The sequence below is a fragment of the Merops nubicus genome, unplaced genomic scaffold, assembly GCF_000691845.1.
Source record: "Merops nubicus isolate BGI_N331 unplaced genomic scaffold, ASM69184v1 scaffold3198, whole genome shotgun sequence".
Taxonomy (NCBI): Eukaryota; Metazoa; Chordata; class Aves; order Coraciiformes; family Meropidae; genus Merops; species Merops nubicus.
The window spans coordinates 1-66,034 of NW_008627545.1; the positions used below are offsets into that span (position 1 = coordinate 1).

General features: G+C 42.8%; 1 protein-coding gene across 1 annotated transcript; it reads right to left on the reverse strand.

Moving 5' to 3' along the window:
* Positions 1-7,797: 7,797 nt before the first annotated feature.
* On the reverse strand, positions 7,798-44,267 carry RCAN2 (regulator of calcineurin 2). The gene is made up of 4 exons (XM_008946330.1): positions 44,181-44,267; positions 17,618-17,791; positions 15,278-15,449; positions 7,798-7,958 (listed from the first exon to the last, which is right to left on the reverse strand). Exons 1-4 carry the CDS (start codon positions 44,265-44,267, stop codon positions 7,798-7,800), a joined length of 594 nt encoding a protein of 197 aa, XP_008944578.1.
* Between the last annotated feature and the right edge of the window lie 21,767 nt (positions 44,268-66,034).

Genomic DNA, 66,034 nt, shown 5'->3' on the forward strand with positions numbered 1-66,034 from the left:
GTCTAAATCTCCCCTCTTCTGGTTTAAAAATGTCACCCCCTGTCCTGTCACAACAGGACCTGCTGAAAGATTGCCCCCATCTCTCTTATAGGCCCCCTGTAAGTTCTGGAGGGCTCCAGTGAGGCCTCTCCAGAGCCTTCTCCAGGCTGAACAACCCCAGCTGTCCCAGCCTGGCCTCACAGCAGAGGTGCTCCAGCCCTCTGATCAGTGGCCTCCTCTAGACATGCTTGAGCAGGTCCATGTCTTCCTCACACTGTGGCCCCAGAGCTGAACAGGGTACTCCAGGTGGGATCTCACCAGAGCAGAGCAGCAGAATCACTTCCCTTTTTCCCTTGTTGTGATGTTCAAGACCCACTGCCACGCTCTGCAGTGAAGAGGAGATCATCAGTTTTATCCCTCCTCATCTCACTAGAAACTGAACTGCTGAAGGGGACAGAAGTCCAGGATGTGTTCCCACCTTTACAACCTGAGAGTCTCTGTTACACAGAGGTCCAAAGCCCATGCCTTGTGTCTGTACACAAAGCTCACCCCACTATGTTGCCGTGTAGAAAACTATTATACTTCCACTGGTACACAGGAACGTGCTGCTTGTTAATCACTTCATAGCTGGCACTGCCTAACTTACACATCCTTCCAGTGCAAACAAGCATTACAATGCAAAGAGAACAACATTTTGGGGTTTGGGGTTGAGTTTGGAGGTTTTCCTCCTAAACCATACAGGATGAACCTGCTTTCTTGTTGACAGCGACCTATTGGAGGCTTCATGTCTCCAATGTAGTATGTTATTAGTAAGTAGGTAGAAAAGGGTTACATGTAACCCATGTACAGGCTGTAATCCAGGTAAGATTCTGTCTCCCCTCCTTTTTGTGTAAAGCTACAGCTTGGCTTCGTGAGCTTGGGGTCCCTGAGCCGGCCAGGCTCACACAGTAAGGGACCCGCTCAGACCAGGGGCAGTGGCAAAGTCTGGTCATTGTACCTAAATTTTTTAAGCACAGGTGATACCTTCCTCCTCCTCCTCCCCAGCTCCGAGAATTGTACCAGGGGACAAGGTTCTTTTAGTTATTTTCTTAATATCTTCCCCCCCCTTCATTACCATTGTTCTGTTAGAGATATGAGACAGACTAGTACAAAACTGGAGTACCTATTGCTGCTGTCACTGGCAGAAGCTGTGTGGCTGTGGCTTTGCACACAGGAAACTGAGCTAGAGCACACCTCTCAGCACAAAGAGTCCATTGTGTGCTACCTGACAGTGACCCACACCAGAAGCTCTGGAGAAAGAGGCTGGAAGAAAAAAGCCTCTTTAAAATTATGCGTGTTGAAATCTGTCGTTGGGTGCCTTCAAGAGGAACGTGCTGCCTCAGGCTGACAGTCACTCTCATCAGTATTCACAATTAACTGTTGGTTCAGCTTTAAATTTGGCCTCTTGTCGCTCCGATCCAGAGGTCTGGGAACTACAGCAGTGACCTGCACGCTTCTGCAGTGGCTCGAGTTGGTCACTAGAGGGTAGAGGTGGATATGGATTGAAGGTGCTGTTCTAAATAGCTGGAAATATACTTGCCTTGGATGTAAGAAATGGTTCAGCTGCTTAAAACTGTTATAAAACAAACCATGGACCAGGATTTTTCTAGTTCCACCAAAATGTTTAATACCATCGTAGATTTTCACTGAAGTACAGAGCTAATGTGAGTATTTGTACAAAATACGTGGTTAAAAATAGTATTGATTTATAATATATACAGATATGTCACATCTGTGTCAGAAATGCAGACGCTCGAATGAAAATGTGAGTCGTTTTTAGATCTACAACAACATAGATGAAACATTTCTGCAGCTACCACAGCAGGACAACTCCCCAAAGTGACACGTAAGGATCTGTCGGTCACTACAGATGGTGTTTCTCTCAGAAGTTTCTGAACAACAACTCTGCTCTAAAATGGATTCAAAATATTTACCTTCGTTAACCCAGGAGTCAAGAGAACACATCTGTGTGATACTAAAGTAGACACAATTTTCTTGTACTAGCTAAATGATCAGTTACAATAATTCCAAGGCTGATTTTCTGCTGCATAACAGAGAAATTTAATCCTTCTTGCTGGAAACTCTTACTCAGGGGAGTGAGGAAGCCCCTGACTCAGGGAAAGCAAATGGGTCCTTCTTAATACAGCTCTCAATTCCATGGACTTATGTCCTGAAGCCTGTCTTACAGTTCTGAGTATCTCCATTTTTCATTGGCCTGGAGGCTGCTCACACTTCACAGCCTGCCCAGCCCTCCTCCAGCAGAGTCCCACTAACCAATGCACCCAGTCCAGGCTTTGCTGCTGCTGCATCAGCACACGGCCCACATGGAGGGGACCCAGGATGACTCTGCTGTGGCTCCAGAGTCTCTGTGTAACAACTGGGCCAACTGACGAACGGGGAGAGACAAATTAAGGCTATTTTTTAATGCTTTCTGAGAATCTCTGTAGTGGAGGTGCTGAGGGTTCCTCCCCTTCCATCGGGAGTGCTGCTGCTGTTCTGCCTCTCACAGTACAAGCTTCCCCCCCTCCAGGCCAAGCCAAATGCACTGGATGCTTCAATAGACGTGTGGGAAAGAGCTTTTACAACATTCCTCCCTTGTAACTTTACTCCTGAATGCCACAGACTACATGTATTTTTTTCAAAAAAAAGAGTACAGATCACATTAGAAAAAACATCTTTGAAGAGGAGCCTGGAATATTTGAAAGCTGCTGTACTCCCCTCAGAAGACATGCTAGAACAGGACAAGCAGAGTGTGGTTAGAGATACATTTTGTTTGCTAGCATAACTAGTTACCCAAGAGCATTGCCTGAGGATGAGTATAAATAGGGGTGGGTCTGAGATTTAATCCCTACCCGGTTCTGCTTTCTGGTAAAACAGAACTAAAGGTGGTTTCTCAGGCAGAGGGGAATCAAAGAAATACAAAGGTCTTAAATCCATACTAGCATGTCTGAGAAGATTCTCTGTCCAGCGCCACGCAAGGCAGCATGTAGGTAATGCAACGTTTCACTTGGGGCAGAGGAAGAACCTCAAGAGCTCATTTGCTGCTCAGCAGTGGAGGATCAATCAGGCCCCCTGTGGTGCATTTGACCTCATAAGATGACTACCACTACTCTTCTAAAACACAGAGGGTAAGGCCTGCCTTTTCAACAGGAACCAGGGAGCTCAGAGCTTACATTTCCAACGAGACTTCTTCAGTGGAGCTAATTTTCAGAATCATGAACCATCATCCTTTGAGAAGCGAAGTCTTTTATGCCAGGCACCCAGAAAAAAAAGAAAGAAATTTTAAAAAAAATCATTTTTCCAAATAAGTGATCAAATACAAGAATTTCACAAGACAATCAGCAAACTCATCTCCTGGTTTCCAATCCTTTGCAAGATCCAGAACAAACTGACACAAAAAAACTACAAGCAAATTGTTTCCGTTTTTGTAATAATTAATGTTGATAGAACTTTTCCCCTGGCCTGGACAGTAGCTGGATGCCATGCTCTTTATACAAGTACTTGGTGTATTCACCCAGCATGACAAAAGCACAGCAAGAACCCCATCAGCTGTGAGGGATGTGCTTTTGCTCACCAGGGATTGTGCTGTAGTGCTGTTTTTGGGCACACTTAGCCAATTCCACAGCAAACCAGGGCGAGTTTGTGTGACTCTGTGAATCTGCAGTGGTTTAAAATGGAACACAGCATAGCCTGATGGTAAGAGGACTATTTTCCCCCCAGTTTCTACTGAAACAGAGTTAGGCCCATGTCACACACTTGAGCATTTTCAGTTCTACCAGTTAAGAGAGCAGTGGCATGTACCACACTAGTCAGTTTATTAATACAGTTTAAACATTTAAATGTATAGCTTAACTCTTTAAACGCTGCTTTCCAAAACCCCAACGCAACCAGAACACAAAAATGTCATTTGCCATATTTATTTTTTAGACTAGGCTCTGGATTATACAAGTGTAAAAGTGATTAATTAGCCAAGAGCTTTTTAATACTCCTATAAAATCTGACTAGACAGAGTATCTCAAAGTCTGTAGAAGGTAACGGAGACGCTAAGGGGATCCGCGACAGCGCTCAGACGTACCGCTCTGATCAAGCCTTGCCAGAGGTTCAGTCTGCTGCCCTGTACAAAGAACAGGCTTTCTGCAGAAAGCTTTTTCCCTATTACTGACAGGAGGGAGGGCAAAAAAGACCAAAATGAAACCCACCCACCCCTCCCCATAAATCTAGGATCAATTTATTAAACAATTTATCCATGGGGCGCATTTTTGTAATATAAAGCACTTTATCTTGCTGTGGTCAAGGAAGGGACATTCATGCCACGTTTTCTTGCTGAAAACCAAGTGTACTTATGTGTGTGTGTGTGTGTATGTGTGTTAGGAAGGGGGGGGTTTGTACGACCTTGCCTTCATTACAAATACCAAGGCCACACAGAGTCTTTGTTCCAAAAGAGCAGATTCCAAAATACCCTTTCTCTGTATGTTGCAAATGTTTCCACGCTTTTAATTAGGAAGTCATTAAAATTTTGATTTCATATCTGAAGAGGTCAGAGAGGACAAACAGGCAGCGGGCAACAGAAACAGCAGCTGCACTCCCCCAGTTTCCTTCTTTAATTTCCAGGCAGCAGCAGGAGCAATGTCCACCCAACAGAGGGCCCCAGGGCACTGCTGCCAGCTGCTCCCACGGGCTCCTGCTCTGCAAAGGAAATTAAAAGGATGTCCTCGACCCCTGTGCCTCAAGCTGTAATGTAACACAGAGATTTCCTTCTTATGTCTAGTGCTGTGACAAGAGGACCTGCTCTAGCACTGCGAGCACCTGTGACAAGTGCACGTCAGAGGGCCTGAGCTCATTGGTGCTGCACAGAATTCCCACCAAAGGAAGAGGAGCTCTGCCTGTGAACTACTGAATTTAACAGGACAGCTGCTCTTCCAGGTGGTCAGTGGGTTTTGAAGGAAGCCTTTCTTCCATGCCAGGCCAGAGCCACCCTTTACCAGAATACCAGGTTGAGTCACAAGTGCTGCCACTTTTATGATGGGGACATTATTCCCTAACACCTGAAATGTGTTTCTGTGATGGCCCTTGTTTTGTGTAACAGTGACAGAAAAGCTCTGACCGTAGTTACAACAGGCTGCTTTGAGTTTTCAGGTCTGTAGCTGTGTTCCTGTCTCTGTGCTTTAACCAACGAGCCGTGTTCTGCTCCCTCCTGGGTACTGCATTATGGTTTTATAAAGAGAGTGGTCATTGAATGGGACCTGTTATCAAATCTGTCAGAAAATGCACTTTGAGGAAAGAATGTTTAAGACCCAATGCTTTTAATTTGCAGTAGAATTTTACATCGTGAGGCCAAAGTCTGTATAGTTCAGAACCAAGCGTCTCTAAAGTTTGAGTATATGGATACAAGGACTAGATTTGGCCTCCAACACTTTTGCATGTAAAAAACTCTATAGAGTATCAGCTTTGATTGGAGATGATATCTGATGGCTTGCATCAGCTGGGGATGTGGGCAGTAATTTCTGCCATACAGCATACATCAACAAAAAACCTTCTGCGTTTAAATCTGACTCTCCCTGTTTATTCTGGTCTGAAGCCCACGGACCTTTGTGTTCCGGATGTTCCCAGGAGTTACAGAGGTGTTCCTCCTGAAATATTGTAGCTGGCCTATGACGGTGTTTTCAACAGCAACATCAAGTTATAGTCCTAGAGTAGTGAGTGAGGGGTTATTTATTTAAACCAATCCTAAATGCACCACTGAAAAAATAAGTCAAGTGAAACCTCTGAGGAGTAACTTTAAGACACCTTCACACAGATATCATGAGGATACTAAAGCCCCATTTTTTTGTTCAGTCTCTGCTATATTTAATGTGCTGCTGTCAGTGTAACACACGCACGACGATGCCCATGATGCAGTAACAAGTATCACATTATAGATATATGCCAAGTAAAGCACTACATCTCAACAGGAGTACTGGGGGGGGTGGCCAGAGAATGAACTACATGAGAATGGCAAGTCCTCATCCTCAGCGTGTCCTCCCCATGCACATTGAGAACAGCATCTCCTGTCTTCTACAACGTGCTTTTCTTCCTGGAGGTGGCACAGAGCCAACACCCCAGCAAGGGGGACCTGGCTCTGCTGGAGCCCTCCCTCAGAGTCCAGATCAGTAGGTTTTATGACAAAAACCTTGATTACGGAACCTAAGCTGACTTGTCAGCACCTAGAATAAGCCTCCAAGATGTTTTTACTTATTTTAATCCGTAAAAAGGTTTTAAACCGTGGAATCTCACTGTGCCTCTTGATAGTCACTTTTGGGAGTACAGCTGCAGCTAATTCTCTTTCAAATCCCACCGTGTCTCACACATCTGCTCAGGTTTCTGCAGTAGCCAGTGCAGGGGGACTACTCGTGTGCATAAATTAAGCGCATGCTTAAATATATGCAAAATCTGAGCTCAAATGTCTAGAAAATGTGTTCTCAAAATGACAAGTACGCATCAAAAAAAAACCATCACGGAAGGTCTGTCAGACAGGGAACCCAGTATCTGTCTGCTGGCAGCCATGATGAAAACACAGGACAATTTTTGTAACCCAGTATACATTGCAAGTGAAAGAAACATGCAGGACAGAGTGAAAAAAGGGGATTCAATTGCATGCAGTCTAATTTCAAGTGTGTAATTATGGTCCTGTTTTCTTTGGCCTAAAAAAAGAGGAAAAAAAAACAACAAAAGAACACCAACTAACCTCTCCTCAGCTCCACAAACCCAAACTGCATACAGCTCAAAAAGGGCTTTAGAAAGCACAGGAAGTGGGGCAGGAAAAGGTATGAATGTTAGAGATGGATGAGCAATTACTAACAGTTTCAGGGCTATTGACACACCACCAGGAAAGCATTCAGCCTGTATTATTGCTGGGACTGCCAGCTGTGACAGAGCACAAAGAATCCCACCTTAAATGGGCAGTCAGCCAGCTCCTCCTCCTCCTCAAACTCGAGAGAAGTACCACTCATACCTTTATGGAAGCTAGAATGACAATCTCTGTTGATTTTCCAGCTCCCTTCTCTGGAGAGAAAGAAGGTCTGGGAAACACCAGACCCCCCCATGAAGCTGCTGCCTTTCCCCTCAGCCCAGAGAGCTTTCTCACATCCCTGCCACCATTAAGGGCCAGGGTACTCCACAGCTGTTGGTGGAAGAGGGTGTTTTTCTGCTGTTTCTAGAAGTACTGTGAAGATAGCATTCCTTCCAGAAAACTCCAGGGGAGTGAAAAGGCCACCAAGCTGCTAGTAGATTAAAACAAGAAACACACCCACAACAAACACACCCCCCTCAAAAAAAAAAAAAAAAAAAGGAGAACAAGGGAAGAGCCTATGGTCTGCTGGAGACCTGAGGAGGTCAGAGGAGCAGGCTGCTTGATGAAGGGCAGCAGCAAGTATTCTGGGAGTTTGGATATCAAACCTAATATCGGCCTAATTGCCCAGCCTGAAGGATTTATCTGGTAGTGGTGTCTCAACATGCAAATTACAGCTGGGTAAAAGTCCTCAGACTGAAACCCTCCCTTGTTTCTTCTGCCTTGTTCTGTCCTTTCCAGAAAAATTTGTTAATTGGTGTGTGATATGGTTACATATACAAAGATCTTTTTCCTAGCCCTTTTATTACATAGGCTTGATTACTGTGTGAAGGGATTTCAATGAGTGCAATGTCCTGGTACCCAAAAGGCAATGGCTGCCTTTCAACAAAACAAAGCAAAGAAAACCCAAGAGCTGTGCTGGAGGAGAGAAGTGCTGCTCCTGCCGGAGAGGCTCAGTTAGATACAGGAGGTGGCAGGCCAGGGCGTCGGGTCTGAATGATTTTTGGCTTTGGAGAATTCTTTGGGTCCTCGTCGTCTTCCATGTCGCTGTCGCAGACGTGCACTACCACGCTGGGAGTGGACTCTGTCCCGGCGTGCAGCTCGTACTTCTCTCCTGGAAGCAGAGAGAAACAATCAGCAGACTGAGGAGCAGCACAGCCCACGGCCCTCTGGGACTGCAGAGCACTCCTGCACCTGGGCAGAGCAGATGCTGACAGCATGGCAGGGGTTGGGAGGGACCTCTGGAGATCCCCTCGTCCAACCCCCTGCCAAAGCAGGGTCACCCAGAGCAGGCTGCACAACAGATCCTGGGGATCCTGCCCCTGGGGGACAGTGACCATTGCTCTGTAAGACATAATAAAATACCCTGCTGCCTATAATGGCATCTTACTCCAGTATTAGTGGCCAACAGCACTGAAAAAAAACACAGTACAAGGAGGAGAGAGAACACAGAAGTTCATGGTAAAGAAGAAGGACTGCAATCCAACCTATCAAATATTTGATCTGAAGCAGTGTCACACCTCTTGGGGTGGGGTTGGTCTTTGTTGTTGTGGTGGTTTTCTTTCAGTCAAGCATGGCTCTCACTCTCATTTCAGCCTATTACGTTCTACAACTTGTTGCCTCAAGATAGACATCAACACTTGGTCCAATTGCTCCAGAAATAAAAAAAACCCAAGGGATTTCAAGATTCAAAGCTCTTCAGCTGGGGCTGTAAGGGAATTCTGTCTCTACAGGCAAGATCACGGAGTGTAGTCTATAAATGCTCCTTAGCAGGCTCAACACTCCAACAGCACGTTAGATTTTCAAACTAGGTACCTTCCTTGCTTAAGTCTCCAGCAGCACTCCTGCAAGCAGGACAAGTAATGGCTTAGGTGGTTACCTGCAGGACTCTGCAAACAATGGAAAATCAGGACCAGCTGTGGGACTCTTGAGCCCTGCATGACCTGCTGGCACTACGCCTGTTTCGGAATGCTGCCCGATATTGAGCCTGTCAGTAGCTACTGGTTATCACCTGCAGCTCCTCAGGCCTGCTCCGCAGGCAGAACCCAGCAGCACGAGGAGCTGGACGGGCAAAGCCCCACCTCAAAGCACCTCCGGTTTGGCTCCTGCATCTCATTGGGATTTGTATTTATTAGCGGCTTTGTGGCAGAGTAATTCACGTGAGGAAGGGCTGCGGGTTTGGTCCCATGTTAGCACACACAGGTCTGGGACTCTGCTCACGTGGTATTAGTGCTGACAAAGTCTCAGTCCAAACAAGACTGCGTGGCTACCGACCAGAGGACATGCTGCATTTTTACCTAAAAATGGGAGGCATCTAGTGAATAATAGCTATAAGTCAGGCATCTTGCTGTGAGAAATGTTTTACTGCTGCGATACCATTAATGTTGACATTTAACTGCTCTATTTTTGGCAACCTTTCCTCTGAATCCAAACTGAGCAAAGCATTGCGGGTCTTGCTGGTAGGCTAAAATATAAAAAGAGAAACGTCTCGCTTGTGCTGCACTGAGAAATTATATGGTTGTTCCCTGCCTATTTCCCCTGAGGGTTTCAGCTAATTTCTCAGCTACGGGCTGACGTCAGTGCTGCCAGCCAGCTCTGGAGGCCACGTTTGGCCACTGTCACCCCAGGCAGCCCGTCGGTGCCACGCACACCAGCCGGGCCCCGTCCTCGTGCGCCAGAGCCACCATGCAAACCAGATCCACCACCCTCACCCAGGGGAATGACCCCAGCTCAGACACCACATCCTTTACTGCACAGAGCCCTCCCAGGAGGACTCTTTCTGCTGAAAAACAGCAGTGGGAGGAAGTGCAGACACAAGGAGGAACATCCCAAGCCTTTGGCACACATAGCTGCCGTGGCAGCTGATGTCGCGTTGTGGATCAGAGTGTGAGGCACTCGGGAATCTGGGGTTTGGGGCACCCCCTCACTTCTGAGCACAAAGGAGCTGCAGGCTCAGGCCTGCACTCATGATCATTCCTGCCTGCAGAACACCCTTTCGTGGCTGAGCTGGGAACAGGACAGTAACTACAGGACTTTGATACAGCTGTATCTTGTCCCTAAATGTAACCCAACACGGACCTAAATCCACAGCAGCATGTGGGAGAAGCAGGACAAGCAGGGAGGGGCTGGGCAATGCAGGACAAACCCTTGAAAGATGCTAACTACAGAAGCTGGTCAGTCCTAACTGCACGAACTTCACTTCTGTAGTTACTGTCACTCCAGGGCTTGTCCTGTGCTCTCATGGAGCCCTCTCTGATGCTGCCTCCTTCCCGTTCTCAGGTCCTGCATTGCCCAATTGCTTCTCCCAGTTGCCTGGAGAACGTTTACAGGCTAAGCCAAAGGATTCCTCAGGGGAGGTGTCTTTCTCATCCAGTTGTCATTGGGCTATCTCTATCCCTTAATAACTTGTTTAAATATTCACGTAAGCTAGCAATGGAAACTCATAAATTTACTTAGAAAAATATCAGAAAATCTATCAAATATGCTTGAACATCTGAACTCTGCCTGCAGGACTTAATGCAGAGAAGAATTAAGCTGTGGCACCTCCACCATACAGATCTGTCTGAAAATGTTCCTAACAAACCCCTGAAAATAGTAGCAATGTTCCTCTATTAATTTACTTCACAGAGATTAAAAAAAATAAATAGGAATTTGAGGTCTCACCATTCACCAACAGTCCTTGCTGCTTTTATGTCACTTGGCACTACCTTTTGTGACCACATTAACCACAAGCAAGCCCACACAGCCTCAGGTGATGCAAGAAAGCTGACCAGAAGAACAGCACAAAAGCAAGTTGCATTATTTCAGAGTTGAAAGTAATGGCATGTGATTTTCTGTCCCTCTGGAAATCGGTAGGATGACCTTTCACTGAAGGTGCATCTCTTGTCTAAGGAGGCACTTTTGTCCAGCAGAGAGCATGTGCACATACTTAATTAATAATGAAGAAATGGTAATGATAGGGTGCAGCTATCCTATCCTGGATTCTGGCTCGTGATCAAAGGTTAATGGGTTCAGAGCTGTCCAGTCCATGTCAGATGCATCATTAGCATCACAAAAATACCTTCCACCTGCAGTCCCTTCACCTGAGTGGTTACAAACAACACGGTGGGGGTAGCGGGCGGGTGGGTGGCTGTGCTGGAGGAGATCTCAGCCATCCCACACAACCCCCCACTGCATGGCTCTGCTGGACACAGAAGGGGGGGCTGCTCTCTGGGAGTCCATTACTGATGCTCAGGAGAAGGGTCCCCTCCTCTCCTGCCCAGCAGAAGGTGGCAGAGGGAAAGCTTCCTACACCCAGCAGCTCCCCTGAACCCGCTGCCTGCTGAGGGGAGGGAAGGGCAGAAGCAGCCACAGAGCAGAGGGAGTGGAAGGACAGAGAGGGAAAATTTTATCTGTCATCCACCTGCCTGCACCTCCACTCTGCAAGTCACATGAAGCATTTAATATCCCTTTGAAGGGATGAGAACAAGCATACCAGTCTGAAAACACCTGCGCGTGGAAAACTTGCCATGTGAGACATCACTCTTTGGAATCTCTGTGTGCAGCACTTACTGGGCAGGGTCCTGCTCTTCTCCACTCAAGGGTGAGCCCAATGCAGGGCAGAGCAGGGGCAAGAGCTACACATCCTCCTCAAGAAGCCCAGCTACAGCACGGCAGCAACAGCTACATCTTAATTGCTCAGAGACCAAAATGAAACCCTGACCCAAGCCCTCCTCTGACCACTGACCATCTGCAGACCCAGCAGCCAAGCAGCACTGACTGCTGCAGGGTCTCCTTTGTGCTCCAAGAGCGTGGACAACATGGACCATCCTGTGTAACACCTCAGAATGGTGCTTTCATAGTGTGAAAAATGTATTTCACATGACCTAGACAGTGGCTTGAGGGCATCAAGGAGGTGCAAAGCCTGCTGGAATGATGACAAAACACTAGGAAATGTGGAGAAAACTGAAACTGGTACAAAAGTGTCTGCATGGGCTACTGGAGATGGTGCCCAGCCTGCAGCAGTTTTCAGATAGTGCCTGAAATTGTGGATGCAAATGCTATCTGATAGAGGGCAAAATCACACTGGGGAGCACATGAACAGCTGAGTGCTCAGGACTCTGGCTCATACTGCCTGTTATTGTACAGTGCAGATCTCATCAGTGGAGCCACAACCCGTAAGCCCAAGCCGTGGGAGGAAGGCAATTTGTCTGGGCAACCACTGTGTGGGCAGCAGGCAGGAGCTGGGATTGGCAAAGGGAGGCCAGGGTGGCACCTGGGATCCCAGGGAAAGGCACTTGGAAGAGTGCAGACTGGGAAAGTGAGGGAGGACAGGGCAGCCTGTGGAGAAGAGATTGGGGTAACAGGTTTGAAAGAGGCAGTGGGGGAAGAATGGGAGAAATATGCAGGTTGGGGGGTAGATATGGAGGGGGTAGGACTCCTTTCCAGAAGATAAGGACTTACTCTAGTGCCAGGAAGATGGTGATGGTTTGTAAACTGCTGCACTAGCCAATGGCAGAGCAAACAGAGCTGCCTTTCCTTTGAGAGGAGCACCTCTGCTTTATGTGCATAGCCCAGATCTGGGGGTTCCCCTCTCCCCCTTATGAAACATATCTAAAATTATTTCCTATGTTCCTCCATGGGATGGAACTCAGACCTTATAAAATGTTACAGAAAAGACTTGAAGGCCTAGACTAGACCTCAGTGGGGTAGGTTGCAAGCATTCCTGTAGGAAAGAGCTAGGTCCAAGTCAGGCCAGGCAGAGACACTACCTGGGCCTGATAAGCAAACAGCCAAACTACCACCCTAGTTCAGCACAACACCTTTGTGTCTCCATTGGTGTTTTAAACTACTGGCAGCTCTCTTGACAGTGGAAGTGTGTTTTTCGTCAAAAAGATTAACAATCACTCTCTTTTATTGGCAGTGTACTGAAAGAATTCTAGGCTGGTGCTCAGAACCAGGCACAGCCACAGTTGCTGGCTCTGACTGGTCTACAGCATTCTGTTCACACCTCATTTAAAGCTCGTTTCCAGCATCTGCAGAAAGTGAGAATATACAGCACTCAACCAGAAACTTAATTAAACGTGCCATGGTCTTCTCTAAGATGTAAATGTGCCCATACTGATTTCAGTGTAATGTCAAAGGACAAAAAGCTGCTTCCTTTTGTGCACAGCAAAAAGGAATCTTTCCCTGCGACCTCTGAGATGCCAGACGGTCATTGCTGCAGCCACAGGACTGCAAAAACCCAAAAATACCTGTGCCAGAGCTGAGCCTGGGGAAAGACAACACACAGCAAATCGATCAACCACCTTCCAGCCTGTTTGTTGTACCTGGGAGCCAACCTCACAGCCGCTGTGCCTGGGCACAGTTTTAGTCTCATTTTGTGGCTATGGTGATCGTGCAGCGAGCTGTGGAAGGTGTGACCTGCACTCAGGGAAAGGGAAGGTACCACGGGGCTCTGTCCAAGGGCTGAAGCTTATCTTTGCAGTGAAGTAGATGAGTAAAACCCACCTTGTACTGAGGACATACAAAAAAACATTCACTATTCACATGCTCAGATGAGTATTCCTGGTTCTCAGATATTAGTCTTACCAAATCAGTGTATTTAATACAGCAAAGATTCCTTACAAGTCAAAGACACTGAATTCAGGCTCTAACATTCAGAGCTCTGCAAACTGTGCCACTGAGTTTTTTTGATAGCTGCTAAGTCATAGTTACATTTTTTGTGTTTGTGAATAGAAAAGAAAAAAAAAACAACTAGGCTGAGGCTACCAGTGCCATTTGATGTCCAGCAGCCTGCTTTACTGGTGTGATATCGAGAAATGAGCTTTGGTGGGATCTGTTTTTCAATGGAATTCTAAACATAGTAAATGCACAACTGAGAACTGCAACACTATTTTAAAACCACCACTGCAGTTAACTAAAATTGATCTCTCTAGCAAGTGCTAAAAATAGAACCAAGAGAGCACACAATGACTTTTCCTATTGCTCCCTGCAGGCTCCTTAGCGACGGGCGAGTGTGACCTTCACGCAGAGCTGTCCCAGAGCGTGGGGCAATGAGTGATATTTCACATTCCACTGCTCCAGAACAGGAATTGATTTATTACCCAGCTAGCTAGGGAATTCGTTTACATGTTTCCATTTATAACACTGCTGCATCAAAGGGAAAAAAAAAGAGTTTGGGTTTTTTTGTTTTTTTTTCTTTCTTTTATTCAGCAGTTTAGAAGCGAAGCATCAATTCTGGAAGTAATAATATGCAATCTAGTACAAAGTGTTACACCTGACAGCCCTTTTCTGTGGGCTTTCCTACTGGAGGGGAGTAAACCACAGGAATCTCTGATGTTCTCCTGATATATATTATCCCCCTGTGAGAGATTCCATATGAAAAAGATACGAGATGATCCTGCAAACCTTGTGAATCATGAAACATCTCTCCCTGCACCCCACACACATCAGCTCTGGGTTACTCTGGTGCAGTTACACAAAAGCTCCAGTGACAAGATGTCTGCAATTGGAAGTTGGTCTCAAAACAACAAAGCGGCTGGGGAGAAAAGAATTCTCTCATCCTACAGGAATTTTGAAAATAACTCTGATAAATTTTCATGAGCTCACCCCACTGATCGTTATTAGATTGGATCTGAAGTGCTGTATTTCAATACTAAAATAATTTAACAAGCTATTTTTTCTTACAGTTTACAAATGTAAACAATTTCTAAATGGTACTGCTTAGAACTGAAACTGGAACATTTTCTGTTTTGAAAATTTTCAGAGGATGCTTGAACAGCTTTGAAAGAAAAACTATTTCTAAAAATGACTTAATTAAATCAAAAGTAATACTCTCTATGAAAATTTTTGGTTCATTACCTGAAGAAGGAAAGACAGAAGAATGTCTCTCTGCATTATCCATTGACAGCTACCCTGTTTTGATAGAGGCTACAACTTATCCCATTTCTTCTGTATACAGTTTTCAACAGAAAATGGTCAGTCCCAACAGAGCAATCCTGCCAGGACTGGGCAACAGTGACAAACTTGTTAATGTGAGAGTCTCTCCACTCTGGTGGAGACACAGAGAAGCCCAAACATTTGGTGGTTTCCTGCATCTCAGAAAGCAGTACTGAGCAGATGTGATTTACAGCAAAAATTCTTCAAGTTCATGGACAAGCATTTGTCCAGTCTCCACATAAATCATCAAACCCAGGCCAAATAAATTGTGTAAACAAGCTTTGACCTGCTCTTCAAGCAGCACTTGTGAGCTGCAGATAAGATATAATTCTGTATGTAGATGGAGTAAAATTCATTCTTAAGCAAGGAACCAGCTGACTTGCATTGACTGAAACCCAGAGCTTCAATGCAACTCACAGGCTTTACCCCAACTGCCTCCGCAGTTACTTTTCTACACTGCTATTTCTCACCTGCTTTTTCTGACACATTTTCACACACAGAGCACAAGCTTACCTGGTCCTAGCTTAGAGACTGCATAAAGGAGGTCGTAGTTGATGACAGGTGTTGCATCATCTATTGGTTGCCACCCTACAGGTGGGGAGGCTGGAGGCGAGATGAGAAACTGTTTTGCAGGCTGTGGTGGTGCCAAATGAAGCTTGTCTCCATCTGTCTCAGACGTCTGAATCTTTAAAGCAGAACAAATACGTTGTTTAGTATAGGATGGGTAAATGGAATGATTACCCAAATCATACACCTCTCCCAAATGCCACCCAGGCAGGGTTTCAGTGTCAGTCTCACAGAGAAGGCCTGTAGATGAATTTCATCTCAACCTCACAGATGGTTCCTCTACAGTAAATACACTGTGGGGAGCTGTTATATGAGCACAGCTACAATGTTTGTGCCTACTGTATATGTTCTATGAGGATACATGCAAAAATTTGGTATCCACAGCTGCTAGTTCAGACAATTTTGAGGCTGAAAATATATTATTGTGGTCTAGTGGCCTAAATTCCTAAATAAAAACAGACATCAGACAAGAAACCAGTAGCTAATGCACCAAGGCCTTATCAGTAACTTCAGAAAGGTTTCTGAAGATTTGATGTCTTTAGCTGAAGCGACAAAGGAATCTGTCATGTTCTGTAGTCATTGGCAACTAATTGTTCTCATTTTATTTCCATCTTAAATTATCGAGTTTAATTCCTGCTTTTTTTCTGGTGTATTAAAGAAGTCTCAGTGTAAATGAGTTACACTACAGCCATACCTGAGCAAGTTTACAACCAGCTCGGGCCCAGAAGCAATAAACTGCATCTGGATGACAGCAAGCTCGAGACAGCAGGACTGGGCACAGAGCCAGTTTGGGTCCCTGGGCTCCATGTTCCCCACTACTGGTAGTTCTGGCAGTGCCTGGCTCAGGCCCATATAAACATCCACTTCTCCAGACACTGTGCTGCCTCCACATCTTCGTTCCCTGGACACAACTAATAAACTCTTTTAAGCATGTACTGGAGAGCATAGTGCAGATACCTAAAAGGCTTTGCAGGAAATCAGCTTAGCTATGGAGACTAATCACTGTCATGGACATTCTTCTTTTTCTTGTGTTAGCCCAAGCTTCCTATTAACCTCTGGATTGTGCTGTTGGAGTGAAATAGTTTTCAGATCTGCTCACTAGAAGGTTTTGAAACCATTCAGAAAAAAAAAATCACTGGTAGATCTAGGGGATGCAAGCATATAAAATGGGGTTGAGAGGGATTATCAACACCTACATCCAGCTGCAAGGTCTCATGAATGCTCCATCACTGGATGAGTTCTTGTGGGGCTTTGCACAGCCTGGTCTAGTGAGAGGTGTCCCTGACCACTGCAGGGGGGTTGGAAACATGATCTTTGAGGTCCCTTCCAAGCCAAACCATTCTATGATCTCCTGAATTCATCTAACCAGTTAGGCACATTGTCTTTTTTTCACAACTGTAGCTTTCTGTATTCCTAAGGTCCTGTTTCTGTCTAGGCTCCAAACATCTCCTATTCTGACCAGGCTGCAGAGGCTCAAAATTTAACTGCCTCTTAGGTCTGACTGATATCTTCACCTGTCCTTAGCCTAAGGCCCCTGAAGGGCCAGTCTGACAGCTCAAAACACTTAAATTGCTTATAAGCAGCAGTGAGTACCCTATAAGCCACAGCAGCCACAGCCACTCATTAAAATACATCCAGAAGAGGCAGGGGTTGGGTTCTCAGCCTCCCTCACCTTTCTGTAGCCTGGTTTGGGTCTGATACTCACCCAGTCTGAGGGACACCTGACTTCACTCACCCTTGGCCAAGAGGAATTAAAACCCCCACCTGACACTTCCAACAGATGGATATAATCCCTTATGCCCTCAGGCTGGGGTACTCATCTCCTCCTATCTTCTCCCTTTCACTTGAACTTCCCCAATTCCTTTTAGAAAATTCACACCTGTATTCAGCAAGAAAAAAAAAAAGGTGGCAGGAGGAAGCCTGACTGTGGCTCGGGGTTGTGATCAAATAAGTAATTCAGTCCTCATTTTTTAATGAACTTATGATACTTCAGCATTACTGGGCATTTTATGATTAGTTTAGAGAGTTACCCACAGAAAACACCCAATGCTGTGAATCAGTTCTAAGCGATGTAACTTCTGTGTGTTGAATAAGCAACTTGGGTCCTAAGTGCTTTAAATTTCCTGCAGACCCACTGTGCAGGTACAGCTCAGGCAACGTAAGGATGTCTGAATAATCTTTTAGCAGAGAGCTCTGGCACAGGGGAAACCTTTAGTACTTTTATTCAGCACTACTGTGCAGTATTTCTGTACTACTACTGCATTAGCACAGAACAGATTTCATTACCTGTGCAAAGTACAACTTCAACTTCTTCCCTCTGAACTGTGTTTCATGCAGCTCTATTCTGGCACGAGCAGCTGACTTGGGACTACTAAAATTTATCCGCACGCGCCTGAAGCTTTTAAACAGCTGGAATGTCACACAGTCATCGTAGGCACGGAACAAGCCTTCAAACTTTTCCTGCAAATGAAAAAGAAATAATGCTGAAGATTTATTTTGTGCTTTGTCACATCAGTCTGTGTCAAAGGACAATCTGAAACTTGATGACAACAGTTTAAGCAGGAGGTTTCAGCCTGTGGCCCCTGGGCGTGGGTGTCCCTAGAGCAGCAGCGGACTGAAGTGCTGAACTCAGCCAAACAGGGAGGACAGAGTGTTCAAGGAGAGAACCCAGCAGCAACTGCACTTCTCGTAAAAGCAGAGCGAAACTGTGACAGTGGCTTAGGAAAAGAAGCTGAAAGGGACATATGACTGAAAATACCAGACAACTGTGGCCTCATCTGTACAAAAGCAAACATTGTGCTGAACTACAATGGAGTCAGCAGACAAAGGCAGGCCCACTGGAACTGAGGGTGACGTTCACACCAGCACTGTGGGGTCACTATGTGCCATGTCCTGCTTTTCTGGACGTTTTGTTAAATACTTAGTGCAGATATACATTCACTCCCTGAGAGTCCCTGTAGCAGCAGGGAGAAAATGAAAACAATGAACTGAAAACAATGAGCTGTCCCAAAGACAAATTTCAGACTTAAAAATGACACTGTGGAACTGTAGAACTCCATCTTCAAAAGTACATGACACAAACATGGGTATTTTAAAAACCAACAGAAATCCAAGGTACACAAGCAGCCTTGGAGGATCAGCCTCTCTCTTCAAGTTCTCTGCTAACTATGTGCACACAGAGGGCTAGTTCCACATCTTCACCCAAAGTCCTTAACTGGATTCTGACAGACTTGCAGAGGTCTTCTCATTGACACAAGCAGAGATTCATCAAATGCTAAGACTGAAGGGGAGCAGTTACCATTTTGTCTGGCCTCTGTGTTTACTCAGACTTTACTCAGCCGTCCAGTGAGTCCCACCTAAAGTCCCAGTGCTTTAATTACTGCGACCAAGTCTTGAAGTCTTAGAAGATGGACAATCAGCCAGAGCAAAGCCTCTTCTTTTAAGAGTTCTTTATCTTAAAAGAGCCCAGTGTTTGAGACGATTTGCCACCCTACATCATACACTGAAGGCTATTACATCAGGTGTTTGCATAATTACAATAACTTGATGTTTTCCTTGATATATCTGCAAGTAAGCACGTTCTTACATGTTTTAAAATAGAACTTCTTCACTTCTCATCCAGGAAAACAATTTCTTATCCCTTAGAGTGGCTAACTGGTAGAGGCTGCAGCAGATGAAATAGAAAATGCAATTTATGTAATCTCATCAATACTTCAGTTCTCATCTGTTGATCTTACAAGCAAGACAAAGGCTCCAGAACTACTCAGACAGACGTATCCTGGAGCACAGTGAAGCTGCACGAGGGACCAGTGACAGCACTGTGGGAGCACCACCATCAGCACGATGTTAAAGAGTTAACTAGGAAAAGAGCCCAGTGTTGTGGCAAGGCGCAGGAAACACTAACACCCATGTACCAGACCTCCTTTCATCTACTGCCAGCTCTGTGGTCTTCTTCCCCATAACTGATCTTCCATCTCTGGCACCCTTCCAAAGGAACCTCCCTGTGGTCTATAAAGCTTTCATGACTTTCGTTTCATTTCACCTGACCTCACTCACCTCCTCCTCTCACCACGGGAGATACTCTGGAGGAGGGAAATTAAAAAAAAGAGGAGAGGAGACTGCTCAGGGGTTTGGTTGAGGGGGAGTAAAGGCACACAGGACTCCCACAGACAGCAAGGAGTTGAAGTTTGTACAAGCAGGTCTAGTCATACCACCTAACATCCAAACTATCAACATTTCACACCTGAGTTGTTTTTTAACTGCTTTGCTCACAATTTTGCAAAATTCCATTTTCCTGAGCAGATGTCTCTATCCAGCAACATTTGTGGAAAGGTCAGCCAACAGCAGCAGCCACCTTGGTCCTGGGCCACTACAGCCAGCAACAATTTTGGTGCTACAACCTTTGCAATGACCAGGGAAGGGGACTGGGGAAGGGGAGAGAGAGGGGGGACCAGCACATGTGTGAAGCAGGATTTACACAGCATTCAGAAACGGGTACTATAAGCTAAAAGTAAGCAGCAAGGTGAACATTTCCCAGACCCTGTGGTAGCTCTCAATTTCCCTACGAGTCAACAATTAAATCATTCAACATATTAAAAACAATATATCACCAACAATAGAAGAAATCATTCATGGACCTTTGTGGGCACTGGACTATTCATTAGGAAACAGATTCAGCCTGTGTGGACACGGCAGTATTTTCTTGTGCCCTCTTTGTTCACAGCATATATGACAACCCAGAACCCAAATCTTGGTTAGGGACACAATGTAAAGAAGGGAAGGTGAGATTTCAAATGTGGGTCCAAGAGCAGTGAGCACAAGGAATGTTCTGGGCTCACTTCTGGACAGTACTGAGACATGTTCTCATTAGGCACCGAAAGACAGATGGGAGTAACTCTAAATAAAGCTGATTAAGTCCTGGACACCAAATGTAATACTGGGAGAGCATTAAAGTGCTATAGACTTTATTCTGCTTACTTTTCAATTGGATACTGGTGCAGCTTTAGAGATCCAGCTTTGATTAACACTCCTAAAAACGCTGTGGGGAGGAGGGAAATCAAGGCTTCCATCTGAGGGCTCTGTCAGCTCAGGGCACTCTGTCCACATCTACTGCACCAGCCAAAACTGCAGCTCTCATGAAAAAGATTCACACATCTGAATTTTTCTACGTTTTCAGCTGATAATAGTAATGACCTCAGCAGAGGTCATTAATCATCAACTGCAGTTAATGGCCCTCAGCTGCATCTTGAGCCATCCCAACTCCTCCCAGCTTGATATTAATTCCCTGGAAATGCCTTATGCCTTAATTGCTATTGCTTGTGACTTCTAATATCTGCTGAATGTACTTATCTGGATAAAAGTCTTTCAGAGTCATTCCAATCTATAAGAAAATGTACCATATACATTTTAAAGACCTAAGCAAATTCTCTCCCTTTCAAGTTTTGTGGCTAAATTATTCAAGACTCATAATCCTCTCAATTCAGGGCTTTTAAAGTGCTTTTAGGATTCTGTATTTTTAAAATGCTTTTAGAAAATAAGTCTTCAAACTTTCAGAATACTTTGAAAAGTCCCAAGGGAAAAAAAATAAAGGACTGTCCAAAGTTACACTGCAGTGCCACTACTTTTAAAAGTCAAAATGCAGAAAGTCATGAGTTACACAATTATTTCTGGGATTTTGGCACATCTTCATCCATCCCAAGTACGTCTCTGTGAGACCAGATTAATGCTCTGCACATGTAAGCAGCCTTCTTTTGAGCAATACTGCAGAAGTTCTCACCTCTCCCTCATGGGCCCTGTGCTCTCTCCTCATCTCTCCATTCCTTGCCCAGCACTGGGCACTTTTCCCTACTCCTCTCCTGTCACCTTTGTCAGCTCCCACCAGCCATCATTCACCACCTGTAGCAGCTTCTGGAGTTCATTTTCTTTTTTATTAACAAAATTAGCACAAAGTAGGAACATACTAATTAAGGCTGCTGATTACTCAAGCCTGCTTGTTATCATTCACGACAGAACGCTGTCCAAGGAAGAAATGAGCACTGCAGCAAGCAACAATCACAAGCTAAAAGCCTCCAAGTACAAGGGCAAAGATATTCACTCCTGGACTACAAACTATTTCTGCTGCTAAATGGGAGCTCACCTGGGAATGAAGATCCTGTAAGTCACATGATAAAAGTGATCAGTGAAATGCAGCCATAAGGAGGCAATTAAAATACTGCATAGGTCTGGAAGAGCACTAACAACGTTATACAGAGCACTATCACAGCTCATTAAAGATGCAGGTTTTGTTGCCTATATCTCAGACAGATTAAGCCAAACTGGAATAGATTCAGATAAAGGCAACAGGGTATGAATTTACTGAATAAGACATGAAAATAGTTGGCTCATTTAGCAAACAAAGCAAAGCCTGAGAGAAGATGGAACGATCCTCAGTAGTTTATCAGAACTGTATACAGAGTAGAAGACTATATTGACATAAAACAAGTGGAAACAATTGGCATAAACAGGCTTAGGCTCGAAGTTAAAGAAGGTTTCAAACATCAGAGTAATGATCCAGAAACAACCTTCCAATTACAGCAGCAGTGGCAAATGATTATTTTTTTTGGGGGGGATTGAATTTGGTTGGTTCATGTGAGGGACTATGACAAAGTATCGACAGAACAAGCATTGTAAACCATGACTGCCTGAATTAGCAAGTGAATTGGGTTCTGACACTGCAAGTTCCTGTGATTTATTTCCAAACATTTCTTTCATGAATAGCTCCACTCCTATTGTGTTCATTCAGGACAAAAGCCAAGGCCTAATTCAAATAAATGGAAGTCTTTCCACAGACATCAGCGAGTTTTGGATTACAGCCCTAGAACTCAGAAGGCAAATTACATTTTACTATTCAGCGAGCTTACACCCATTATTACCCTCCTTACACATTGGACTTGGGAGGTGGCTGTGATTTAAAACTTGAGTCTAACCCTTTTACCTAGAGTTCTGCAAGCAAAAGCATTTTCCCCCGTGCATTTATGTACAAGATAATCCAAAGCACTAACTGTATATGAAAGGGAAAATGAGACATAATTTGCAAGTATGAAATACGTTTTTCCTGAAATCAGTTCTGTATCAGATATAAATTTTCTTGCAAGAAATAAACCTGTATCTCAGAGCTGAATGTTCTCTGTTTCCACACAGCCAGGCTGGTTGCAGCACTGCAGATCTCTCGTGTGGCACAAGAAGGAATATGGAATTTGACACAACACATGGATGCTGTGCACCAGAGAGTCTAGAAACAAAAACATCCTACCAACACATTAATTCCTCGGTTATAGCAAAGAGGCCCAGCATACCAGTTAATTCTAGGGGGGATAAAGGAGTCACTGAAGTGGCACACAGTTAAAAAAGATAATAATAATACAGAAGCCTGGAAAATACCAGCTGGAAGTAATTCCAAGATCGGGGTATTGTCAATGCCACATAAAGGGTAATGTAACAACCTAGCCTGGCTGTTGAGTAAGGATAATGCTCCTCCAGCATTAGGGAAGATGGAAGGAAGCTGGAGGAGCAACAGAAGGCTGCAAGGATGATCAGAGAAGTCGTGAGCCTATCACAGGAGGTAAAGGTGGATGATCTCACTTTGGAAAACAGGAACTAAGGTACCATGTGCTTCCTGCTGCTTCTAAGGAAATCAGCAAACGATGTGAAGGGAAAGGGATTATCCAAACTAAACCAACAGCATTGGTACAAAACAAAGACTGCCTATTAAGAGATTTAGGCTCAAACTGAGGAGGTTATCTAGCACTAGACCCATAAAATTTCAAAATGCCATTGGCCAAGAAGTAGCAAAAAGGCTAATAAGGATGGGAAGAAAAGATTACAGGACAGCAGTATGCATTTCTGAAAGGGAAAAAAAAAAAAAACCAAAAACAAAGAAAGGGCTCTGATTTTTCCAATCAGAACTTTAAAGAACTGGGTGAACCACAGAAAACAAGCAAGCAGCCTGATATAACTCGTGTGAAAATTCCTTAAATGGCAAGAACTCCTGAAAGTAGCCAATGTAAACAACAGCCTAATCAATGATCCAGTTCTCTGCTTCTAAAAATGTAAAACTTCCCAGGAAACTTTGGGAGCACATATGAAAAAGCACTATCGATTCCCAGTTAAAATCCCTGGAGTGCTGAAAAGGGAGGAAATATTTCAACACAATTACGATAATGATCAATAAAGAGCTCCCATGGTCTTGTCCTCATGCCTTTAAGAAATGCTAGGAGAATAAAACACAAATTTATCATTCCAAGATCACCTTACAACACAGGTCTCCAGGTCCTAGCTTTTTATCTTACCTTGCACTGAAGGCAGCTGTAGCCAGGAGTGTGAGATCTTCCCACTCCATCCTTACCTGTGGGCCAAGGTATTAGTTGAATAAAATATTCTGAGTGAATATGACTGTCTGAATGTTGCTTTGCAGAAAGTTTCTTCTATTACCAAAGTGAATCCCTCTAACAACCCCGTACGTGGAAATGGCAATGAAAAAGTGCAATAAAAAATGTGCCCTTCCAGCGTTCATCAGGGTACATTTTAAGATGGCAACATTTCTACGTGTGAGAAATTCTGAAAAAGGAAAAACCCCAGGGAACACTGGGTATTTTGTGAGGTATTTTGTCAGGTACAAAGTACTCTGCAATGACTGCCTGGTTACAGTGCTGCCCAAAAGTGTGTTTCTCACCTTGGAACTAAGTGCAAAGTTCTGCTCATCTCTTCCTGAAGTCAGATTAGAGCACTGAGACAGGGGTGAAAAGATCTTGGGTTTGTTCATTTCTGTTACACACAGTGCTGACTAGCCTCTTCCCAAACTGCACAACTGTCTCAGCACCTGGACAAGTCAGCTCAGGCTTGCTACCTCAGCTCATGCAGCTTCTCTTCTCTGCTTGGCTTTCTGTTGGTTTTAAGAGTTAAAGTGTGAGCCAAAGATGAAATTAAATAGTAGAAGCCAAAATAAGTTTTAAGGCTGGACTTTGAAAGGGGCACGTCAAAAGAATGCATTAAATCTTGCTCTCTTCACTTAAATCAAGAACAATTTGCTTGTACTGTTGCAATCCCGTTAATGTTAAAGGGGGTCCAATATCTGTAAGCTTTACAATGTAAAAAATACATGTTTTGTATTCCAGCCCTGATGCTAAGTGACCTGGTTGCTCTGTACTTTGCAGTGAACCAACCCTAAAAAGAACACAGACTGGCCACAAAGCATGTCTGCACACAGCCCTGGCCCACGTTGGGTGCCAATAAATCTGCCAAGGTTTAGGGTCAGGGTTGCACACTAGACCTGTAACATACTTGCTGATAACCCCTCTTCCTTCCCAAAGGGGGAGAGAAAAGGAGTAACGGAGAGAGACTTATGGATTAGAAAAGAAAACTACAACAGCTTTAATGAAAATAAGAAAATGGAATCTGTATAAATATATACAAACCCAGTACTGACCTCAACCCCCCCTGCTGGCAGCTACATCACCAGCACTGATGCTGTGCAGCAGGCACCAGGGAAGTCCCAGGCTGGACATGCCAAGCCTTGATAGTAACTCTAAACATGCAGAGTCCATTCTTCACTGCTGGAAGCAAACACTGTCTGTGAAAAGATGCTGCTAACTTCAGAAAGTGAAGAGCCTTGGCTAAAAAGTAAAATCACTGAACAGGGTTAGTTCTAACTCACACCAGGACATTAGCTTACACATGCTGCCATGTTTCCCTTACACGCCAGGGCTGTTCTGGAGGCACCAGCACAGAACTTTCAGATCCTGAAGACTGCATCGAGGGTTTTGCCTTCATTTTGTGCCAAAACCATTCTGACAGCAGAAATATTTAAGGTAATACTTACTGCTTACAGATTTACTGTCTTGTTCTGGAGAGAGACTCTGAGACAGCGTTAACAGACGCTACACAATGCAGTACAGACATTTGTCAATAATCATCTCACAAAAACGTGTGATGACAAAAATGGGTAGGAAAGTGCACGAAGGCTGATAGTCACCTCGCAGCAGGCCCAAGGCAGTAAGAGGCATCCCTCACCACCAGCCTCCTGCACGAGGACAGCCACCAAGGCACGCCAGCCCTGCACGAGCCCCGCAAACCTCAGCACAGAACCAGGCAGACTCGCCTCCTCAAGAATCAGCTGAGCTACATACATTTCTGCTCAGCTTCCAACTCATCGGCACAACAAAAGGTACAGAGATAGTATCTGCCCCAAAGCTTAATGGAAACAGCATTCACATTTCGGAAGAGGCTGACAAATGTCAGGGGCACAGAATTTTGCTGCGTTGCCTTTTCCGTTTTTAAGCAGCTCGCATCCCTGTTTACCTCACTGTGACGCACGTTCCTCCTGCTTAGCTCCACTGATCTGGAAACCAAAGGCTCCTTCAAGATGAAATAAATTGTTCCTGTGGCAATGCCAAGAGGGTGATTTAATATAGTTTGGAGACTTCTCAATTCAATTTCACACCCAACGATTGAAGGAAAAGAAAAATCCAGACTTTTACATTTCTTGTTTATAGGGGCATTGATATTTTCCTGCACACCAGCAGCAGCTTTCCTGAGCACTCCGTACTTGCAGTCCTCCAGTTCCAGCTGCCACATTAGCTCCCTGAAATGCTGGGAGTGCTCTGTCAAACCTGCTGGCCAGGTGCACATTATGTGACTCAAAGCTATTTTTGATTCCTGTGCTGGCTACCATTTCATGCAACATCACTCAATATTTTCCTTCTTTTTTTCTTTTCTTTCCTCTTATGCATCATATTTGGCAGTGAAAAAAAAAAGCAAGAACAGGTTTGTGGAGGATTTAATGCCACTTCTGTTTTCCAAACAGCACCCTTACATTTTGGCTTGACAGTGATAAAAATAATGCTAATAAAAGAGACGTGAAGAAAAGATTCAGACTGCCCTGACAAAAAAAAAAGCCTTTTTTTTTTGTTTTACTTTAAGAATTCATACAATAACTGAGCAGATAATGTATAAGCTAAGTAGATAATATATATTTAAGAATGTACATAGTACAATATTGGCTATTGACTTTGTCTTGTTGCTGCAAACATTTAAACCCAACAATTAATTGATAGCACAAGGAACAAATTACTGTGTATATGTTTAGTCCACTTCAATAATTTCTAAAGTTCTTATTATCTTACTTTAACATAACTAGGAAGAGAAAGAACCTTAATTAGTTTTTACCAATAGCTGCAATATTTAGATCAGTCAGGGTGTTCCAATAGAAGCAGATCTCTACAGGAAAACAGTGAGTGCTGAGGGCTTTCTGACCAGGTGCCATGGACTGAACTGAATGCCCATTAGCAGCTGGAGCATATTAGGCACACTACTGGAGTGCATCTTCTTTACTAATTTCATCTGAAAGGTATCCAGTTCATGAACTGCTCTGTGATGTGAATGAAAAGCACAGTTAATGAAGATCAACAGGAAAGTTGCCTCATGAGAATCCCCAGCTCAGACTAAAAATGCTCTTGTAGATGCAAACCAGCAGCACTTCTAAGAATAGTTAGCTGGCACTCCTGGAAAAGCTAATAAAAAATCCCAAAATATTGACGTGCTAGGGACAATATTAAATAAGGGACTGGTAGTCAAACTTGTGCAGCAAACTAGGATTAAAGTTATGCATTATAAGAAGCTGCATGAAAAATATACATACTAACTGTACAGGCAGGCACTATAAGAAAAGCTCCATAAATATCCACCTGCTTGTTACACTACTTTCATTTACCTTTGACAATTTCAGTTTCATCTCCTCAGCCCTTCTGAGGTATCTCATTTTCCTCTTCTGTGTGGTGACACTGAGGCAAGGATGCATGTTTACAGTCACAGTGCCCACTTTTGGGCAACCATGGGAGTAGAACCAGCATTAGTGCAACTCATTCAGGAGAATCTTACATCTACAAGCACATAAAACCCCAGTCAGAGCAGCTAAAAAGCTCAGTCTCTTAAAAATCTGTTACTGAGGCTGCTGAAGTGTCAGGGGACACCTCTGCTGCTGTCAGTGACGCAGAATCAGGACCTCACTGAACAGAATGCTAAACACAAGAATGAAATAAAAAGAACACTAAGAGCTGAGAAACTTTGTTTTATTTATACTCTTGGAGCTGTAATGTTGTAAAACAACCATAAAATACATACTATTCATTCCCTGTCTCTGCCAATCCAGTTAAACTAGAAAAATAAGCAAGAAAAACCCATGGGACAGTTTAAACAAATAAAATGCTTGCCTTGCCCAGTCCTGATTTACTGTTCCACCTACAGTGATCAACATTTAGAACAGTTCAGCTGTTTCTCATCATGATCCTGGGGAATGGCTTTTCCCTTTTCCCTCCCACAAAACCTGCAAACTGCACTAAGGAGACTAAAAATACAGTTTCAGCTTGTCTGGATTTAGAAAGAACACTGAGAATTTTGAAAGTGACTATTAAAAAAAACCCCAACAAATAAGAAAGTAGAAGATAAAGTAATCTCCTGCTCCTCCATAAGTGTTATTTAACCATCAAAGAAAGGTACAAAGGAAAACGACTGACCCACCAATACACATCCTCAGATATTTCGTTTTAAAATCTCTGCTGAAACGTAGCTCCAGGTACAAAGGAACAGTCTACCCAGAGACAAAAGTGCAGGAATCTGTTTTCACTCGAGGCGTTACATCTTGCCGTGCAGCTCTGCACCAGCGGAGAAAAGAAAGAGGCCCTCGCTGTCCCCTCCCTGCCGCTGCCGCTGCAGCCCACGGCCGGCGGGCAGATCAGCGGCGCCGTCACCGCCGCCTAACGCTCCGCTCGCATCGTTTGGCTGCTCTCTGCTCCCCGCCAGCCTGTCCCCGCCATCTGTCACTCCCCGGCTTACACCTCGCTCGCGGATTACTCGAGCAGCTCTGTCTGCGTGCGTTTGAACAGCTCCTAGCCGCTGCGGCGGCCCAGAGCGGCGTGGCGGCGGTGACAGGCCAAGGTCAGCACCGCGCTGCCTCCCGCCCTCAGCGTACGGACAGGGCCTCGGGCGTACCAGTACATGGAAAAGTGTCACAAATAAACATGTCAGGAAGGGGCGACAAGAAAACTAAGAAAACCATCATCCTCGGGCTGGAAGAGTGAAGGTGTACACAGAGGAGGCTTTCTGCTTACAGTTAGACACACAGAGGGATATGAGGAACCCCCAGGACCCATCTCAGACACATGCTGACCTGTTCTGTGTCCCGCACATCCAGCTCAGTGTGGGTGATGGAACAGGAGCACTCAGGTCACACAGCAACACACCACCCGACCCATGCACTTCTAACAGCTTCTGCCTGCTGGGCCACATCAGGACTGCAGGGCCCAGGGTGGCAGGAGAGGTGCTCACACACAGCACAGCCTTCTGCATTTTGTGCTTGGGGAATGCAGCAAGCCCTGTCAACCTCTCACCAAGCAGCAGAGATCAATATGGTTTTCTTAACATACATTAACTTGCTCTAGTTCCTAATGTCACTTTAAAATAGAGGAGTGGTCTACATGGAAAAAAAAATAGATAATGGAAGAAGAAAATAAAGTGAAAAAAAAACCCTTAAAACATAGCTCAGAACTATGGCATCTCTTTTAAACTGAGAGATCCAGAAAAGCATACATTGAGCTGCTGCAACCTCTTAAGCAAAATTATTTCCAGAAAAGGTTTTCGTGACTCATGAGAGTCTCCTTCTGTAGCCTGCCAGTGAAAATCCATCTTCATCAGCAATTCTTTATGTATATTTTCTTTTTAACCTAATATGCTTTGTGTAGTTCTTCCTTCAGTAATTGTTCATAAGAAGACATTTGAGCTTGATTCATTTATTTGAAGAGAAAAAAAATTTTTTTTTTGTCATAAGATAGACTTTCCTCACAACAGGAATTGTGGTATCAGAAATTGAAAAACCAACCTGCGTGTGTATATATATTTTCAAAATAATTGGAAAAAAAAAAAAAAAGGTAAGTACAGGTAACAGTCTGTTCCTCCTAACTTCAAATGGCAGAACTTCCATAGTCTAAAATTATAATATTTATACATTGCACTGAAAGAGAGAACTACAAAAGACTGCAAGTATTTTGCCCACATTCCCTGATTTGGTGCCCTCAGATGAGCTATAAAATCTGCTGGGTATAACTGATCTTAATGCTGCTACCACTCTGGAAGCTTCATCTGTGAATTTGACTTTGCAGATCATGGCAGAAAATGGATGGAAAGCATCTGCATAACCAGAGATGAAAACACTCTTCCCTCCATGCTGCTTCGATATTGTCACTGTAACACCCATTTCAGCAGTGTCCTACAAAAAAATGAATAAGCTTTCCAGTCTGAATAAGCCTTAGTAAAAAAAAAAAAAAAAAGTGCTTGAAATATTTTTACATTTGGAGAGGCTGTTTTCTCCCCCATCAGAGGTGCCAATTTTTAGAGGACTCCAGGATCCCAAGCCACACAGATGCTGAAGAATCAAAGAAATGCCATACACTGATCTACCTGCCCAATTAAACAAATTGCAACAGCATATTTTAATTTTCAATGTATACCACAATGCTTAATTAGCCGCTGGAACTTTATGTTCTTGTACCTAATGAAATCAAGACTTTAGCACATGCCAGAAAATTGGGCTTGTGCAGGCCAGAAGAGAGGTTTTGGTCAGCAGCTTCCCAGCACCCCAGAAGGGGTTACTGAGATGACAGACCCGGGCTCTGGATCAGGTACACGGAGGCAGAAAAAGAAGTAATGGTTTCTACCTGCCTCAACAGCCACTAGTGCTGTCCACTACCAGACAGGACACAGAGAGGGCATTTAAGTCTTACCATGACATAATTGTTTTATTAGGCAGATGGAAGAAACCCCAGGGTGAAAAAGAAAATATTCCTGACCAAACTGCTCCCATGTCGCTTTTTCAACCAGCTGGATAATTTCCAGTTGGCACAGATTTTATTTGGAAACAAGAATTGGAAAGTAGACTAATCCTATCTTACAGCTAAAACCAGCACTGCTCTTTATCAAAATCATTTTCATTTCCTGTTGTGAAAAAATATATCAGTAACAGCATGGTATTAAAAAGATATTGGACTGGCATTATGAAACTGAAGCTGCTCCTCACAGAAGCTCGTATCCAGAGCAGTCAGTAAGAAGGCAACAAGCCCAGTGACTGGCAAGCTGAGAGAAAACTGAATGTAGACTTTATTCTTTTTATGACAAGTCTTGTAAAAATCTGCAGGACCTATTTTTCGGTGCAAATAGATTCTAAGTGACATAAGAAGACCTGGGACTACCAAATTTGGGGGAACGAGTCAGAGAGAACAAAGGGAAGCAACCTGTTCACTACTGAGGTTCCATCTTCTAACGTCAGAGGGTCTCCCAGACCACTTGGCCTGATGCATGATCAACTCCTGCATCCAGCTGCAAATCTGCATGTTGGGCAGAAGCAGCATCAGCTCCAGCATTAAGAACAGAATTCACACTTTTCAATTTCAACTGAAAACTGTGTACTTAGTCAGTATGGGATGCTAGTATTTAATTAAGAAGGACAAATGGTCAGCTAAAAGTGAACAATTTCAACCTACAAGTCCCTCAGCACAGTCCACAGACTCTCTCTAAGTGGTACTCAAATCAGCAATGCAGTAGATCTTGACTTCCTACGTACAAACCTCAAATTTGATGGAAAACGTTTATGGGAGAATAAATCAGGCAGGGCCCTTCCTATAGATAAGTGGCCTCAAGATAGAGCAGTTCAATATAGACCAATCTGCAGATACTATGAGCCACATACTCCATTGTACACACAAGTGCATACTCCTATTAATTATATTTTTTCACACTTACACCAATTATTTATTCCCAAAGTAAATTCTCCTTATCCGAGACCATTTCTTCATAAAATTCTTAATGTCCATTTGCTCTGCGTCTGTTTCACTATAAAACTCTATCAACTATAGAACTATACAATAGATATACTTAAAGCCAAAGCAGAAATTTTAGCAAACACCAAGCCAGTAACATTCAAAAATATTCTGTCTGGTTTTCTGGGATGCAGTATGCATTGATTCTCCTTTCTAGGGACTGTGACTGTATGCCAAGGAAATGTTTTTATTCGGCAATACCTAGTGACAACAAACTCTTTCCCTTGCCCCAGGAAATATCACTACTTTGGGAGTTAAAACTGTGGGCAGGTAGCTTAAATCACTACATTTTTTCAAGAGTTTCAGTCTAGTTATCTGCTCTAAAAGCAAGAAATAGATATCTAAACATCTTTCCTCTTTATTACCTTATTAAAAAATTCAGACAAAAATGCATCAACTTCCCAAACCTCTAAAATTTTAAGTATGCCAATAATTTACTTCTGTCTAATGTAAGCAGCATACTCATTACTGTTACTGCCCAGCATTTGGCTCTGCTCCCAGCCACTGTGATTAATAAGAATTCTTTTTAGTTCAACAGTTCCCAGATTATGGCTGAAGGACTAGCAGCCACCTGCAGAAAGCTGGTCACACAGCCCTGGAATCCCTCTACCATAATCAGCTGTTTCTAAAGATAAAGGTACAACCTTCCACACTGCAGTAGGTTTCTTCTTCACATCTGTAAACAAGATAGCAAAACAAAAATCTCATTTTTAGACAAAATAATGTGCATCTGAAAAGTCTAACGAGCCTGAAGAGACAAAGGGTGCACCTGCAACAGGAAACTTAAACCAACCAGCAGCCACATTAGCACAGAACCCAAACTAATGAACTGCCACTCAACAGCAATGATGTGCTCATGAACACCACAACTCGAGAGCTTTCAGCCAGCTGCACAACAGAGCCAGGAAGTATCTGCCTCTTGCAAACCACTATCCAAGCACTGAGTGGAACTAGGCTTTTATTCCACAAATTCAGTCTCTGTAACGACTTCAAGGAGCAGAATAACCCCACCCCACTAATCATGAGCTAGGAGAAGAGTCTGACTGCTGCAATGGCACCACCAGAAGGGCTTCCACCTCTGCCACTTTGCTAAGCTTCAAACATTCTGGCAGCTTTGCCATGTGCTCTCCAGTTGTCTGAGTTTGCTTCTTAAAGCACGCTAAAAACTGGCCATGGCAGCCCAGCATCAACGAACCAAAGAGAGGACAAGTGATAATGTGCTGTCTGCCCCATGTCCAGAGACTACGTGCAGGGAGTTGCATCCTGGGCTGAATAAAAGGAAGTGTGGCCAGCAGGTCAAGGGAGGTGATTCTGCTGTTCTGCTCTGCTCTCATGAGATCCCACCTGGAGTACCGTGTCCAGCTCTGTAGCCCTCAGTGTAAGGAAGATTTGGGCCTGTTGGAGAAGGTCCAGAGAAGGGTGACAAAAATGATCAGAGGGCTGCAGCACCTCCACTGTGAAGAAAGGCTGAGAGAGTTGGGGTTCTTCAGCCTGCAGAAGGCTACAGGGAGACTTCATTGTGGCCTTTGAATACCTAAAGGGGGCCTATAAGAAAGATGGAGACAGACTTTTTACCAGGGCCTGTAATGACAGGACAAAGTGTAACAGTTTTAAACTAGAAGAGGGTAGACTGAGGTTGGACATAAAGAATAATTTTTTTTACAAGGAGAGTGGTGAGACACTGGAATGAGTTGCCTTGAGAAGTTGTGGATGTCCCCTCCCTGGAAAGGCTCAAGGCCAGTTGGATGGGGCTTTGAGCTACCTGGTCTAGTCCCTGCACAGCAACGGAGTTGGAACTAGATGATATTTAAGTCCCTTCCAAATCAAACCATTCCATGATTCCACATTTGGTGTGAATACAGAGGAGTGACACTGCTGACTACTGCTCACTGCAATACACTGTAACTCAAGATCTGCATCACACAACTGTTTAGACAGAAATTTCTTTTAACAGCTGTGATTTTGGTTCTTTTTGAGGTGTACTCCTTTGCACTGAATTTCATCCTGTTGCTCAGCTGAAGGTTGTTCAGAATTTTGACCCTGTCCCACCAGCACGGTGTCATCCATATTTTTTTTTAAAGGTTTTTCTGTGCTGACTAGTGTCATTAATCTCAACCTGGTTCCAGGAAGAATCATCAGAGCTTATCTACTTAACTGTCTCCACTGTTTGAGAACAAACTGCTTCTATTTTACACAATTTTAAACAACTATGCACTCAGCTTATAGAAGTTCTATTTAGACTGAAGGTCACTTACGAAAATTACTTGACCAGTGTGAAAGCTTTAGTCAAAATATCTACCTTCCACATCTCCTTTATCCCACTTGTCAGTTGCCCTGTCAAACAAGGAAGGCATATTGATTTGACATGATTTGCTCTAGACAACCCAGGCCTAATTACTTCCAAAGTACTTCCAAACTTTTTGCCAAAATTCCAGTTAGATAAAATATCTGTAATTCCCCAGGCCTTTCCCCCCCTCCTCCTCTTAAACACAAATGCTATTTCTTCCCATCTGCCCTCCTTGACAGTCTCTCTGTAATCTGTGAATTCTCACAGATAATTTCAAGTAATAGAAAGATTATTTCAACTATATCATAAAGAATTCTCTGGTAGATTTTATCAGGTCCTGTACACCTGAATAAGTGTCTTACTTTTGTATTTTTAGCAGTTTTTCTCTGCTCTGGCCACTGCTAGGGCTGTTTTTTTTTTCCTATCAATTTAGCTGATTATCTGTCAAGCACTTTATATAACACACATGAAATCAGTCATACCAGAACCCTCCCCACATTGTTTGTTATGTATCTTGCTGCTAATGGATCTGCCCATTGTTTTCAGTTTATTTTTCATGCATCACAAGACTTCCCTTGTCCTTATTTAAATCCTCTGCTAACTGAAATGAATTTTGTGATTTTGCACACTTGGTTTTCACTTTATATATAGATCCTTAAACTGCTGTAAAGCAGTAGAAGTATCTGATCTAGCCATAACAGTCTCTTAATGTACGTCCCATCTGTCCTTTGCATCAGGACAGATAATCTCCATTATGCATTCAAAAGTGCCTCCTTAACTGCTAATTCTCACGCACTTCTGGGTCTCTCAGATAATCTTCTTAAGAGACACTATTTACCAGATGCATAAGGTTGCTGAAAATCACTTTTTAAAACAATAACTTTCCTTGTCCATCTGATCTCAGACTTCCTTTATTTTGAAAGCTTACGTCAAAATAATTTTCACCAAAGTACTTGTCATTATAGTTTCTTCCTTAACTGCTAAGGTCAAGATCAAAAATCAAATAAAAATTACTTACTTCCATTTGCTGAAAGAAGAGTACCCAGAAGAACATTCTCATAATTTTATATATCACATCTTACTGTATCACTTATTCTTTGGATGCTTTCAACAATTTAGAAAATATTGTTATTTATTTTTAGTGTCATCTACCACACTGGACAAAAACATTAAGGGAAGCCACACAATTCCTCCCTGCATTCCAAAATGGTGAAAAAGAAAGGAAGACAGAGAAGGTAGGAATAAGATGTATTAAAAGATAATAGATTATTTTTTTTTTTGGTAGGGTTTACAAAGTATCTTCTGTCATATGCATGTACATGTAGCTTAGTGTAGCCACATTCAGTCATTTAATTCCCTGTAAGACTTTTAACAGCAAAAAGTTTTGAGAAGGGATTTGAAAGGAGAGCAGCAGCAGCCCAGAATAACAGTTCACAAAGGGATTTTATTCCCTGGAGGTGGAACAGAAGCCTGTGGAAGATGCTTTCAGGAAAGTAGGAAGCTGTCAGGATTAATTTACCTAAGGTTTCAGTGATGCTAACACCTGCTTGGTGAAAGCTTTGTCATGAAGTCCTCCTTTTTTAGACCATTATGGATATTCATCAGGTTTTGCCAGCATCTCTTCTGCTCTCTAAGTCCTTAAAACATTCCACTACACTATGAGACATCAAAGCCATCTGTTCTCACCTTGGTCTTCCATTGATGATCCTTATTTTCATCAATTCCCACTCCATCCTAGCTTCTCTGCCACTGTCACCCACTCCATCAGAAGGCCTGCCACAACCTACCTCCCTGCCCCAGCCTCCACTAGTCTTCTCCACTCTTGGTCTTGCACCACAGAGGCACTTCTGGTGGAGGAAAAAAAAAGACCAAAAACCCCTATGATCATCCTGACCCCCCTCCTCTGAAACCCTTTTGCTCCCCTTCTTAATTTCAGACACTTTTTTGAACAATCAACTCCTTTGCTCCTCCCTCAGATTGAAACCACAGCTCAGAGGACCTATGACCTCAACACCCAAACTAAGAAGGATCCAGACCAAACCAACAGCTACAGAGACAAATTCCCTAGGATATATAGAATAAATTCTAATTATTTAATTATTAAAAAGTTTGTATTCTTACTGGTTTAGTTACTGGTTTTCTCTAAGAAACATGGAAAAGTAACCAAAACTGAATGAACCTTGTCATCAGGCTAGAGAATACACTGCAAAAGGGGATGAAACTTGAAACTTGGAGTAAGACTTATCCACCTAACAAAACAATCTTCTCCTTATCTCCTCCATAAAGGGAATTCCCTCTCTTGAGAAGATTAGCAATTGTTTTGTCAGAATTTGTTCCTCTGCCTGCACACCAGCACTTCTGACCTATGTGAGTCTAAGGAGAAATGAGATTTCTGCAAGGTTACCACTTCTCTGGCCACGACATGGGTATAGCAAGGCAGAACTCACGTGGCACGATGCAGCTGTCAGGATGCCTCCACTTTTTATGGCCAACATAGCAAGACTACCCACTGCAATACATGGAGCAGACAGATACTTCTGCAAGTGACAAACTGAGCTGAAGAAATTCCTGTGCAGAGCTGCCTGATACTGCTCTGAGCACAACAGGGTCATTGTGTTCCTCAGCTCAGGGACTATCATCTCAGCAGATAGGACTATTTGGTGCTGCAAAACTGGAAGCTCTTCTGTGCTGCAGTACATTTCTCATGCTAAATATGAAGGCATCCTACAAGATCAAGTCCATCTCTCCATCCAGATGCCACCAGAATCTCAGGCAGATTCTGAAAGGTAGCAAGTTTGAGCTAATAAAAACCAACCAACCAACCACCCACCCACCAAAACCAGCCAGTAACTAAACAAAGCTCTCTGGAACTAGAGTCTAGAGCCCAAACAGCATTTGAGACTGAACATCTACAGAACCTGATTATTATAAACAAGGATTATTAATTACACCAGCTTTGATATATTCCAACCCAGTTTCCTAATAAGAAAACATTTCCTGGCTCCTTAGTTCTCCATCTGCAAATGGGCATACTTGGAACTTTCTACTTATCTCTAACAACCACTCTGAAGTTTTTTAGCAGCTCCAGGAGTACAGAAACACTGCCACGGAGGTGCTGCTGCAGCACCCAGCTCTGCACAGGCCCAGCCAGCGCTCAGGAATTAACAGGAACAAAACAACTGCATTCTAGATGGAAAGCCAAGGACTGGAGCCAAACTTGATGGCTGAATGTGCAATGAGGAAAAAAAAAAAAAAAAAAAGGAAAGGAGTTTACTGTTTGGTTAGAAAAAAATAAACATATAATATCCTACACTGCAGTTAGTGCAGAGGGTAGCTGAGCTGTTATGCCTCAAGGCAGGAGCAATTGAGGCTTTTCTGTATGATCCATGGTAATGGATAGTGGGTTTAAACTAAAAGAGGGGAGATTTAGAGTAGATATAAGGAAGAAATTGTTTATGTTGAGGGTGGTCAGACACTGGCACAAGTTGCTCAGAATGGTGACAGAAGCCCCATCCCTGGAAACATTCCAGGTTAGGTTGGATGGGGCTCTGTTGCAGATGTCCCTGCTCACTGCAGGGGGTTGGACTAGATGACCTTTGAAGGTCCTTAAAAAAAAAACAAAAAAAATTTCTATGATTTTTATAATCTACAACAAACAAAGGAGTCAAGACTGAACACTAGGAAGTCAATAAATACAGTTACTTGAAGGAGGGTTAGGCAGTACAGTCCCAGAAGTCTCCCACAGGAAAAATCTTAATTCTGTTGGCATTTAGAAGGAAGTGCTTATTGACACTCAGCCATATTAAAGGAGGAAATTTTCAGGAAAAGCCCTTCCAGACAGTCTTGGCATCACTATAAATATGTAGATGGAAACCACAAAATCCTGCAGCAACTGGGCAGTGACTAGAGGCTTAGCTTGGGCAGTTTCTGGACCTTGGAAGCTTGTGTGTTAGCCAAGTGTTTGATAAACTGTGGCACTCTTCTTGTTCATCAGCTCTTCACCAAGGAAGAATTTACTGCTCAAGACCACACTGTCACAGTTGGTTGCATTCCAGCATATGATTTGGTAATATCTTCCAAAGCAAATATGGTGCTTAGCACATGAACGCCCAGATCTAAGCAGATTATTTAATGCCTTTGGTACAATCACACCTAGAAAACATTAAAGGAAAAACTGTCTGACCATAAAGTGTATGAATTAGTCTGTGTGCAAAACCATTTATTAAAGATACACACATAGCAAGGCTGGTGCAGAGCTCTGCCTCAGAACCTCCAACCAGCTCAGTATCACAGCTTAGCTCTTGCTCAGCAGCAGCACACAGTAGCAGCAAACCTGGAGACGAAACAGTGCACACCTACAGTACCTTCAGAGGAGAACGAGACTAGAACACAACAGACCTGGAAACAATGTGCCCTTGAAAAACTGCTTCTGAAAAAAACAAAGAATTTGGGGACTTCACCCGCACTCGGGTCTTCTGGGAATTCTAACCAAAGTAAATATTCAATGAACAAACAGTATCACACTTCATCTGTATTAAAAGTATCTCAGTCTACAGCTGTACTGATTAATTCTTCACATGGGCTGAAGAAAATCATCCTCTCTTCATTGCTCCTCACACAGGCTGGCCCACTTACCAGTATAACTGCAAGGTCCACAATAAGGTATTGTTACCTGCCTTGGGTTAACGCTGCACCTTCCAGCAACATATTCCAGCTGTGATTGACTTTTATCTGACCACAAATAGCTCATTACCTACTTATCCTGATAAAAAGGAAGTATCTCCAAGTGATTTCCAATGGGCAGGAGGATCAAAAAGAAAGCAAAGACCTCTGACCTGTTCTGCTGCTCACTGTGGGTGTTGGAAGGGTGACAAGTGACAAGCAGCAAGCATGCCATGTCCACACGTGTGAGAGCACCTGCAGCTGCCCCCCACCTCTGGTGAAACCACAGCATTCCCTTCTGCCAGTCCAGGGAAAAGCAATTACCAATAACTGTAGGTATGCCCAAAGGGCACGTCATAGAGTCATGACCCTTACACGTCTCACCATCGTATCATGTCATTTTTGGAAACTTCTTAACGTGTTCAGTTGCCTTCACAGGGGGGCTGTTAGAAGGACAAGGCCAGAGGCAAAGCCTGGAGACCTCTGTCACAGAGGCTGGGGCAGTGCCTCAGCCTGCAGTAGCACTGTGCATGAGCCCCAGCTTTGCTGTCTCAGAGTCCCTCAGTGCTGACACTGAAATCATGCAGCAGGGTCAGCCTGCTGGAAGCAGCACTACAGCTCCTGGGACCTTTTGAAGAGCAGAGGTAACAGGGCTGCCATTAAATTACAAGTGGAAAGTATCTCTCTGGACACGTATCTGCTTCCCATGGAATCACAGAATAGTCTCTGTTGGAAGGGACCTTCAAAGATCCTCTAGTTCCAACCCCCCTGCCGTGGGTAGGGACACCTCCCACTAGACCAGGTTACTCAAAGCTCCATCCAACCTGGCCTTGAACACCCACAGGAACGAGGTATCCACAACCTCTCTGGGCAACCTGTTCCAGTGTCTTGCCACCCTCACAGTGAAAAATGTCTTCCTTAAACCTAGTCTAAATCTACCCTCTTTCCTTTTAAAACAGTTGCCCCTTGTCTTATTACTACATGACCTTGTAAAAAAATCTTTCTCCATCTTTCCTGCAGGGCTCCTTTAGGTACTGGAAGGCCACATGACGGTCTCTCTGGAGCCTCCTCTTCTCCAGGCTGAACAGCCCCAACTCTTTCAGCCTGTCCTCATAGGAGAGGTGTGACAGCCCTTTGCTTACTGTTGTAGCCCTCCTCTGGACATGCTCAAGCAGGTCCATGTCTTTCCTATACTGAGGACTCCCAAACTGGACACAGCACTGCAGGTGGGGTCCCACCTGATTGAAGTAAAGGGGCAGAATCACCTCCCTCAACCTGCTGGCAGAAAATACTAACAGAAGAAGTTACAAAGCAGTCCTTTCAAGCCATCAGGGTATTTTTAGCAGTCATGCTGTTGTTTGATTTCCTCCTTATAGCCCCAGTCTGTAGAGTCTTATGACTGTGCAACAGCCTCTTCCCACAAATCAAGCTCACGTGGCTAAGGAGAAGATTTTGAGAAAGGAAACCCTGGAACTTTGCTGGCAGTCATGTTTTCTGTCACTGGGCAGCTGGTGGTACCCAGAGGAGCATCAACTCTCCTTCCTTTTTCTAGAGCTTTCTTCACTTGACACTAATCTTACAGCACTTAAACTCTAAACCCCAGAACAGCTCTGTGACAAAGCTGCTTTTACAAATGAAGAATTGAAGCAGAGAGGAAAAAAAACACAAGAGCCTGATATGTTTTTACCCTCTAGACTCTAGACTTTTAGACACAATGTTAGACTGCTAAACCTCTCAAAGGCAACTGTAGGGCAATGACTGATGTCCAAACCATCCATTCCAAACAACTAGTATTAGCAGTGTGCTCACTGGAGCATTTGATCTTAGTAATGAATTTACAGATCGACAGAGATCCTGCTCCAATGGGGATTAATCCCCCAAAGCTACGTGACCAAACCAGTGAAACTATTTCTACTATTTCTCTTTGCTGCTTGCCTCATGTCCACATTGGTTTTACCCTGCATTAAGATGTTCCTATCCACGTCACTTTTACCTCACTGTCTTTAGATACAGATTTGATCAGTCTGGATCATTAGCACTCCTTCTCTGCTGCAGTAGTGCCTCATGGTCCCAGTCATACCTTGTTGCCTGGCAGAATGGTGCATATCAACATAACTGAAGAGAGAACGTGAAGAATTAATTACATAAGATTATCTTCCTAACAGTAATAACTGTGAGTTTAAATTCTCTTCCACCGTTTCAGTGATGTCTGGAATTTCTCTATTAGAAATAAACACGATATTAACTAATTGCTTAAGCTACAAACATCATTACATAAAATTATCATCTAGAGGGACCAGAAGAATTATTTTAATTTTCCAGGTGAACTTCAAAGCAGAACTGCACTTCATGATTTTTATGGTGGTCTTCTTAAGCTTCCCATACACAATCGCTGTACAGTCAGTAGCATCTTGATGAGCCTGACACAGTTTTTGGATTATAAAAGACAATTCAGAGCAGCAGCTGACCCAAAACGAAAGGCCTGTTGGGTGGGTTCATGGATGGTAAACCAACAGTGTCAGTGCTGTGGGCCAGCTGCCAGTTTCAGGGCATCCATACAAGCCTCTGTTTGTTGAAAGGATGAGCCACTCCACATGCTGAAAGGAAAAAGCTTTGCCTTCAGTACTAAGTAATTGCTCTCCTGTTCCAGAGGCCAAATGGGGAAAAGAAAAAGAAAAAAGAGTATTTCTGAGCCTGTCTGCTAGTTGCTAAGAGTATGATGTCTACAGAATAAGGTCCCTTCCACAGGTGAAAAAGCAGCAATAAGCTCAACAGCTCACTCCACTCCAAGGCCTGCAAGCCTTTGCCTCTTCAGCAGTGATGCCAGCTTCAAGGGGGAACGTTGCTACCTGCTGCAGGAGCTTCTGCTCGACAGCCCAAACACACACCCAGCTCTTCCACTGCAGGCCTGAGCAGCTCCTGTCCCCCCTCCTCTCAGCCTGCGGGCTGCAGGCAGCCTCCCCAGCGTGTCCAACCCAGACGCTGCGAGCGGGACAACGACGGCTCAGCACAGCCAGCACCCTTCTCCAAAGCCTCACTCCAGTTCTAACCCTACACTGGAATCAAGTAAGCTATGCTGCAAGCATACCCTAAAGCCTAAACCACAATCCCTTCTGACATCAGGGAGCTACCGATACCAGACTAACAGCTCATTTTAACCAATCTCATCAAGTACCACCCTGATCAGATCTTTCATACATCTGTTCCACCAGTGAAGGAACATTGCCTTCATACAGCCAGGTTCCCTAAAAAAAAACCCCTTTCCCCTACGTGAAAAGCTCTGCTGCAGAAGAAAGCTGAAAGGACAACAGCCTACACTTCAGTTTCTAATACTGCTTGTGCCAGTTGACCTGGAGAAGGGCTGGGTGAAGAGCTGCACACAGGAGATCGGGGAGGGGGAGAAGGCAGGATTGTTGTGCTTGCTTTTGCTCTTTTCTTCAACTTTCACCATTTCTTCTCAGAAATTTCCTTTTTAACCTTAAAGCTTGGTGTTCCCATCAGCCTATCAAAGGCAACATAAACATTACTGGAGAGAGTCCAGCAGAGTGCTAGGAAGATGGTGAGGGGACTGAAGCAACCCCCTGATGAGGGAAGGCGGAGAGACCTGGGGCTGTTTAGCCTGGAGAAGGGAAGACTCAAGAGGGGATCTGGTCAATGCTGATCAAGCTCTAAAGACTGAGTGTCAAGAGGATAGGGCCAGTCTCTTTTCAGTGGTGCCTGGCGACAGGAAAAGAAGCAACAGGCACAAATCACAGCCCTGGATCAGGCTGCCCAGAGAGGTTGTGGACTCTCCTTCTCTGGAGAGATTCCAAACCACCTGGACACGATCCTGGGCAACCTGCTCTGGGTGACCCTGCTGGAGCAGGGGGGTTGGACAAGATGATCTCCAGAGGTCCCTTCCAACCTCTACCACTCTGTGATTCTGTGATCATACTGTCAACAAAAAACCCACCTTTAAGTGAACTCACTTTACAGACAAAAAAACCATATTTTTTTATTCTTTTTGGCTGCAACTCTGGGAAGCAGCAAAGAGCAGCAGATGTCTCCACCTTTGAAATATCAGCAGCACTGAAACTTCCCCAGTGAGGGTGCCCATGCTGCAGCCTGCTGCGTGGAGAAGGCCGGGGAGCAGTGCAGAGCCAGCTGGGCTTGGGCACTGGAAGCAGCCCAGCTTCTTGTCAACTAAGTGAAAATTAGTCTGCAGTGAGCTGTGGGTCACCAAGGACAGGCTGCTGCTAGCATCTCAGCCAGACAACTTCAAAGTAGACTTACCATTTTCTAAACTGCAGTGCAGTCTGCAGTGCAGTCTCCATTGTAAATATAGCAAAAGTCTTTGCACTCAACATTTTAATTGAGATAGCAGAAAAAAAGAAAAAGAAAGAAAGAAAGAAATATGAGGCAGTTTTAAGCAAAGCAAAGTACAGAAAGTCCAGCTAACATGAAAGAGAACAATTCCTGTAATGTCCCTGGAACCCTTTTGTTCTCTTTTATCCCATGTTCCTCGGCCACACTTTCCAGATGCTGTAGCTTAAATCGAGCCAAACTAAATCTTAGCAAACGCAATGGAAAGCTTTCTGCTGATTTCATAGAAGCCAAAATTTTGCTTTTTCATTGCTACTGTCATATGACACAGGACGACCGCTACAACTTTAATTTCTCACGCAGTCGTATGCTGACCATGGACCAGAGACTGGAAGGCAGCTGCTCCAGGTACAAGCTCCTATCAATGCAGGTGCAGCTCGTAAATTTAAAAAATACATTCTCAAGAAGAAAAAAAAAAACAAAGAATAAGCAGACAAATATTTTACTACTTCAAAAGACTCCAGGAAACATGTTCCTATGCAGGCAAGACTGCTCACCTGAATCATCCTTCTGAATCACTCACTATTTCATCTCTAAATTCAGTATTAAACTGTTAAGAAAAAGCTTCCTAAATGAAGAATGATCTCTTGGTGGCAACACAAAAGCATCTGCACAAAGTATAAATCATATCCCCTCATAACAAACTAACAGGGAAATAAAGATCATAATAACCTCTTGCAAATGAAAGTGGGTTTATTTCCAGATATTTCCACTACCGTCAGTCTTTGACTCAGACAGAAGAGGGGTTCAAAATTTGACCTCTAATCTCTAAATCCTTTCTTCCCCTGTTCCATTATTTCAATACTAAGAACAATCAGATTAGAAACTAATGTTGTCTGTACCTTTGTCCTTTAAATAAACTGCTGAATATCAGTGTATTACACCTAGGAGCTCTTTCAGATGATCTGTGAAAAGCATATTTAAAATTCCTTTTTCAAACTTAATTTGCAGTGATTTTCTTGCAGTGATATGGGAATAAATTAAAAAGATAATTGATTTCAACCATAAACAATTACACACAATGACTTTTTTGCAGCAGCAGTCTAATTAAGAGACTGTGAGCCCAGCACATCGAGCCTTAGATTTAAGCATTGGTTTTGAGGTATTTGTATGATATGCAAGATGCACAACTTTTTTGTATTCTGTTACATTTCAGATGCTTCAAAATACTTGCTACAAACTTTTAACCCTTCACAATGAATTTATACTTGTATACATGATTTGGACCTGAAGAAAAGAAACAGCTACTGTTCAACTGAGTGAAAATATCTGAAGGTTATCAACAGAGATAAATAACATTTACAGCAAGGCTGATCTAAAAAGCGACACTGGACTAAAAATATCTCAACACAATTAACATTGAATGGTTTGTTATGAACACGAAACATGCACAGATGTCAGTTATATAACCCATTCCTTATATCATTAAAGAGTAAACACCAGCCTATTCTTTCAGCTTATCACAACACAGCAGGCACGTCTCCTTCCCATATTTTTCTCCCCTAATTAACAGATTTTGTACTACTGCAGCAGAATCTCCTCTGCCTCCCTATTCTGAAGTGCCACATACAAATGCCTATCGCTCCCAAAGGCTTTTCTAAGAAGCATCTGTAACAAAAGAATTGTAGGTGCATACCTTAACCTCTTGGTTGGCAAAAACCTCCACATCAACCCCACAGGCAACCAGAGTGGAGACATCGCAGTCCATGCTCCGGGCTGGCATCCCCCCCTTCTGTACACAGAGTTAGGCAACCTCAGAGTAACAAACGATTGGAAGGGGGGAAAAAAAAAAAGAAAAATCTTCAACTGAAGAGTCCAAATTTCTGTTTCAATGCTGACAGTAACTGCAAGCTTCCGACACAAGCTCTTTGCACTTAGTGGAGTTGCTCCTTGCCTTCCCCTCGTACACCCACCGACTGAGCAGGCACAGCATAGTAACAGCGCTGCTCCATCTCTCATGGCAATGACATCACCACAAAGACTGACATAAGCTAAATCTATTTTTTCAACCCTTTTATCTCTAGGCAGCACAGTGGATCAAATTGAACATGATTATGTGCTAAATCTGAACTCGGACTGAATCAATTCAAGCAGCGTTGGCTGACAACTGAGTCATAGCTGTTGTTTCAGCTGAGTGCTTGTGTTGGCAGAAAAGATCGCCTGACACCGAGAGCTGCGCTCCCAGCGTAAATTAACCCAGCGTTTAAAGCCACTAAGCTCAAGGTAACGTTTCCTACTGTATTATACTTGCAAATCGACAGCAGAGCATGAATAACAAAAAAACAAAACCAAACCCAAACAACAAACCCCTCCGCATTCTGTTTTTAATAGCTCAAAGTCTTCTTTTTTTAATAAAGAAGACTCTTTTTAAAACAAAACCCCTGGCAGGAGATTAGAGAACATCTCGTGCTATCGTCAGGAGTGATCCACAGACTGCAGATCTGACCCCAGCCCTCAGACATACAAGTTGCACTGTGACTCACCTTCAGAAAGATCAGAGGCATGTCGGTGTGTGATTTGGAAGTCAATGCCCCGACAAAGAGCAGAACATGAAAATTTCCCTTGAAATTAGGACTTTGCACCAGGCAACCTTTACCCTACCTGTCCTTAGGGGACACTCACAAACGTAACAGTATTTGACTGGCAGAAATCGATTTAAGTAAGGCAAAGGTGGTTTACACCTGCTGACTCAGTGGTCTCTTCAGTCTTTGCAAGTTTAGTTTTTAATGAGAGAAATAAAATATTGACAAATTTGGGACTTCTAAAGTTGATCTTTATCCCAGACTCGCACCATTATTTTTCCTCTAATGTTTCAGTCTTGTCATCCATAAATTCCTTTTCATTTTTGCAGGCCTAAAGATGACATTTATGGGTAAATCAGATTAAAATATTTAACTATTGCTATAAACCTAGGAGCAGCACACAGCTCAGTGCAAGAGACCATTCTGCTTAACTCCCCTTCACTGACAGATATTGCAGCCTGCACCACGTCCTGTGATGCTGCACATAGTTTGCTACTGATACTTAAGCTAGGTTGTCTAGAACCGCCTCAGACACGTGTGCTGAACCACGGTCAGCTTGGGCTGCACACCCTGAGTGAAATTCAGAGTGAAGACACCCAGGGAAGATATACCAAGTTTTTTGCACCAGATCTGTGCATTCAGATGCCTAACATCAGGAACAGCTTCAGATTAGACTCAAACCACCCCTTCTCCTGTCTCCCTCTTTTGCCAGCGCCCCAAATTGGGTAAGTGCAGGGAATTCCAGATGAGCTGATGGCAGAAGAACCTCCGCTGACAAATCCACTCCTCACCCCCACGAGCTGGCAGTAGCATTAGGTGCTGATACAGAAAAGCCAAGAACTCTTATCAGAACATTCTTTTCCAAGTTCTATTAAATTATTTGCCCACTTTTTAACTTGTATTTGTAGTTGCCCCCTCAGCAGTAATCTCAAACTAAGATCCAGGACAGAAACATAGCCCAGCACGACAGATTTTACAAGCCAGGACTATATCAACCCACAGAAATGGGTGGGGTAATACAAGGCATATGTTGAGAGGAACTTTCATCCATATATTTGAATATCATACATGTTTTTTTCTGTAGTATCACACATGAAGATGGCTGAAGTTCTAAGCAGGCAGCAATGAAAAACTCATCAGAAAAAGTTGTTCAGAGGTTATCAGAGAGCTGGAAGGACACTGAAAGCAAAGATGAGTCCTGTGTACTTGAGCCTAATGAAAGGAATGGACCAATAGGACAAAAAGAAAAAAAAAAAAGTAACAACATTTGAAAAAGGAAAAGATCAAGAACTAGACAAAGCTGGCTGAACTGGAAGTGATGCCTGGCCTGAGTGGGGCTCCACAGCACTGAAGGCAAAAAGCCCTGACAATGCAGAGCTACACCGGGTACCTCCACAAGCACTAACTTCCTCTTCCCATTTTTAGAACTGCCACCTATCAATTTCAACAGCCCATCTCCTTCCCCTGCTTATGAAAACTGGCACACGCTGTGTGAACTGGCCTGTTCCACTTGGTGACTATTCTTGCACTTCTACTATTCCTCTCCTTTCAAAACAGAATCATTGCAATTTCTCCACTCCACTTTCTGTTCTTGTTTCTTCTTGCCTATTCCTAAGCATAACCCATTTTTTCCTCTCAAAAACCACTCAAGCTCACTAGGGTATTTTAGCAAGCTCTTTACAGAGACAACCTAGTTGGTTTTGCTTCTCAGAAAGAAATATTGCCTAACAGAAAAACTCTACAGAGCATTTGAGTGCTTCAACTTACATCTTTCAATACATGTCATATTCGATTTGTTAGCACTCACTTCTCATCTGAAATCAAGACATAATCCTATGTGAGATTTTTTTCAGGGCACTCTACAATTCCTTGTAGTCTCATCTAATGTTAATATAAAATTGTATTATTGGATAATTTAAAACTGATTAATATTGACTGCTTTCTCCAGATCAGGAGACTTGGTTTTCAATCAAATGTAAAGAAAGATTTTTTAAAAATTTCTTTCAAAAAAATTCTTACCTCTGGCTGTAGATGGTCTTGCTAAACTCAATTCACTAAATTAGCAAGAAAATATAGCCATATTTCACACATTTTAAAATATCATGTTTAATAAACAGAAACTGATAGATATGCACTTCATCACACTCTTTCAGTAGGTTCTCTAGATCGGAGACTGCCACTAATCCCTGCTCTTGTACTATAGGTGTGAGCAGGAAATCTGCTCTCTGTTGGCAGGTGCTAAGCCAGAGGATTTGTGGATCATGTCTGCGCCTTAAAGCTTCACCTGAAACCTAAAGGATAGACAATATATGGAATATCAATACTGATCAATATAGCAGATTATTTGTTTTCAAGTAAAACAATCAGTGCTGAGGACCTGACATCAACAGCACACCTATTTCAAGAGGGATTCTTTCCAGTTAGCTCTAGTACGCCCGTGGACTGGTTCCCAAAACAGCACAGTAAAAGCAGTACTGGAGGCATCGTCTGGTTTCAGATCATCTGGAGGGAACCCACATGCAGAGTGGGTTCACATGCAATTTTACACTGGGCTTGACCACAACCACTAATTCTGAGAATAGGGAGAAAGAGAGTTTTGAACAGTCATTCAGAAGTTTATCAATTCATTTCAGATTTTGTCCATAGTAACCACTGTGCATGGAACTAAATGGTCATTACTCCTGGTGTGTGAATATATCAGCGGAGGGAATTTAAGAGCAGTTGAGACCCATTTGCATATCTAGGCTGAGTATGGAAATACCAAGGTTTTAAACCTACATGTATAGCCATCAAACAGGTTCTAGAACTCAGAATAATACTGATTAACCACAACTCCAGGTGGTATTGTTCCTTCACAGGAACCAAAATAACCCCCATAGGATCACCAGACTCTCTGGTGGGTAACACTTGATGATCATGTCTTACACTTGAATCAGCAATCCTCTTCAAAAAGACAAGAAGCTTCCAAAATCAGAAGGAACCTAACTCGTGTTGTTCCAGCCAGGGACAGTCTTGTGTCCTGGATTGGTACAGGGCCTGGGATAACACAGTCCTTGCCTACAACCCTCACTCCTGTGTGTGGAGGGTTTGTTTTCCTGCAGTGTTACCATAGCTATAGCTGTCTCTCAGCATGATACACATAAATAGTACCACAGATTTAAGACTTTTCAAGCTCAACTATCAAGTGACTAAAACAACTTGTGCAAAATCTTGACCTTCCTTTTGAGAACAAACAACTACTGATTTAGCCTTAGGGAAACTTCACTCTGTCTGGACCTCCTGGTAACATCAGCCACAGTGTAACCAAAAATATCAGCTAAATTCAGAAGCAAGTGACACTTTTTGCTCCCTGGATGATGAGCTTCTGCTCATTATTATAAGCACCAGAGGGATTCTTTCTGTAGCAGCTCTGCTTGCTGGTGCTCACCAGTGCTGTAAAAATGCAGAACAATAAAAAGAAACCCTACATCAAAGACCCTTTTGACATGTAAACAGATTCACATTGTCTGACTCAAATGTTTCTAATTATGTGTATCTTTATTGATCTCATTCAGCATGCTACAAAAGTCAGAAGTATTTAATCCTAGCTCCTTTACCTGCTGCTGGGAACATACTTCTACAAGCATAATCCTATTTTTAAACAGAACTATAAAAGACAAAGACTTTTAAAAATCCATAAAAATTTAGTAATGTAAGAAACAGCCCTGAAAAAAAAGTCCAGAAAAAACACAGTTCCTTCCAGTTTCTCTGACTGCAGCAGAAGATAAGAAAGGCCAACCAGATACATTCTTCAGGAGCAAAGTTCGCTCTGTCAATGAGGTCTTTCATAAGGACATGAAAACAAAGCAGAACACTGAAGTTGGAGTAGGGTTCAGATTGGCCACAGAAGGAAGAAGAACAAGCATAATTATTTTTTTCTTAAGTGAGCATTGACTCATGCCAAAGTAGATTACCCCAAAAGGATGGAAGTAACATGTAAATTCAGCTGGAAGAACACACCAGCAACACATCAGACATGGGGGATCCACGGCAAGAGCTGGGCACTGAGGTGAGGAGTTACCCCATCTCTAGCTACACCGTGGTGCATGCTCCCTATGTATGGAGCAGTAGCAAACGTCTGTGAAAGCAGAGTCAACAGCTCAAACAGGGGCATGTTAAGCCAGAGGAGCCCACCTGCACCAACTCACTCTTAAGGTTCTAAATTATCATCAAAACTTCCTGAATTTTCAGAGGCTATGGAATACAGCAATATCAAAGATATAAAATACAGCATCTAGAGCATCTTTAAAACCTCCAAAGATGATAAATAGATAAACTATACATCAAATAAAGTATCTTCTAGATAGAAAATTTAACTGGCAATGACAGTGAATAATGAATACAGAATAATGAAATATCCAACAGCTACAGACCCACTGATTTTTCCAAGATGAGTTTGATCACCAAGATAAAGTTTCTACAAATTCTAGACTGGCAGCAACAGTGGCAAAAAAAAAAAAAAAAAAGACTCAGATTCACCCCTTCTCCTAACAAATAATCATTCTTACAGTTTGAAGATTTTTCAAGACAGAATTTTGGCCACAACAAAAAAGAAAACAAGCTTAATTAAACTTATAATAACCCTAAATCAGTAAGCTCCTCAGACATGCAGAATCTCTAGAGCTTGGAAAATCCCTAACTGAACTATGCCTTGGCTGGCCTTGATTTTTAGAAAGGTAACTTTTCTGTTTTATAAGTGATATTTTGCTTTCCAGTAGGTAATAACTTTCTAGTAGTCACGCTTACGGGTCTCAGAATCTGAAGATCCAAGAGTCAGAAAATAAAACCAATCATAAACATGAGGCAGGATTTCTCACTCCTTCAATAAAGACAATATCAACCAACTCCAAGACCCACGTATGACAATGTGAGAAACTGAACAAACGACTGTCACTTAGCCAACACCATCCTGCTGTCTCATTTAGCTACGTGCAAGTTCCTACTCTGAGTCAGAACTACTCAATTACTTTTAACGAGGCAGCACCATTCAGAGTCCTCAGCTGCCAAGTAGAGGTGGGGAGGTGTGAGGGGGTGGAAATCAGTGCACATGTCTTCTGTCTACTGAAAACGGTTACAAACCCTCCCCTGGGCCAGATCCACACAGGGTAAGAACTGTTGTGGTTCCAGCCTACAGAACCCTCTCTCTCATCAAGTGAACTGCTCAGTTCAGAAGTCAGGATGTCCTTGATTCACTGGGTGAACAGATGACCACCCAGGGAATACATAAAACACACATGAATCCCTAACAAGAGAAGAAGATTGTAACCCTGCAGTGTAAGCTGAATTTATTTGCAGTCTATCTGTACAGTATCATAGATAAATTGCATAGGTTTCAGTTTTAAATTCAGAGAACTAAACATAGATCTTCACATCCTGGTGTGTATATATTGTCACTATAGGTGACAGATCTGGGACTTATTTTCAATGCTTCAGCATGGATAGCTGGTGCCATGTGAGGTGCCTTAGGGTATCCAAGACACATGCATGGGGTTGACCAACGTGATGAAAGACCTCTGGAAGACCCTTCTCTTCTGAACCATCCACCAGGGGCCCCGAGAGACTCTTGAGGATATTTACATTAGCACTAAGCTCCTGTATTTGGGCAATTGGTTGCTTCTTGTTCAATACACTCAATGGACTCCAGCGTGGGATTCTGCTGACCAGTCACTTGATGTGTAGTTTAGGACAGGCTGAGTTACTCTCCAGCTTCCACTGACTGCTAACTAGATTGCCAGCAACTGCAACAGAAACTTAAACAGAAAGTGCATAAGTATGTATGTATGTATAAGCCAATGTTTAAATTTATGTGTCAATCTTGAACTAAAAGTACCACTGTGCCTCAGAAAAACATGCAGGAGCACACGTTCAGAAGGGTTCAGACCCCTTTGGTTTATTTGGATTTTAAGAGTCAGCTGGGCAGGACAGGTACATTCCATTACTAGAGTTTATTTAAAGGATGATGCTGTTTGGGATACTCCTGCCTAAAAATCATTTACAGTTATGCATGAACTCTGTTAACAGATTCAGAATGTATTTTTAAATCATTTCCATTCAGCCTTACTTGTCTCAGACTAGCAAGGGTATTTAACATGCCTGTATGTTTTCCCTGTCATCTGAGATGCTTCATCACAGCAAAATGCCCTTGAAAGAAGAGCCTGGAATACCAATGCTCGGTGCTGTGAGAGAGACCAGCTTATCTCTCAGCTGCAGCTCTGCACAGGACACACAGGTGAGAGATTTAATGGCTGTGCTGGGAGAAAACGGTGCTCACTGGCAAGCCAGCAAAAGCAGCCCAGTTCACAGGGAACAAAAGGAAAAAAAAGACAGAATAAACTGTCAAACAGCATGCAGTCAGGCAGCAAATAATGAAGCAATGAATAATAGATGTCTTACGCAATTGCTATTTTATCCTGATATTCTAGGGTGGATATTTATTTTGCTGCAACACTTTAAACCAGATGGTTGCTTTTCCTGTTAATCCCCTGATCCAATTGCAGGCAACAAATAAGTGTTGATACTTTAAATTTGCCATATGCAAATATCTGCTCGTGTCTTCGTTACAGACAAAAGACACTGCTTCCATTTTGATCATTTCTCTGCTATTTTTTTTTTATTTATTTATGTTCAAAGGACGGATGGAGATTAGATAATGAGACCCAAAAGTCAGATATAAGGCTTCTCCTCTGGCTATGAAGTAAAATGTGAAATCTGTTAAGGAAGTTGTGTTTTCTTGCTTGAGAGCATATAACTGATGATAAAAGAAAAAAAAAAAACACAAACTAGTAATTCTAAAATATTATAAATTTATAATGTATTTATAAAATGGCTTTATCAGAATTCTTCCTCCCATGGCTGATTTAATTTCACAAACAGAAGAAAAAGACCATGGTGGACCATTTAAGAACCTGTATCTTATGTGAGGATAGAAGAGATAAGATTCAGTTTCCCTCTTTTCCTCTCCCTAAAAACCAGACTTATTTTCCCAACTAAAACTTGAGGAATAGTCTTTCACTGACCCAGCCCAGGAAACCAGAACCAGGATTCCATTCTTCTGTTTTGCACTCTCAGTTTACTCAATATTTCAGTATGTTTTATAAAGTGTGATACAGCTCTAAGCAGGTATTAACAAAAGTAAAATTAAAAAAAAAAAAGGTTAAAACAGAGCTAGTTCCCATAACAGTCATGTCACACATCAAGTATCAGTACAGTGGTTTCAGAAGATGTGTGTTTAATACACCTGTAAATCATTTAGTCATTCTGTAGGTTGCTTTGCTCTCCAATAAAAGGGCATCTCAATGCTTTGTCAATATTAAATTGACAGTAATTAAGCAGCAGCTACATCAAAAACCACAAGTGAGTGACAGAAAATTGATCCTGTCTCAAAGCAACTTAGCTGTATTTGAACAATCACCTTCCTTCTGAACATGGAGCTGTGAACAGTGAACCCAAATGTCTGCTAGAACACAAACCAACACACATTCTACTAGAACATTTCCACACAAAATTCTAACTCGTTCTGGTTTTGATAGTCTCCAGGAAAGAAACAAACAAGAAGTATTTCTGATTCAAGTCACCCAGCTCCCTGAGAAGTCTTGTCTGCACTAGACATTCCAGCCAAAGCAGAGCTACCACTACAGTGCCAAAGGAGGCTTGCCCTGCACTTCTGCCAGTGCAGATTTCCCCACTTCTGAACAGCACTACCAGCCACACCTGCAGCTGAGGCAGCAGCTCTGCTTGTGCCATGTCAAGCCTGTGTATGGCAGATGCAAACTGTCGGTTAAGGGAAGACCTCAGGTGTACACGTTGTTCCTTGCACCTTACCTCATAAAGCCTCTTAAAGTCTGGACTTCTACAGAGCTTTCTTCAAAGGCAGGAGGGGCAGAACCCAACTACTGGCTCCAGCCAACATAGAACAGTTCAGGTGTTACTTCAGCTTCTGGTTTTTTTTTGTTTTACTTTTTCATTTAAAACTTTGTTTGAATCAGGAGTCCCTGTGAAAGTTTGAAAAACCAGAAACAACTGTTTCTATGAAGTTCTGCAAAGTTCTTGTTTTCTTGGAAACAGAACAATTTATGAGCCTCAGATTTTTATTTATTTTATAGCTTCTTATCTTCTTCTGGTTGCTTTCCATCCAGGCAAACCCAGCTGATGCATTTGTTTGCCTTTGGGAGTATGTTGGTTAATTTTAAGATACTACATACATCTGGACTTAGCTGCCCTCACTTCCAGCCAACAATAGTTTTTAAAGACTAATGGACATGTTTAGTCACTAATTTTTTAAAAAAATTTTATTTCATACAATGCATAACATACCAGGTGGAGGCAAGTTTCATTAAAAAAACCTCCACTCCTCTCCACCCTGCACCTTTTGATGTAAGGTGCTCTGTACTGATGCTTACCATGAAACACAAACTTGAGATTATATTAGTTTGGAGGTCACAGTTTGTTTTGCAGATTTTGTCTGTAAAGGAATCTTTTTCCTTGCAGAATAAACCAAGTAGGACTTACTACAAAAAGGCAATTGTTTGCTTATTGTTAAAAAGACAAAAAGTACAAGGATTTGTAATTTAATATGTAACTTTAAGAAAGTATTTTTATATTTTGGCTATAAACTGAGTTTCTACAGTCAGAACTTCACACTCACACTTTCAACTTAAGATAGGTGAGCAAATTTCTATTTCAGTTCACTGGAGATACCACCAATTCTATTACAATTTCCACAGGCCAGAGATAAAATTAGGCTCCAGTATTACAACACATAGCAAGTGGCATCTTGGGTGCACCACCTGCTCTCAGAGGAGTCCTTGGAACTATGCTGCTTTATTTCATCGCACAGTTTTTGTCAACTTGAACAAGAAGGAATTTGTGCTCCAAAACACAGATAACAGGAAGGCCACATATCTTTAAATTAGCACTTAAAAGACTGCTGCTAAATAGTATTATAACATTGGATGATATCAAATGAACAACCTCTTCTCATGGAAAGGACATGCTCTGCAGTTAATACAGATTTATTTCCACTCTAAATTATTAAGCATATCTTGAGCATGTTTGTGTTTCTATGACACAAGGAAATAATTGAAGACAGTCACAAGCCAAGAAACATTCCTTGAAGATAACTGAATTAGAACTTGAACAAAAAATAATTTCTTATCTTTTGGACAGAGCAAATGAAAGCCTTAAATTTTTTTTGTTGTGTCAATGTTCTTTTAGCATCTTAAAATATAGTTGTAATGCGTGGTTACTATTTACAAAATCTTTTATTAACATCAAAGAATGCAGCCAGATTTCTGAAGGGACATGTTCCACACCATATACAGTCAGTAGATCTTAAAAAGAACAAATGCCTCAGTGCAACAATTCCTTCATCACGTTGCAGATTGTTGCAGGGCAGAGGTCTGCCCCATGTCAGACTGTCCTAAGAGAAGGACACTGAAGTCTTCAGGGCACCACGTTCACTGTAGTGATGGCCACAGAATAAAAACAACTGCACGTGAAAGATGAAAGGATCATCTCACCAACCACCAAAAGCCACTGCCATCAGTTGGCCATCTGGCTAGGAGCCAGGAAGCACAGTGGTCATGAAATAGGAGCAGGGTGCAGGGGTACAGTCACACCATCTTACAGTGATCCCACCAGCAGCAGCAGAAGCCAACAAGAACTAAAAGATATTGCTGTACAAAGACATATTTTGACATCCATACAGACAGTCCCAACTTGCTGCCTTGTTTCTGCAAAGATACAACAGAGAAGGTGGATGACAGACAGAGAAGTTTCTATATTAAGATCTGCTCATATGTGGGGCTAGCCACAAAACTGTAAAAGAACTGTTCAAAAGCTACTAAACATCATAACATCACAGAAGGGTTGGAAGGGACCTCTAAAGCTCATCTAGTCCAACACCCCTGCAGTGAGCAGGGACATCCCCAACTACAGCAGGGTGCTCAGAGCCCCATCCAACCTGACCTGGCATGTTTCCAGAGATGGGGCAAATATCTCACTTTCTTTGGAAGACACAAAAGCATTCTGGAAGGCAGAGTAGTTCCAAACTACAAAGTCATGCCACAAAGAATCTTCAAGGCATTGACAGGTTTGGAGTTGTGTGGGTTTCTGAAAATGTCTATTTATGATGTGGAAAAAAATTATTTAAATTTTAATTGCTTGCATCTATGACTTTTCCTCTAATGCTTTTGAGTCATTCCCTAATCATGACAACCGCTGTATTTCAATTTGCTAAATAAATTCCTCAGTTTATTAAGATAAACACAATTATTGTTACTGATTTATTTATTACTACATAAATTTCTGGAAGGAAAACATTTATGCAAGCTTCATGTTCAAAATCAAAAGTAAAAGTAAAATAGAAAGGATTACAGGTTAAGAACTATTTCAGCACTACTTCTAGAGCAAAATATGAGCAAAGGAATAATATTTTTCAAAGTAAAATTCCAAAAGGCAGAAGAAGAATGAGGAGAGATCTTTTACATCTTCTAAAAAAATTATCTTCAAATGTGATTTTGTAATCCACAGGTTAGCTGCATGCTGAAACTAACACAGAATAACATTTTTTTTTCTAGTTTCTGTTTCTGACTATATTTTTTTCCTATGTAATACGGATGGAGAATTCACTTGTACATAATTTGCTTTGACTTCCATTGAAGTATTATTTCCTTTGGTGGATGGGAAGTTGTAGGTGCTGTTATTTTCAACATGGATTTATTGACTAACAGAACACTGCAAAGGAGCTCATATAAATAAGAGTGATTTGAAGTCCATGTAGTTCTAAATTGAAATGAAAGAACAGAAACAGATTTCTGACAGAGATCTGGGTTTTCAAAAGGGCAGATAACAGAACCAAAACCAAGCTCCTTTCTGTCCAGTATTTCTCCTCAATTTATGCCTGTACAGAACCTGCTGCAACCCAGGAAGCCACAGAAAATGGCTGAACATGAAAAGAGAGACTCCTGTGGCCCCTTTACATCTTTTTTTTGGCAAAAATTGTAAAATTTTCTAACCACTTCATTTTGCCTCTTACATTACTTTAGTCATCACACTATCTGAGTGCTCTCTTGTGCGTTGTTTACAAATTCTAATTAAAAAAAAACTTAAATTTTCACCTCAAATCAAAAGGCGAAGGGTTAGGTCAACCTTAAATTTGATCAGTTTGGGGTTGTGTCACCAAGTCCGAAGACCACACAACTGGACAGGAACAAACATAGCTTTCTTAAATACCAGTAGAAGTGTGGCAGGCAAGCACAAGCCTATGCAACTGCGAGAGGTTTTTTGGAAGGGACTTTGAAAGAGATCACTGCAACCCACACATTCAAAAGCTAAAAAGGACAGCAGAAGTTTAAAGTTAATCTCTTTTTAAAGAGAATCTTTAATAGTTTTTGTCTAGTGTGGTTTATTTCTGATAAATAAATGGGGATCACACACAATAAATCATCTGATAGTTCTGGGCAGCAGACTGTTAATGCTGAGAAGATGGGGCTGGTGTAGGGACCGCTGAGTGCAGCAGAGGAAGGCCCCAGCACAGGAACCACCCAACCAGGGGAAGGCTTTTATTAATACAGCTTCTCCTGAAATAGATTATTAGCAGTAATTTTGCCTGGCATATTAATGAGAGCCCACACACCACCCATGACCACCCATGCAACAGGCTCTCACGAAACTGTCGATGGGTTAAAAGTCTTCAAAGCTGAAGAAGCTGATGATTGGCACTACAAGTTTCTCACAGACCACCAGCACAGGTAAGGCAAAATAACTCATATTTGGAAAAAGCCAACACATTCCCAGGTTGCAGCAGCACAATACTTCCAGGTGAAGAATGACAATTATGTCACTTCAAAACACTTCAGCTCAACACTCAGTACTGCTTCAGGAAGAGACAGATAAAAGATGATGGTGACACAGCAAACAAACACTAACTTGATGTTAAATAACATGCTCCAAGGCATCTCTGGGAATGCTAACAGGACAGCATGAAGGACGTGGCTGTTGGAAAGAAAAGGACAAGAGCAATTTTAAGATTTGTAAATTAAGTGTGGGAGGGAAGAAATGCAGAGCAAAGACGGTAATGTACTTGAAATAGAGCTCTAAAACAGCAGCGTGGATACCTAAGAGTGTCAGTGCTGGAGAGAGGAACAAAGAAGCCCGAGCACACTCATAGCTTTTTGCATCATCCACTGCATCAGAATGATCCCCACACTGATTCATAAGGAAGACGTTTGGCAGCAGTGCTGAATAATGAAACAGCACGGGAGCCAGTCTGGGAGCTGTGGGACCCAAGCACGTGGTCAGCTCAGCCAAGAGATCCTTACGGCTGCTCCACCCCTTCAGCAGGGGGAAAGAAGAGTTCTGAAAAGTGAAGTGTGCTGAGCACAGGAAAATGAGATGGCTTGTCTGAGTTTGTCACCTGGAATCAGGACAGAGACACTGCGACAGATTCAGCATAAAAGAACAAAAAAGACATCAGGAAAGAGCAGGAGTTTGGTTTTGGCCACTGAAGTTTTGACACCGTCAGCAGAGCGCACGCAAGCGTCACGAAACCAGGCCAGCTGGAGTTAAGGAGCCAGAGAGGAACTGGGAAGCTGGATCAGCTCCAGCTTTTGTGCTGATGACTGAGGTCAGGTGAAGAAAAAAAAAATTGAATAATCCAAGGCAACTTACAGAGGGTTCCTACCAAAAGAGACAATGAGGTGCAGAGCACCAATAGGTTCTGTCTCACCAGTAAACTGGGTTTACAGCACCAAATCCACGTCTAACAGGAGCTCACTAATAACCTAAAGTAAGAATGTACTGGAAGCTACTTTAGTTCCACACAGCCTGACTTCAATTTGGGAAAAAAAATTCATTAAGTGCCAAAGAAGTGCCCAAATTCGTACAATAAAACTATTTTAATGACTATTAAATCATTATAAGCAATCGATCATTTTAAATTAACTGGTCCACTACAATTCATTTAAATGTGGGCATACAGGAACCAGGAGAACTCTGGTACTAGCACACCAACACTCCTGAATCTACCAAGAAAATTCTACCTCATACAGAGCTTCTATAGGAATGTTTATAAGAAGTAGTTGTGGCTTTTATATAAGGGGAGACAGCTGAGTAAGAGTCAGGGAATAGCTGAGCCCAAGGCCCTGCTCTCTGCAGGGTTAAACTAGAGCAGGTTGCTGAGGCTCGTGCCCAGTGAGGTTTTGAATGTTTGCAAAGACTGAGAGTCCACAGTCTCTCTAGGCAAGCTGTGCTAGCACTTGATCACCATACAGTAAAAAAACCCCTTCATTATTATAGATTTTTCTTTTTTATTTTTTAATGAAATTTCCTTTTCTTTCAATCTGTGCCTGACACTTCTTTTCCTTCCACTGAATACCACCAAGAGTTTGGCTTCATCTTTTTCACTCCTCCCCATCAGGTATCTATACATGCTGATAAAATGCCCCTGAGCCTTCTCTTCTCCAGAATGGACTGTCTCAGCCCTCTCAGCCTCTCCTTACATGATGCTCAAGTCTCTGAACCACCTTCAGGGCCTTTTGCTGGACTCTCTCCAGTGTGTCTGTCTCTGGTACTGGGGAGCCCAGAACTCCAGTTATAGAACACAGCACTCAGATGGGTCTCACCAGGGATGAGCAGAGGAAAGGATCATCTCCCCCAACCTGCTGCAACCAGCTCCTCTGAACACTGCCCAGAGTCTTTCACCTCCTTCACTACCAGCACACACTGCTGGCTTATGTCCAACTTGGTACCCACCAGGACTTCAGGGTCATTTCTGCCAAGCCACTTGCCAGCCAGTCAGCTCCTGACACAGCCTGCTGCATGGGCCTGCTGCTCCCAAGGGGCACAATTTGGTATTTCCCTTTGCTAAACTTCATGAGGGTCCTGTTGGCCCATTTCTCCAGTCTGTTGAGGTCCCTCTTAATGGCAGGACACACATCTGGCCTGTCAGCCACACCTCCTGATTTTGTATTGTCTTCAAAACTTGCTGAGGGTGTACTAGTTCCCATCACCCAGGTCATTAGTGAGGATACTCCACAGTACTGGCCCTAGAAGCAACTCCCTGGCTGCACCACCAGTGACTGATGGACTTTGTGCTGCTGATCACAACCCTTTTAGCCCAGCAGTTGAATCACTTTTCAATCCACGTCACTGTCTACTCATCTAGTACTTATTTTGTTAGTTTGTGTATGCACAAGTTACAGGGGACAGTGCCAAAAGCCTTGTTAAAGATACACAACATCTTCACTCTCCCCTCATCCATTTATCTAGTCACTTCATTGCAGACCCTCACCAGGCTGGTCAAGCATCACTTCCCATCTACTTAACATTTTACATGGTAATTTAAGGAATGAACCCAACCCCATATTTAACCCTTCATTTTCTCCCTCATTAGTTGCCTTTCTGTCTCCTCTGCTTTCTGTTCTCCACAACTGAAATTCGACTAAGCATACCCTAGTACAGGCACTTATTTTCAGATGGCTGTTCAGTAGCTCCACAACACAGATCAGAATACAACCCACAGTACTGGAGTATTTACTTGTGTGCCAAAAATGTATTTTTCTTTTAAAAGAAAAATAGAGAGAGTTTACATGACTAAGAACCCCACTAATATAGTCCCAGGCATTCTTTATTATTCTGCCTCAAGTCTCCCCAGGCAGGTGAGACAAGTCTGAACTTCAATACCTTTCAAACACACAACAGTATTTTCCAGGCACGTCCACATCTGTGTTTAGTTCAGGTCAGGATTGTGCTTATGAAGCCAGGCTCCTCAGAGTCCCACCTATCACTGTTCTACACCAGTGATCAGGCCCAACGTGCAAACTGGATTTCCTTGGACAAAACTGAAGTGTAAGAGGCATTCCAGGAGCACAATGAGCACGGTTAGTCCAGAAGACTTAAGATTAAAAAGTAGTCTGAAGTACTGCATCCACACAAACAACTCTCTTCCTCTGCAGAGCCACCCCTGCTTCATATCCTGCTCTCTAATGCAGAGACAGCCAATGAACACCTTCAAGATCCCCATCCAGAGACAGCTTCACTTAGCAGTGGTGAAAGCACACAGAACTTAAACACAGAACTTCAGCACACAGTACTTCGCCACTGCCACAGAAAAAAATAAAGTTCTATCACTAGACAGAACATGAGGTTGGTGCTGAAATGATGCTGACCATCTTCCCTCTCTTCACAGTCATGCAGGAAGGAACATGAAGAATGAAGTCTTCTCATCTGTAACAACATTGCACAGGAGGACCAGGAAGCCATCCCAACAAAAGCATGATTTTAAGAGGCCTACAACTAAACGTGCTCCATCTAGAGCAGTCTATACACCAGGAAACTCTAGGTGTGCCAATCAGACAACCAAGAATCTGACACCAGACATATCTAGGGAATCAATTTTCTTCAGCAGATTTGCCCCAGTGTTCACATGTAAAGATTAAATGCTTTACAAAGCCAACGCTAAGAACCATGGCACAGAGAAATTACTGACTTGGATGATCTTCAAAAGTCAAAAAGCAGAAGAATACCCATGTACATAAACCCACATTACTTTCCAGGGTACACCAATATAGTGCCATCTAAGTGCATGTCTTACAGGCCAGTAGAACCTCGGCTGGAAAGGACCTCTAGAGGTTATCTAGTGTAACCTCCTACTGAAGGTAGGGAGAGCTCCAAAGTTATATTAGATTGCTCAGGGCCTTCTTTGGTTAAGTTCCAAAATCTCTTCAAGGATGGGAGTTTCTCAGCCTCCCTTCAGCAGCCTGATTCAGTCCTTGCCCACTTCAAAAACTGTTTTTCCTTGTATCCAGTCAGAACTCCTCATGTCACAACTTATATTTGCTGCCTTTTGCCCTCTCATTGTGCACCACAGGAAGAGTCTGGCTTTCTCTGCACTTATTTGGTGGTAGAGGATAAGAACTAGACCCACCCCAAGTCTTACTTTGGCTGAACAAACCCAGCCCCTCAGACAGCCTCTCCATGTGGTACATGCTCCTTCAGTTCCCCTCGCCAGTCTGCCTACATCCTTTCTGGAGAGTGGAGCCCAAAACGGGACACACTGCTCCAGACATTGCTTCACAAGTAAAGAAGATGCATCACCTCTTCCAGCCTGCTGGCTCTGCTTTCGTTGATGTAGCAGTTCATGCAGATTATGCAGTTAGCTGTGCCTGAAGACTAGAATTTGAACTTTTTTAAAACATAGAAGCCTCACAGTGAGAAAACAGAAATGAAACAGTTGGAAGAAAGTTTACCCCTGCCTACTGCACCCTCACAGATGGAAGGGTTGCCCTTTGGGTGGCTGCCCATCCAGCAATAAGGAAGCTTCCTGCACTGCAGGAAATTCAACACTTTGCCCCCCGGCTTCCTGGGAAGTCTCTTCCCAATATCCCTGCAGCCTGTGTTTCTGCTCCCAGCTCTTTCCAAAATTCTGCTGTGCTGCAGGTTTCTTCCTCTCTCAGCCTTTGTCCCCTCCTACTTTGCATCCTGGAAGCCTGTCTTTCCTAGTGCTCCGTTGCCTCCAAGGTAGAGAGAAAGAACACCTCTGGTCAGCAGCTCAGGTTCCAGGATCCAGTAGCTCACAGAGGCAAACTGAGCCTTCTCTGTAGGCCAGTCCCAGCCATTAAGAAAACCTCTATGTATGGTTTAGCAAGTAACACGCTAATACTAATCATTCAAATGTAATGCAAATATCTCCTGTTTCATAAGCACTTTAAAGAGCTTTGAGTAAGACTGACTTATTCAAAATCCCTACCAGTGATCTCATTTATAAGCTTAGGACACGTGGGCTGCGTGAACAGACTTGAAATTGGTTGAAAACTTGCTGAAGTGACAGGCAGAAATGATAATAATAAGTGTTCAACATCCATTTGGCAACAGGTAACAAGCAGAGTATCAGAAGGGTCAGCATCAGGGCAAGTATTGTTAAGTAGCTTCCTAAGCATTCTGGACAAGACAAATTGCAAATTTGCTGAAAGTGCAAATGGTAGTAAAATAGATGGTAAAACAAAGAGCAAAGCCTCCAAGCTGCAGCTTGGGAAGTCCTGACAGGGCATTAAAGGAATTTCTTCGTTTGCAGGGTAATGCAGCACAGATGCCATCTGCCCATAGAGGTTTTGGAGTTCTGTGGTTTTCAAGAGCTGATAAAAAATGTCACAGCTGACCTATCTTGTGTTGGCAACTGTCCTACTCTGAGCAAAAGGTTGGACCAGATGGCCTCCAAAGGTCCCTTCCAATGAATATACAACACAGGAACTTGCGTGCTCAGGACAGCAATGAGAATATGGGGAAGACTCCTGAGGAAAACAAAGCATTTATTGGTCCACTAAGTGGATGGACCAAATAAAGTGCTTGCTGTTCTGCTCAGGTAAATGGAGACTTGTTACCACTCTCAAACTCAAAAGGAATTTGTTAGCATAAGACCTTCTCATTATAGATTCTTAATTATTATTTGCAGAAGGAAAAGCTAGGAGGTCTGCTTGCTCATAGACTCAAAACAAACTCAAGCAGAGAGAAGACAAATTCTCAGTATGATCATAATGCAGTTTACTTTGCCTTGCCCAAAGCTTAGAAAAGACTCTCTTACTTTTGTCTGACAATTCTCTGTCAAGCTGACTCACGGACTGACACTTAAATGTCATTGTAAGCACATCTAAATACATCAATTCCGTTTACCCAAACTCTGAATTGCAATGCCAGTCACCACAGTGACTTTTGAATACACAAAGCTATCTCTTTATCTAGTTGGCCTGTAGCCTAATCCAATATTGCCAACAGAAATAAGATGTATACAGTACTGAATTCCAGTTAGAGCAAATTATTTTGCAAATACACCAAAAACTTTTGCAGGAATAAGTTATCTCTCTACCTAAAAAAAAAAAAAAACAAAACCAAACCACACTGTGACATCTCTACACTGCTCTATGCTTCTCCAAGTTTCTTATACTTAATTTTAGTTGCCTAGACTGCTCCAGTAACTCATTTGTTTGAAGTTTGGTAAGCAAAGTTTCTACTGCTTTGTTTAACATTACCTGACATTTCTGCTAGCCCAAGAAAAACACAGTTAGATTCCACATCAGAATTATTCTTCTGAAGTATGCACACACATACCACATGTATATGTGCATGCAACACAGAAAAGAAAAGCAGAATTTAAAAACAAGTCAAACTGGTAGGAAGATTTATTGCCTGCCCTTACACACTTAGAATATAGAATAAAGTAACGATCACACTCAAGTTTACATAAATGTATTAAGCTAATTACTTTTATACACAGTAAAACCTTTCTGAAACACTATCTTTGAGCAGGAGGTTTGTAATTAAATTGTCTGGCTTAGGATTCATTAAAAAGTATAAATATGAAATCATATCACCAAGATCACTTAAGATATTACAGAGGTACATGAGTCACATGTACCCCAAAAAACGTTCCTGGCACCACTAGGGTTTTATGATCCATTTTTGTTGCATTTATTCCTCTAGAGTCCGTTACATTGTATTAGACTCAAGGGCCACAGTCTAAAGCACTTAGGATACAGTTACAGATAAGGAAAGTAAATCATCTGAAACAATGAAATAATCAGAAAACAAAAACAAGACATTAGCTTGGCACTTGTAACTTTCTAGCTGATGAACTATGAAAAGTTTTTTTTTCTGTTGGTGAAACTCATATTTAGTATGTTAAGAGGGACTAAACTTCTAAAAGCTTTATGCAGCAGACTTCTGTTAGGGGAGAAATATTGTCACTCAGTATGACTGTGGGGACCAAATTTAGCTCTTTGTGGAGAGTTACACAAAAGCAGAAATTAATTTTCCAAGTAACTACACCTCATATCATACGAATTGCGAAAGACAGAATGTGATATCAAAAATTTACACCCTTCTTCAAGAAAACGCTCTTATGTAGGACGTGGTGCAGTGTCAACAGATCAGTGATAACCCTAAAGTAATATGTTTTTTATTCCCATACCCAGGTACAAAACATGTTAAGTTTATGGAACCAATTTCTGTGGCATCTGTAAAGTGAATATATCCCAAACTGCAGGCTCCTCTAGAGGCCTTTTATGGCACTCAGTACTAGAGTTAAACAAGCACACAATGGAAGGAATTAAAAATGGCAAAATTTATAATCTTCTGATACAGTTAAGTAAAATTCAATAATCATGTCATTAGTCAAAAAGCTCAGCCCTATTTGTAATGCTTTTAAAAGTGTTCAGTGCATTTTAAGTACATTCATTGCATTCAAGTATTTCAGGAAGCATTCTCTTCAATCCATTAATAGATCCATTAATCCATAGAATCATTTAAGTTGCAAAATACCTTTAAGATCATCAAGTCCAACCATTAACCTAACTCTGTCAGGTTCACTGCTAAGCCATGTCCCTGAACACCACATCTCCACATCTTTTAAACACATCCAGGGATGGTGATTGAACCACCTCCCTGGGCAGCCTGTTCCAGGGCTTGAAAACCTTTCCAGTGGCAAGTTTTTCCTAATATCCAACCTCAACCTCCCCTGGCACAACTTGAGGCCATTTCCTTTGCCCTATCACTTGTTACCTGGGAGAAGAGACCAACCCCACCCCGCTACAACCTCCTTTCAGAGAGTTGTAGAGGGTGAGAAGGTCTCCCCTGAGACTGCTTTTCTCCAGGCTGAACAACCCCAGTTCGCTCAGCTCCTCCTCATAAGACCTGTGCTCTAAGCCCTACCTTTATCCATTAGAGAGTGACTTTATTAGTTACCAATTAGTTTTGGTAAGTATTTCTGTGCATACCTCAAGCAGATCCTCCCTCCCCCTTAAAGATCAGAATACTAAAGATTTCTCCCCACTCTACTAAACAGGCAGGTAGAGATGACACAAGCAATATATTTCTTAAATTAAAAGAAAATAATAACTCCATAAAATACTCCAGTTTTAACAAAAACAGCGTTTACCAAGGCTGGGCTATGAACAGCACAGGTACTCAGCCTTCCCATTTTGTTCAAAACACACTGTAAGTTCATTTAAATGACTTACTGCTGTGTATTTTAGCCGAGGCCAGGTTGAAGCCTTAACCATCTCGTGAGCTACTTTGTTTCCAGAATCATCCTATATACTCCAGCAGGGCCTTGCCAAGTAAGACAAGAAATATGCATACACATGGGTCAGATTTTAATCATCTTAATGCAACAGTATTTTCCTTCCTCTCTTTTTTTAAATAAAAAGGTCAGGAGCTACCTGTAACAGCGAGGACCGTTAAGTGGATATATATCAAGTGGAGAATTTAAAGTAGAAGAAGGGTAAAGAAAAAGCTCTCATGTCTCCTTTCCAAGCCTTTAAAAAAGGTCCTTATCCCCACCTTCTGGTGAGTCTATTTAGACAGATGAGAGATTCCAACTGGGAAAAGAACAACATCCAAAAAGCTAGAAAAAAATCTCACCTTTACAGTAGAATGACAAGAAGCAGAGAACTTCCCTCATCAAAACCAAAAGTGTACTACCTTCTACTTAGGCTGCACAGAACCTGCTGCTTACCCAAGGACACAAGCTGAGCAATAGACTGAAACTACTTCAAGCACAGCCGTGCAGCCGCATTCGTGGGGCAAGGAAGCAACAAATCTAAACTTCTACTTCCAAGTGAGGTGGAGGGCTGACTTTTTTCGTTGCAGGTAACATGCCCGTCAGTGACACTTTTAGGAGTACAGGAAGACTGCTAAACTAGATCTCCAGGAAAAGGATTTCAATTTGTTCCAAGTGCCTTTTTGTTTGTTTCTTTGTTTGTGCCTCAGGCCTCTTCTTTTGGTAATTGAAGTTTTCATGCACCGATTTCCACCATCACTGCCCGTGGGCTAGATTCCAAACCCTTCCAACACATTCTACACATCTTTTTGCAGGCATTGCCCCACCTGTTTAAAAGGAGACAGCTGCAAAATGTTATAGAATCATAGAATCATTTAG

Bases quoted from the DNA above. Each gene is read 5' to 3' on its own strand.
- RCAN2 (XM_008946330.1), bottom strand. From the start codon at position 44,267: ATGCCAGCCCGGAGCATGGACTGCGATGTCTCCACTCTGGTTGCCTGT. The intron at 17,792-44,180 runs GTATGCACCTAC...TTTCATTTGCAG, and splicing joins TTGCCAACCAAGAGGTTAAG to GAAAAGTTTGAAGGCTTGTT. The intron at 7,959-15,277 runs GTAAGCTTGTGC...CTCTGCTTCCAG, and splicing joins AGTCTCTAAGCTAGGACCAG to GAGAGAAGTACGAGCTGCAC.